At 38.1% G+C, this 72,089-nt stretch overlaps 5 protein-coding genes and 1 pseudogene across 6 annotated transcripts; all 6 read left to right on the forward strand.

Annotated features, from left to right (window-relative positions):
* Nucleotides 6,186–11,111, forward strand: LOC109225377 (metal transporter Nramp5-like). Its single transcript, XM_019390014.1, has 13 exons — nt 6,186–6,382; nt 6,475–6,553; nt 6,711–6,751; nt 6,849–6,927; nt 7,029–7,133; nt 7,479–7,588; nt 8,987–9,168; nt 9,371–9,440; nt 9,577–9,750; nt 9,862–9,966; nt 10,064–10,195; nt 10,284–10,379; nt 10,490–11,111. Exons 1-13 carry the CDS (start codon nt 6,278–6,280, stop codon nt 10,817–10,819), a joined length of 1,608 nt encoding a protein of 535 aa, XP_019245559.1. The 5' UTR covers nt 6,186–6,277; the 3' UTR covers nt 10,820–11,111.
* Nucleotides 30,899–35,348, forward strand: LOC109225378 (apoptosis-inducing factor homolog B-like). The gene is made up of 4 exons (XM_019390015.1): nt 30,899–31,367; nt 32,467–32,723; nt 33,418–33,866; nt 34,865–35,348. Exons 1-4 carry the CDS (start codon nt 31,249–31,251, stop codon nt 35,129–35,131), a joined length of 1,092 nt encoding a protein of 363 aa, XP_019245560.1. The 5' UTR covers nt 30,899–31,248; the 3' UTR covers nt 35,132–35,348.
* LOC109225379 (charged multivesicular body protein 5-like) lies at nt 37,304–41,709 on the forward strand. Its single transcript, XM_019390016.1, has 7 exons — nt 37,304–37,494; nt 38,594–38,745; nt 39,176–39,269; nt 40,003–40,074; nt 40,224–40,335; nt 40,416–40,570; nt 41,464–41,709. Exons 1-7 carry the CDS (start codon nt 37,426–37,428, stop codon nt 41,515–41,517), a joined length of 708 nt encoding a protein of 235 aa, XP_019245561.1. The 5' UTR covers nt 37,304–37,425; the 3' UTR covers nt 41,518–41,709.
* On the forward strand, nt 43,273–46,656 carry LOC109225381 (annotated as a pseudogene). The gene is made up of 7 exons (XR_002067907.1): nt 43,273–43,380; nt 43,506–43,685; nt 44,838–45,012; nt 45,104–45,245; nt 45,353–45,629; nt 45,739–45,937; nt 46,135–46,656. The product of XR_002067907.1 is annotated as a dnaJ protein homolog (transcript).
* Nucleotides 47,748–50,065, forward strand: LOC109226005 (CASP-like protein PIMP1). Its single transcript, XM_019390808.1, has 3 exons — nt 47,748–48,037; nt 48,988–49,120; nt 49,859–50,065. The coding sequence occupies exons 1-3, from the start codon at nt 47,748–47,750 to the stop codon at nt 50,063–50,065; spliced, it is 630 nt and encodes a 209-aa protein (XP_019246353.1).
* LOC109226006 lies at nt 50,605–54,652 on the forward strand. The gene is made up of 4 exons (XM_019390809.1): nt 50,605–50,709; nt 51,186–52,502; nt 52,568–53,302; nt 53,495–54,652. Exons 1-4 carry the CDS (start codon nt 50,605–50,607, stop codon nt 54,650–54,652), a joined length of 3,315 nt encoding a protein of 1,104 aa, XP_019246354.1.

The raw sequence follows: 72,089 nt of genomic DNA on the forward strand, positions 1-72,089 counted from the left end.
GAGCTTGCATTCTTGTCTCGAGTAGGGTAACCATGCATGGCCTGTGGTGAGCCATAAGATCCCTAAAATTCCTTCTAAAATCCTCATTATTCCATCCCCTAATGTTCCAGATTATGAAGTTAGTGGGACTAAACATGTTAACATTTTGGGTTGTGTTGTGACCATTCTCCAATCCTTCCCTAGTAAGGGTTGAGTTCCCCCTCAGAGATGGCACAACGATCATTGCTCTGTTCCCCACAGTTGGGTCCTGTGGTGGACGAATGTCCATTGCACACTTGTATAGACTTCGGGGACAAGAGAGAATGTGCCTCTTCTCTTGAGCTTCTTTGAATAAGAAAACCTTTACCTCGTTTAGGTTTCCCAATTCCACCACTGATTCCCCTATCAAATCTATTGGATCGATCATTTCCTCTTCTATTGGGTTTCCTACGTTTGGAGCCACTAGAGGATTGAGATTGATGTCTTCCACAGGGATTTACATGTTGGGGTTCTGTGGGTATTGTTGGTGTTGTGGTACTTCCCACTGCATCAATATCAGATTCACACCAGTTAGGGCTTCTGGTGGGAAGAAAGGTAGGTCTAGGCCCAAGTTCTAGGGTATAATTGGGACCGGATTGAAATGAGGAGGTAGGTTCTAGTGGGCTCTCATCTCTTGGACTAGATTTTGGTTCATTGCTGGTGCTAAGGGCTGTAAATGTTGTTCACCCAGACGTGATTCATGTAGTTGCTTATAGCCAGGTGAAGAACCTCTGGCACTAGTTGAGCTAAGTAGCATGGGTTTTGGATCAGTATCACACTCTCCTGGCCATTGATTGTGGCATTGAACATAAGACCCCTCCCCATTAGACCAATCTCTATGTAGGGCAGTGGGTGATGGTCTTGTGGTAGTGGTGGTTGAACATAGATTATTGGGTTGTTTGGAAGTTGATTTGGTAGTGGTGGAAGGTTTTCCATGTTCACTGGCCTTGGGGGACGAATGAGTTGAATGAGTTTGTATCTCCTCCTGTTGTTCAATGGAAGCCTTGGCATTTTTTGAAGATTGGTTGTCACTTAAATTGGAGGAGGTGGAGGGGTAAGGTATAATTGCATCTACATGCATGCAATCTGAATTGGTTAGCGTAGGAGATATAGAAGAAGATTTTGGAGCAGATTTTGCATGGCAATGTTTGGCCACTTGTCACATGCTTCCCTCTATTTGTTCATTCAGAGACGGTTCAGTGGACAAGTGTGGGTTGGCATTAGTAGTATTGTTATTTTTAGTGGTTATATCATTAGTGTTAATAGTATTAGTGTTAATAGGGTTACTAGTTAAATTACTAGGATAATTATTTCTAGAAGACAAGTTAGGGACAAATTTAATAGGATTTGTAGAGGTATAATTACTCTTAGTAGTAATTGACGTGTCCAAATTACAAATGGACTGCTGCATGTCGAGATTATTGATTAATAATAAAGAATTATTTTTGGGAGGGTTAGAGTCCAAAACAGTGTGCTCATTGCACAACTTGGAGAAGCGGTTTTCCAGCTGAAAACCAGCTGTTTTGACATCCATTATGGCTTTGGTGGAATTAGCCATATGAGTATGGAGCATAATACCTTTGCTAGACGACAAGGAGTTGGGATCCTTATTGAAAAATTTGTACTTTTGGGTGTTGATATACTTACCTGTTGAGGAATTGAATATTTTAACATCAATAGCTGCCTCTATAGCTGCCTCCTTACCTGCATTTGGAATTTTCCTATCTGATCTTCTTGATTTCTGAAAAGATACGGTGTGCCAGTCATCCTCATTGCTTGATTTACCTGAACTTTGAGTGCCTTGGACCTAGACTGTTCTTTCTTTAATATTCTCCACCTGGGACTGTGGGGTTAATATGATAGAGCATTGGCCTAATGTGTGTCCTAGTGAACCACAATTCTTACACAGAATCTTGTCTCCTTCATATTCAATTATTTTTTTGTGTTCTTCAATAAATATGGATTTAGCCACTGGTTTGTTCATTGGCAGTTCCACACAAAGCCTAGCATAGCGCCCTCTCAAAGTGGATGATGTACAAGCATCAATTTTTAGGAGTCTCCCAATAGAGTTACCAATTTTTTGAAGAATAATCCCGTCGTAGAATTCAGTAGGCAAATTTGGAAGACGGATCCAAACAACGGTGCATATTTGTTTTGCATCAGATGCTACAAAATTTGGTTCCCACCTTTGGCAAGATAGGAAGTGACCAAAGATGAGCCATGGTCCATTTTGTAGAACTAAATTCATGCTCTCTTGTTTTTGATATTTTGCAATATAGTAATCTGAGCCTAAATCGATTAGGGGAAAGTTTTCATTTACTTTCCACAGTTCCTGGACCTGTTTTTTAAGGATTTGGTGAAGAGTTTGTTTACCTAGTAATTTAATGATTATGGAATATTTCCAAGGCATATACATTCTGTCCCTATCCTCTTGTGAGAGGATGATTTTTCCTTTCACAGTTGTGTTAACATCTGCATGCCTTGATGAGGAGGAAGTATGAGCACCATTGGATAGAGGAACGATGGTCTCAATTATGATATCCGCCTCTTTCGTTCCCTTAATTAATTTGCCTTTAAAAGTAGTTTGTTGATTTCCAGTATTTTTGGGGGTATCATCGATGGTAATGTTGGGTGGTTTGGGGGGGATAAGAACCTTCTCTGTATCTGTATCTATACTTGGATTGGCTGTGGCTACTGAATTTGGTAAAGGTAGTCTTGGGATTTTAGAAAGAAGAGGGAGCACTTCTCTCTCTTAGTGGCCTAACCTGATGTGAATATTTTCGACTAGACCGAATACCATTTCCATTTATCTTTGTTGTCCTTTATTTACTTTAAAATTTAAAATTTTATTTTCATAACTCATACTACCTTAACTTCTACTCTTAATAATATCCATAACTCCCATGTTTTTCATATTCATAACCCCCACATATTAAAATTAAAAATTAAAATACCTTATGGTGCTCATCTATTTTTTCCTATATAAATTCATAACTTTGTTTGATGACACTCCTACCCAACACTACTCTTTCTATTCTTTACCTGAAATAGCAATGCTGTTATATTTACTAAAATATTTGATTCATGTTTTAGTTTGGCTTGAGGAAGAAGAATCTTAAATAATGATCGATATTGCGGGAGGGGGTGTCGACAAGAACTCGAAAAATTATACACTCATTTTGCATTTCTATTTCCTTCTATTTTCTTATGATTAAGGTCTCAAGTTGTATCTTTTCTTCTCTATTTACTTTTTCGTATGTTCTCTTTTGTTTTATTTTCTATGAACTTTTGTTTGTCGCAAGTTTGTATTTTCGTTTAGACTCTAATTAGTTACTTATGAGTTAAACTTTGTTGGAAGTCTGCTAACTACTAACCAATAACAACTCATTTTGTAAAAGGGATAAATTTTAAACATTCAAATACGCCCTTCATTGGATATTTCGGCAACACCTCTTATTTCTTTTAGTCAGTAAAACGTGTTAGGGTTAAAAGTCACAGAGCAGGCGCAGGTTCTTCTTTGCTGAGCCAATCGGCATATTTGTTTCTTGTAAAATAGAAATTATTTTCTACTTCATTTCTACTTGTGATTTTATATAGTAAATTGTCTTTCATTTTATTCGTATGATTGGATCATGTATTATATGTACGACAACATAAAATAAAGTATTTAGTTTACTTTGTAACTTTTGATTCTTTTTGAAGTATTGTGATAATTATCCTTCTTTTTGAAAGCTATGTTTTGATTTTCTTCTTTAAATCGCCTATTATTTGTGAGACACCAAAACTTTTTTATTTTGCTGATAGGATACAAATAATTGAGCAAGTATTCTGAATTGAAGTACTCTATTCTCCTTGGAATGGAGAATTTGAGAGGAAAACCTTATGAATAGAAAAGAAAAGACAGAGATGAAGGCTAAGAAGGGCATAACGAGAAGGAATATAAAAAAGAATACGCTGCAATTTTCACATATTTCTTTTGTTTTGTTTTATTTTCTTTTCATTATTAGTTTCTTTACTTTTATTTCGTATTTCTTTTATTTGAATAGGAGAAATTTTAGCAAAGCCGATATTTTATTATCTAATGTAAAAATTATCTATTTACATGCCTCTAATATATAATTGTACTTAAAGAGTCATGTATTAACCTCTCACTTCCTCCTCATTAATTATAATATATGTAAGTGAAATTTTTTTCTTAAAAATCCTTTCTCTTTTATTTTCTTTTAAAAAAAATCAGGAAAAAATGCAGCTACCTAAAATCTAATTTTAATTAAAATGCTACTTATATAATTTATCAATATGTAGAATTATCTTTTATATCCATATTAATTTTAAAAAATTATCTATCTCATCCACTATATATCGTCATTTTTCTTTTTTTAAATTTAGTGATATTTCTTATAATCGCGCGAAGCGCGAAAAATATTACTAGTTAATAATAATTGTACTTCTTAATTAGTATACCATCCAAAAAAAAAATATTTAATTAATGTTATGATGGTGCGCTCTTATAGCAGTAAAAACCATTTCTTTCATACGAACAAAGGAGAGAATATTTGCGTTACTGTTTTAGACTTCATATTTGTCCCTCACGACTGTGTTTTTTTTTTAATTCTTTTTAATTAAAAGCAAAAGGCAATAGATGGAAGTTTTTATTAAGTACATTCTTATGTTGTTTTTAAGATTATGTGTAAAATAAATGGAAATTAACTATGATTAAGTAATAATAGTTGAGTTAAATAAAGTCACAAGTGCCGTTTATTTATTGGCTAGATATGTAAACATCTGGTGTGGTTAAATTTTTACCATCTTATCTCCTCCCGACTTCAAATCTATTTTGTACTATTTATAAATTGAGATGAATAAGATAATAAGTACTGATCAGAACTCTAAAGTTGACTATATTCTATAAGTAGTCTCAAAATCGTCATTGGGCCACTTGTGATAAGTAAACGTTTGGTTGACAAACTATATTCTAGTTTCTCTTTCTCTTTATTTTCTGAATGGATGAGTGATCAGTATAATTAGTCGCCATTATTTAAACCTTACAAATCTTCAGTTTGTCCACTTAGTAAATAGTTCAGGATTTAGGTCTGTACCAATCAAGTATCTTAAATTAGAAATTTTTATCTAGCAAATGATAATTATAAATAGCTAATTACCACTAAAAGATAGTGCTTTATGAAAATTTCTTTTTAAATTATAGCTCTGCCGATGAACAACTAATTAATACCAGAAAAAAAGGAAAAATAATAAAATACACGAGATGCCCTATACAGTTGGAGACTCAACCAATACAACAGCAAATCAGTTGATAACTATTTGCTGGGTCGAGCAATATTAATAAAAATAACATCTGGTCAAACCCAACCATCCACCAAAATGATACTAGCACAATATTACTAGTACTAATTAGCACTAGAATGAATCTTATATGCGTAAAAAAAAAAATTTAATTCCCATATTTTTCCTAATCAAGGCCTGAAAGAGACCTCTCTCTTACCTATGGCATGCCCCATGACTCACCTTAGTGTTATATATCTGGACAGGTATTATGTTGTTCATTTAATCTATCAAGTTTTCAGTGTCATGACCAGGGCGGAAGGGGTTCACCTGAACCCCCTTCGTCGAAAAATTACCTTGTATATATAAGGCAAAATATATTTTTTACCTCTATATATTATATTTTGAATCATCTTGATATAGACTAAAATTATAGCTTAGCAGTTAAGCGGACAAATCTTTGTAAGATCATTGGTTCAATTCTCACTAGCTACAATATCCTTAACTCTTTTTCTTTTTTGAACCCCCTTAACGAAAATCTTGCCTCCGCCACTGGTCATAACTTACTCCCAAATGGATATTTATATTAAGTCAATTTATGCGAAAAATATATGTCTTTCATACATACATATATTTCACTTAATTAATGGTTAAATGATATAAATTTTAACTTTAATTTACTTAGTTGTTAAGTGCTAAGGTTAATTAAATTATTTTGTTTGATGTAAATATCGAGTGCGAGTAAGTATTTATCTATTTTTTTTAGATGCGGAGGCCCCTCCCCCCCCCCCCCCATGTCATCGATCCCACCAATCCCAAGCACCTTTCCTTGCCTTCTCGTTTACCTGACATCAGAACAACAGTATGTTCAAACTAGTGCACTATAAATAACAAGAATTGCATGCATACCCAAGTCTCATCTAAGTAAACACAGAGTATATAGGAGTCAAAAAAGTGTGTGAAAAAAGAAAAAGGAATGGAGAATCAGCAGCAAAACCAAGTTAATGGAGGAAGCAAGAGAATTGTAGCTGTAGCTGAGAGTCCATTACCTTCTTCCAATAATGAACATCACGAGCCCCAGGTCTTCGATCCCTTCATTCATTTTTATGTTTTCTTACATTTCCCAAAAAATCTTGAAAATTCTCATGAAAATTAAACTGAAAAATTATGTAGAAACATGGATGGAAAAACTTCTTTGCATACGTGGGACCTGGTTTCCTTGTTTCTTTGGCATATCTTGATCCAGGGAATTGTAAGTTATGACTTATCTTTCTTTACGTGCCTCAAAGTTTTTTAGCTCCCATAAAAAAGTAACAAGACTTCAACTATTTATGCATGCCTAGTTTTTCTATTCAGTTTGTTTAAAACTAATAACTTGTTAATATTGTTGCAAATTATTAATGGTACAGTGGAAACTGATTTGCAAGCAGGAGCAAACCATGGATATGAGGTAATTAAAAATTACTATAAACTTTGGTATGGGCCAAAACTTTATATAGCTAGTATATATAGATATATATATTTTACTTATTCCTCAAAATTCTCAGCTTCTTTGGGTGATTCTCATTGGATTGATATTTGCTCTTATTATTCAATCACTTGCTGCTAATCTTGGAGTAAGCACTGGTAAGTTAGTCTAAATATCAATACCTTATATTCACATTTTAATATTGCATATTATATTTCCTATGGAAATTTAACTCTTTCCTCCCATTTTTGTTTTTCAGGCAAACATTTATCAGAATTATGCAGGGCTGAATACCCAGTATTTGTTAAGTACTGTCTATGGATTCTAGCTGAGATTGCTGTCATAGCTGCAGATATTCCTGAAGGCAATACTTGCAAACCTTCTAACAATTAAAGAAAAATGAACGACTTATCAAGTCAATAATTTTCTATATAATAGAACTAATGGAATCTTTTAGTAAGATAATAAAACATTAGTTTACTTATGATCACAATAATGTTCTGTACTAAACTTGTTTTTTTCTTCGGGTTTTTGTCTGTTCTATTATGTTAGAGTTTGAGTATACATGCATGAATGTGACATACATACTTCTATATTTTTTAAAGAAACAACTTGAAAGTATAAGGTCGTTGTCACATTATCTTACTAATTCTTTATCTATCAAATAATTTTTTTTTTTATTAAATGATTTATGTGTTCCTTCCGGCAGTGATTGGGACAGCTTTTGCTCTTAATATATTGTTCCATATTCCTGTTTGGGTTGGAGTTCTTTGCACTGGTGTGAGTACTCTCCTCTTCATTGGCCTACAGAGATATGGGGTAAGTTTGGTTAATTGCTGTTGGACCCCTTCATGTTTTATTTATTTTTCTATCACCCCCCAAACAACCACAAAAAGATTAGAACAAAATTGAAGGAACGTTTTAACTTTTAATTTACATATAGAAAACTTTTGTTTTGACACTTAACTAAATCTAAGGTTACTATCATGAAATTCACAAATTGATTAGGCATTTGCACAATATTTGCTTTACAATTTTGGTTGCTATAATATATGTAGAAACATTTGTTTGATCAGGAGTTTTCAAGTAAAATTATCCAAACTTTAACTATGTTTTTATCCATTTAAAGATCATACCAAGTGTAGTGAATAACTTCTAACTCTCGAGCTCTAATATGAATAATCACTCAACTAGCTCAACCACTCCATTCAGGAGAAGTTGTTAATAATTCACATAAATATTCCACTAAAAGCTAGACGTTTTCTCTAAAACTCTAACTCTATAGGTAAATTAAATGCTGTAGATATATGTTCAATCAAACTTCTTAAATGTTTTATTTAGAATTAAAACCACAGATTGCGTACGTAATCCCACTAGTTATAGTTTGTCTTTGTGATTGAGATTAGGTGTTTGGGTGTATTCTGGTCACTCTTTAAATAATGTATCAAAGTGTTGTTTTTACCATAACTGTTGAGAATCTTACTTTTGGTTTAGCTTTGAAATTGTTAGAATATTCTTTTCGAATTTGAAAATGATATTGAAGAAGCCTAGAGTTTCGTATCTTCCAAACATTCTATCACGTCAATAAAGTTGAAAATGATATTTAAAGTAGCTGATTGATGACCAAAACCATCCTATCTCAATCTTTACTTAATTACTGGTGGCAAAATGGTTAAAAGAAAACAGTTAATCATCCATATTATCCACTAAAAAATAGATTGAATAGTGATTTTTTTAAAAACGGGTTAAATATGGATAAGAACCATATTATCCATTTAGAAAACGGTTAACTAATGGGTTACCAATATGTTTAACTTTTATATTTGTAAAGCCTCAAATTGGAGGTTCCTCAAGTTTTGGAGACTACGAATTCTCCCAAAAGTGATCATATTTAAGAAGTCATGGATAATATGGTCACCCATATTATCAGCCGATTAACCCGTTTTTTATTCGTATTAAATATGGGTTGTCCATTTTTATTACACGTTTTCGACCCGAACTATATCCGCCCCCCTTTGACACTCCTACTTATACTTCTATTTGTAAGTAGGGGATAGGCAAATTAAATCAGCTCAAGAAAACACGACTTACTTAATCAACCTAAGTTTAGGCGGTTTAATGATACGTTCGGTCCATTTATTAAGTCAACTCATTTTGACATTCAGTCCGACCCTCATTTGACACTCCTATCTGTAAAAAAAATTCTCGTCCGTGCAGGTGAGAAAGCTAGAATTGCTAATAGCAGTGCTAGTGTTCGTAATGGCAGCATGCTTCTTCGGGGAAATGAGTTATGTGAAACCTCCTGCTAAACAAGTACTCAAAGGAATGTTCATTCCTAAGCTTAATGGCAATGGCGCCACCGCTGATGCTATTGCCTTGTTGGGTGCTCTCGTCATGCCGTAAGTTTCAAACTTCACTTTCATTTTATATGACAGTATTTGATTATATTAAATGCGAAATGACTTTTGACACATATTACGGTTTTAAACATATATATATGACTATAATAATATGTCATTAACAATAAAATGACAAGTTCAAAAGTTAAATTTTTTCAGGTGTTTGTCCCGTTATTAATTCTCTGTTTATATATGTTTACAGGCACAACCTCTTTCTTCACTCAGCGCTTGTGCTCTCTAGGAAAATACCACACTCAGTTCGTGGCATTAATGTAAGTAGCACAGATTTAAAGTTTTTCTTTTACGTTCCTTTGATTATTCAATAAATTTCTGCATATATTTTATTTTCATAAACACTATATATATATGCCAATTAGAGGAACTGAAAAATGAAGATGAATTTTGCAGGACGCATGTAAATACTTCTTGATAGAGAGTGGATTTGCACTGTTTGTAGCGTTCCTAATAAATGTGGCAGTTATCTCTGTTTCTGGTACTGTTTGCGGAGCTGACAATCTCTCTCAACAGAATAAAGATAGTTGTAGTGACATCACTTTGAATTCTGCTTCTTTTCTTCTCAAGGTTTACAATAATCCTGCCCTGGAGTATTATTATTATTTTTTTTTTCCTGGAAAATGATCATTTAATATAATAAATTAACTATCTGGTTATTAATATGTTTAATATTCGCAGAATGTACTTGGAAAATCAAGTTCTACTGTTTATGCTATTGCATTATTAGCCTCGGGACAAAGCTCTACCATAACTGGTACTTATGCTGGCCAATTTATCATGCAAGTAAGTGTACAAATTTTTCTATTTTTTTTTTCTTTTTCGTTGTCATTACAGTACTTATAAATAATGTCTAATTATCATATTGTTTTGTGTGAATTAGGGATTCTTGGATCTTAAGATGAAGACATGGTTAAGAAACTTGATTACTAGGCTTATTGCTATTACTCCAAGCCTTGTTGTTTCAATTATTGGAGGATCATCTGGAGCTGGCAGGCTAATCATTATTGCTTCAGTTAATATTACAGCTGCTTTTTATTATCCTTAGATCCTTTTTACATTTTTTAAAGGAAAAAATAACCTTGTTTGGGACCATTTTTCAGATGATACTTTCTTTTGAACTTCCATTTGCTCTCATTCCATTGCTCAAATTCAGTAGCAGTTCCACCAAGTTGGGACCACACAAGAATTCAATTTATGTAAGCCACGACCCTTATAATCACAATCGTTTTTTCAAAATAAACAGATTCTGAAAGCTTGACAAGATAAGTTATCGAATACTAATGTTTCGTTTTCTTTGATTATTTAGATTATCGTGATCTCGTGGATACTTGGGCTAGGAATCATTGGCATCAATATCTACTACCTCACCACAGCCTTTGTAGATTGGCTAATACACAACAATTTGCCTAAAGTTGGAAATGTGTTCATTGGGATCGTAGTATTTCCATTGATGGCTATCTATGTTCTAGCAGTGATTTACCTTATGTTTCGAAAAGACACTGTTGTTACCTACATTGACCCAATCAAGGACAATCCAAATGCTCAGCGCTATATGGAAGATGGAACAAACAACGTGGAATTGGTAGATCGTGTTCCTTATAGAGAGGATCTTGCTGATATCCCACTGCCACAATAAGTTTAATTCTTCTCGTTGTATCTCTTTGCACTCTTAATTTTGTGCTCTGTCCAAAAATAAAATAAAAGGGGTCTGTGTTATGGTGTCTATTTCATATATCTCACGATTTTGGCATTAGTTTGTAACTAGGTTCATCACCCAAATCTTGAATCACAGCACTTGAGTAAGCAACCAAACCTTGCATATCCAATTCCGTTCCGGTGTCATAGCAACTTTCATTCTAACAGTTTGTTTGGGTGATTGTTTCTCATTGTATTATATTGTATTATCAATTTAAATATAGTATTTGTTTTGATTGTTGCTTAAAATTTATTATAGTACATCATCTCAAGAAAGTACCTAAATGTAACGGTCCAAAATCCCAATCAGGGAATCGTGATGGTGGCGCCTAACTCCACTTGCTAGGCAAGCTAACACTTAAAGTTGTCCTCGTTTTTCACTTAAACACCCTATTTTAAGTCCGTTTCATTTGAACACTCTAACCATATCTCAAATGTGTCATTTAAACACAATTTGATGATGTGGCATAGTGCGTGTATTATACTATTTTTCTGAGCGTGAGAGATCAGTATTTCTATTTCATTTTTTTTTACTTTCTTTTTCCTCTTATCCTTTGGCAAGCAGAACACAAACGAGGTCGCCGGAAAAGCCAGAACTCCGCTACTAGGTCCAAAGAGGCGACAAACAACAGTATGTTATCAAGGTTTTAACATTTACATACCAACCACGAAATTAGTAATAGACAGAATACGAACGAATCTCCGGTACCACAACAATGGAACATCAGAAATGGTGATAAATGTCGCCGATTTTAATGGTAGCCGCTGAAATATTAAATGTCCGGTCACTTCTTTCAGTTCTTCTCTTTTATCAGTTAAAACAACAACAAAACAAATTAATAGAGATGAAGGAGGAAAGGAAATGAGTTATGGCCGGTGGTTGCTGGAATCGCCAGATTCTTTTTTGTTTCTTCCCTTTTTTCTCAACTCTGATTTTTTCTTCTCCTGTTAGCTAAAAGAAGGGATTTTCAACCCAAAAAAGAAAGAAAAAAAATTGACATAAACTTCTCCCTTCCCCAGATCTGAAAATCCAAAAACGGTACCTGTGTTTTTTTCCATATGCAGATGCAGATGGAAGGAAGGGAGAGTACCTGTGTTTCTTCGCATTGATTTTTTTCAATTTGGACGGCTGGAACTCAATTTACGGCTAACTAAAGCTCACCGGAGTTCTGCAGAATGTCGGAGCTGACGTTTTTAGTGATGGGATGGTCTAAAAATTTGTGGAAAGTTAGATTTGGAGGTGGAGAAAAATCTTCATTGTTTGGAATTTCTTGATTTGGCCTAGAATTGAGATGGAAAGTGATCACGCTCAACTGAGTCTCACAAAAGACTATGCGGGCGTTGCAAATATAATCTGAGTATTATTGCCCAGAGTCGAACCACAGGGAACTAACCTATCAATCACTACTGTCAGATTTACTAAATTCACACAATCTGTTTTCTCAAACTTTTGATTCACAATGGTTGATTTTCTAACAACTAAAGACTGAAAGTAATTAACAGCTGAAAATTAACTAAACTTGATGTGTAAACAGTAGGAATAAAGTCTAAGGCAATGGTTTCCCCCGTTGGTAATTTCCTTGGTTGTATATGTCTTATAACTACGATTTAGTTGTCTCTAACAATCATGAACGCTCAAGCTATCATAATTCTTTCTCAAGTAATTATGATAATCTACTAGACACACTCTCTCAAGCTACGCTAGCTAATTTCACAATACAATTCACTTAGATTGCACCCGGGGTTTCGTTATCTCTAATCCAACCCCTAAACCCTCGGTTATGACTCTCGTCTATACTCCGGGAGTGATGTTGTTCATACAATCACCTAAATATGCACTCTCTCTCAAGTAGATACATAATAAATAGGAACGGATAATTGAGGGCCCTTTCAACTAATCCACAATCAAAACATAGATGAACAATTAGAAATTAACAACCAAATCCAATTATATTAATAAAACAACCAAGTCATCCCCAATGGGTTCCACCAAAACCTTAGATTAAGGTTTTTAGCTACTCATGACAATGGGGAAATAAACTACTAAAAGATTCATAATCATAAATTGCAAGAAAAATAAAGAAGAATAAGGGTAATGATGTTTTGGGTGATCTCTCACACTTGTTTTCCTTGCCAAAGTACTCTCTAAAATATTACATGCCTCCCTTGGGCGAGTTCTATTGTTTAAATAGGGTTTTTGGGCTAAGAATTCCGTGTTTTGCACTTCAGTCCCTCAATTTTACGCCTCCTGCCGCGGTCCTACCGCGGTCACGCTAGGACCGCGGCCAAATGACCTCTCTAAATCTGCAATAGCTTCTCGCCGCGGTCCGACCGCAGTTAAGCCGGGACCGCGGCAGTTCATCTCCAGTTCTGGTTTGTGCATTTCACATGGTGCACTTGGCGGATATTATGCGATTGGCCTCTTTTTCCTCCATAATTGATCCCAAAAGTACTCCATAGCCTTCTTTTATTGTATGTAACCTGCAAAATATGAAAAGCACTAATAAGAGCATTTTGTTATCACTTTTACCATAAAAACTCTACGAGAAAGTGGTTCTTTTAGGGCTTAATCATAGTTCAATTCACCTATTATCAACACCCCAAAATCTTTGCTCGTCCTCGAGCAAGTTGAGCCACACTTCTAGGCCTAATCGTTCGATGCATTACCCGGTTTTATGTCACACCCGCCATTATGAAAGAACAACCTAAGCAGTGCAACAGCCACACATCAGATGAAGACTCTAATGCCATGCCACACACGTGCTTACTCTAGTTACTCTAAACCGAGGTGAAAACTTTCTTTTTCTTCCCGAGTCACATGCCCTCACATCATATTTTTGAGAGAAGTTCCACACATATAAAATCAAGCACAAGGAACTATAGATAGAAATAATTCACTCACTCTCAGCAAAGAACATTCACATGCCACACAGATACACCATAAGCTTGCCCTTAGTGTAATACTCTACTAATCGAGTTGTTTTACTCTAAGATCAAGAGGTCTTTATTTGGTTGTAATGTAGGCTAAGGGATGGGTAGGATATATTTGGATATAGTGACTAACCTCCCTAAGCACTTTTAATACATTTTTCCTTTATTCCGATTTTCATGTTCAGCCCAGTCATCCTTCCACACTTGTTTCATAAGCTATCCCCACTTTTCTAGGTGCAACTGGCTTTTCTTGCCATTCACTACTTTAGGACCGCCTATTTGCAAGGTCCTTCTTCTATATTTCAATATATATATATATTTTTTTTATTTTTTTCTTTTTTTTTCAACTACCATTGCACCATTCAAGTATTTTTCTGATTCCCTTTTCCTACTCTCTTATCACCCCACACTTTGACTTTTACACGATCTTTAACAATTCAAGTGCTTCTAGGAGGCAAAGGTCAAACAGTCAAGCTATTCAACACATGGATGTAGGTTATTGCAAGGTTATCAAAGAAACAGGCTTTAGGCTCAAAGGGGTTAACTATGGTGATACGTACAGGTGGATTCATAATTAGACCGGCTACACAAAGAAATGCCTCAATCATCTGTAAGACCAAACAACTTCTATTTCGCTTTGCAAACACACCGGGCAAGTTCTAGGTATCGCATGCAAGCATAGAATACAGGTATTTCCTCACACACACTTGGCATGTAACTCATTCCGAATTAGTTTGTCAACACACTCACATGAGTGTTCAAGCAAGACAAGGTGTGCACAATTAAGGCATAATTTACGAGTCTACCAACGAGCCTAGACGTCGCACCCTCAAGTTTGTTTAGTTATTAGCAGGTGTGTACATTATAGGTTGCATTCCTGCCCTTACCCATCTTAGTCCAAGAGAGTCTTCAGGGTCCTAAACATATCAAAGAAAAATCTACCTAACCCGGTTCAAGAAAAGCCCTTGGAAAAGAACCGTGGTCAAAAGAAAAACCAAGGGGGAATTACTACACTACCTAAAAAATAAAAAAATAAAAAATCTAAGTGGACTACTTCCCTCAAGAGTACTTGTCCAAGTGGTCCGTCCTCAGGAAGAGTCCCCTACCTTTTCTAATTTTTTTTTTTAAATCCGACTTTGACCCTCAAGAGACCCGTCGACAAGTGTCCGTCGTTGGGCCAAGTCAGTTACTTGTAAGATGAGTACATCCAATTATATACAACAACAAAGATACAGAACTACAACATACTCAATGTATATGTACACTAAGAATACACCACTAAAGCACGTCTCCCACCCCACACAAAAAATTATGGCATGTCCCCATGTCATATCACAAATAAAGAGCAGAAGGGTAAGAAGACTTCCCTGAGCATCAGTCGGAGTCGGAGACGGTGCTGGGGTCCACATGACAAGCCCTCCCCAAAGCACGGAACCAAGCCATAATCCGGTTCTCAGACCTGGCCTGCCGCTGAGACATGGCATCCATACACACATGTAGGCCATCAATTGAGGTGCGAAGATCTGCCACCTCGTCCTCCACAGAACGCAACATGGGCCGGCTGGACTGTGATCGAGAGAACCCTGCCCCAGTATGGGGTCGCCAAGAGGATCCGGCTCCCTCATAGGATCTCCTGGAAGGTGCAATGGGTGCTGTGGCGTCATCCTCATCATCAATCTCAATGGTTGTGGGTGCATCTCTGCCCACTGTGATCCTAGAAGCTCTGAATGGTGTTTTTGCGGCCAAAGCTCCATCTGTAGGACTGGTGGGGACACCTTTTAGCAGACACAACCTCGTCACCAATGAGGGGAAGTAAAACCCCTTAGATAGCAGAGATGACCGAAGGATCATTTCATCACCAATAATTCTCGCCACATCAAAGTCCCTCTTGGTGACGAAGCACCACACCAGTAGAGCCCGTAGGTGGTTCACATCTGTCGTGTTGCTTGTGGGCAAGAACCGGTTGCAAATGATGGTGAACCAGCACTTGGCCTCATGTGTGAACGACTTGGAGTGAAGGGTAATGTTTTCCTGTATCCAGATTGGTTGACCCTCTGCGCAGATTGTCGCAATCATATTGTTCCAAGAGACCCCTTGGGCATCGTGGTAATGATCAATGTCACCAGTAAACTGGGGCAACTGCAAGACCTGGCGAATCTTCCGAATTGAGGCATCCACTGCCCTGCTCCGCACAATCACCTTCCGGCCCAAATATTCCGGGCAGTTCGCGTAGAACTCCCGGACTATCATCGGGTTTGCCGTCTCAGGCTCATCAAACAAGAACTCCATCTCCCTTCTTCGGATTTCCTCATACATGTCTGCACTTTCCATACGGAGGGCAGCCCGGTCAACAGCAATCTCAGGGATAAAGGTTTTGGTGGCCTTAGCATGAAATGCGTCCTCTGGCCCTTGAGACTGGAACCTGGTTTCATCATATGTTGGCACGTGGGAAGTGCTTGCCGAGCCTCTTTACCTTTTTCGGGCCATATTACCTGCAAACAATTCAGGGCAACTATCAGATGCATCCTAAAATGTGCCATTCGGATGGTTACTCAGACTTCGCCACCCGATGGCACCAAACAGTTTCCATTAGCCAATCAATGCCAGGATACCCAATTAGTAAGTTGCCCCAAATAGCCAACCTCTACTACTACCTCACACCACTATCAATTTGTCAATTCCTCCAAATAATACCCCACACACCCCTCACCAGTGAAATATGTCAACTGCCACCACCACCACCAATTAAGAAGAGCACAAAGTGCTCCAAGATCTACAACACACCCCTGATTTTCGGCCATATAGGCCCCTCCACCAAGCTTCACCCTAAAAAATTTTGTTAGGCCTCCAAACATACTACAAATCCCCCACAAGTTAAGCATAATGAAAACTCAACCATCTAAGCATCAATCATGTCCAAAAGAAGCAAATAATGGAGAAAAAGGAATAAAAAAGAAAAAAAATTAAAAATTTGACACTACAACACTACCTAGGGTTAGTGGAAACTAAATTACACTAAGCTATGTGAAGAAAAGAGAAGAGAAGAGAAGAAGCTTACCTTGGAGATGAATGGAGTGAATGGAAGAAGAAGAAAGTTGGGGGAGATTGGGGATTTAGGGTTTTGGTTGTGAGGAAGATGAAAGAAGAGGGAAGGAGAGATGTGAGAGAAAAGAAAGGAAATGGGGGGGGGGGGGTTTATCGTGTGTTTTGGGGAAAAGGAGGGGGTAAGGGTAGTTAAGAGGGGGGGGGGGGAGAAAAGAAAGGAGAAAAACATAAAAAATTTCGGAACTTACCTGGCCTGGGCCCGATCTGGGCTGCCGCGGTCCTACCGCGGTTATGCTGGGACCGCGGTAGACCACTTTCAGAGAGGGTGTTGGACCGCGGTCCTACCGCGGTTACGTTGGGACCGCGGTAGAAAACTTCAGAGGGGGTCCTGGACCGCGGTCCTGCCGCGGTTACGCTGGGACCGCGATCTGGGCGTGTTCCTGCTACCTTTTTTTGATGGAGTTATGCATTACACTTACAACAAATTCGTGGGTTGCCTCCCACGCAGCGCCTGATTTAACGTCGCGGCACGACGCAAGTAGTTGAGCTCTTACTCCTTAATCTCGTATTGGGGTTCTTTCAAATTGGTCACCATTGTATCCCCTTTTTCTACAGCTATTCCAAGGTAATGTTTCAACCTTTGTCCATTGACGGAGAATTTGTTTGTCCCATCTTCCGACTCAATCTCAACAGCTCCACTTGCAAACATTTGCACCACTCTAAATGGCCCAGACCATCGGGACTTTAACTTACCCGAAAACAGTCTCAACCGTGAATTATACAATAGTACCATGTCACCGGGTTTAAAGTCTCTGTCTACGATGTGCTTGTCATGCATTTTCTTCATTCGTTCCTTGTAGAGCCTCGTGCTTTCAAAGGCTTGATATCTGAATTCCTCCAGCTCATGCAACTCCGTCAGTCGATTTTGTCCAGCTGCTTCAGGATCCATGTTCAATTGCTTCAGTGCCCATCAAGCTCGATGTTCTAGCTCCACAGGCAGGTGACAGGCCTTCCCAAATACCAACTTGTATGGTGACATACCTATTGGTGTTTTGAACGCAGTTCTATAGGCCCAGAGTGCGTCATCCAGCTTCTTTTCCCAATCAGTTCGGGTGGCATTCACAGTCTTCGCTAGTACACTCTTTATCTCCCTGTTGGACACTTCAACTTGCCCACTGGTATGTGGATGATAAGGAGTAGCCACCTTGTGGTGCACATCATACTTAGCAAGTGAGTGCCTCCGTCACTGATGATCGCTCTTGGTGTCCCAAACCGGGTGAATATGTTCTTTTTCAGGAATCCGACTACCACTCTTGCATCATTAGTGGGCAAGGCTGCAGCTTCCACCCATTTAGACACGTAATCCACCGCAACAAGTATGTACTTATTGCCAAATGAGCTGACGAAGGGACCCATGAAGTCAATCCCCCACACATCAAACACCTCTACTTCTTGAATTGGTTTCATTGGCATCTCGTGGCGACGGGAAATGTTTCCCGTCCTCTGTCATTCATTGCAGCCCTTTACCCAGAGGTGTGCATCTCTAAACACAGTTGGCCAAAAGAATCCAGCCTCGAGCACTTTCGCAGCTGTTCTGACCCCTCCAAAATGTCCTCCATATGCTGATGCGTGACAAGCCTGCAAAATTGAAGATTGTTCTATCTCGGGGACACACCTCCGGATAATGTTATCAACACATATTCGAAACAAATGAGGTTCATCCCAATAATACATGCGACAATCACAAAAGAACCTTTCTTTTGGACAGGTGAAAGGTCATAGGGAACAATACCGCAGGCCAGGTAGTTTGCAAAATCTGCATACCATGGCGCACCCTCAAGATTGGCTGCGAGCAGCTGCTCGTCTGGAAAGGTTTCCAGAATCTCTTCGACCTCGACTGATTTTTCAGCTCCTTCAAGTTGTGATAGATGATCAGCGACTTGATTTTCAGTGCCCTTACGGTCAAGAATTTCGAGGTCGAATTCTTGCAATAGCAGCACCCAACGAATCAGGCGCGGCTTAGACTCCTTTTTCTCAATGAGGTACCTGAGAGCTGCATGGTCAGTATACACAATTACCTTGGAACCAATCAGATATGATCGGAACTTGTCAAAAGCAAACACAACTGCCAACATCTCCTTCTCCGTCATTGTGTAGTTGAGCTGTGCACCGCTTAGCGTTCTGCTTGCGTAGTAAATCGGGTGCATCGGCTTATCTTTTCGTTGCCCAAGACTGCTCCTATAGCATAGTCGCTGGCATCACACATGAGCTCAAATGGTTTCTCCCAGTTGGGAGCAACAATGATGGGTGCAGTTATCAACTTCTACTTCAGTTCCTCAAATGCCAACCTGCAATCATTAGAAAACACAAAGGGCTGATCCTTTTCAAGGAGTTTGCATAATGGGTTAGCAATTTTGGAAAAGTCTTTTATGAAACGCCGGTAGAACCCGGCGTGACCAAGGAAACTTCTCACCGCCTTGACTGAAGTGGGCGGTGGTAACTTCTCAATCACGTCAACCTTAGCATGGTCGACCTCAATTCCTTTTCTGGACACTCGATGTCCCAGGACTATCCCTTCTTGTACCATAAAATGGCACTTCTCCCAGTTTAACACTAAGTTTGTCTCCACACATCTTTTGAGCACTCTGCTTAAGTTGTGAAGACAGTCTTCGAATGAGTCTCCCACCACGGAGAAATCATCCATAAAGACCTCCATAATATCCTCCACCATATATGTGAAGATGACTAGCATGCACCGTTGAAAAGTCGCTGGTGCATTGCAAAGCCCAAAGGGCATTCTCCGAAAGGCAAAGATGCCATACGGACATGTGAAGGATGTTTTCTCTCTATCTTCGGGGTCTATCGATATCTGATTGTACCCAGAATATCCATCTAAGAAACAAAAGTGCGATATTCCAGCCAGCCTGTCCAACATTTGGTCAATGAAGAGCAAGGGAAAGTGGTCCTTTCGGGTGGCGGTGTTCAATTTTCGGTAATCCATGCAGATTTGCCACCCTGTGACTGTACGAGTTGAGATCAACTCATTGTTGTCATTTTTCACAACAGTCATTCCCCCCTTTTTCCGAACACATTGGACAGGGCTGACCCAATTACTATCAGAGATGGGGAAAATGATTCCCGCATCTAACCATTTGATCACCTCTTTCTTTACAACCTCTTTCATGTTAGGGTTCAGCCTTTGTTGATGTTCCCTGGAAGGTCTGTGCCCCTCTTCCAGGAGAATCTTATGCATACAGAAGGCTGGGCTGATACCCTTTATGTCTGCCATGGTCCAACCAATGGTAGTCTTGTTATCCTTCAGTACCTGTAAGAGATTTTCTACCTGCACATCTAGCAAACAGGATAATATAATAACAAGTAAGGTCGAATCAGGGCCTAGGAATGCATACCTGAGGTGATATGGGAGTGGCTTCATCTCCAGCTTGGGTGGTTCCTCTATTGATGGCTTGGCTGGAGGAGTGACCCTTTTCTCCAGCTCAAGGGACTCGAACTGAGGTTCCCTTGACCAAAACCCTCGGCCTTCCAATGCCATCACCCATTCAGCTAATCTCTCACCATCCATTTCTTCTAAATTTGTCAGGCATGCCTCCAATGGATCTCTCACAGTTAGGGTCCTGTCATCTTCTTGCAGAATTATATCCACTGCCTCCACTAGAGAGAAATTCGCATATTCGCTGGGTCTCCTCATTGATTGCTGAACATTGAATATGACTTCTTCATCGTTCAATCTCATTTTAAGTTCCCCAGTCTCACAGTCTATCAGTGCTCTCCCAGTGGCCAAAAATGGTCTCCCCAAAATAAGGGGTATCTCCTCATCCACCTGACAATACAGAATCACAAAGTCTGCAGGGAACACTAACTTCCCCACTTGTACCAGCACATCATCAGAATACCAGTTGGTCTTTTCACAGTGCGATCAGCCAGTTGGAGCAGCATAGAAGTCGGCCTGGCTCTGTCGATGCCCAATTTGGTGTACACTGCCAGCGACATCAGATTTATGTTGTCTCCCAAATCACATAACGCCTTTGCAAAGGCATAACTCCCAATGGTGCATGGAATAGTAAAGCTACCTGGATCGGACATCTTTTGGGCCATCGGTTTTGCCACTACTGCGCTGCAGGTCTGTGTCAGAGTTACTGTGGATAGATCCTGAAAATCAAACTTCCTTGACATTAAATCTTTCATCATCTTGGCATAACCGGGCATCTCCCTCAAGGCATCCATCAATGGAATATTCAACTGGATTTGACGCAGCATCTCCATGAACTTTTTGTATTGGTCTGCCTTCTTTTGCTTGACCAGTCTCTGAGGGAAGGGTGCAGGTATCACCCTTTGTGCATTGCTGGCTGGCTTCTCTCTGTTAGGAGTTTCTGGCTCAAGAGGTGCCACCTGTTCTGCAACTTGCTCGGTCTCCTTTTCTTTGCCTTTTTCCTCCTGACTCTGCTCAACCACTACTTCAGTGAGTTCTGTTGGTTCTTCTACCTCTAATTGAACTGGAGTAGCTGGTGTAGTATTCTTGCTGGCTTGTGCAATTTCCTACTCTCTATCTAAATCTCTACCATTCCTGAGACTGACTGCCATCAGCTGATTCGGGTGTTGCTCCTTGGGATTTATGTTCGTATCTGCAGGTAAAGTTCCCGGAGGACGGTTGTTCAAGGCCATGTACAGCTGACCCAGTTGCTTTTCAATATTCTTTATGGCTGAATCATGTACTGTCAATTTTTTCTGCACTTTATTATTTGTCCCAATGAGTTGTTGAAGCATACCCCTGATCTCCATCATGTTGTTATCTTGCTGCTGAGGGGGTGGTTGATAAACCAATTGCTGCTGATTCTGCTGTGGATAACCCTGTGGTTTCTGATAAGTCACTGGCACTAATTGGTTTTGAGGGTGAATACCCCCAAGCTGCTGCATATTAGGCCTGTACTGCTGATTTTGCTGCGGTCTCCATTGTTGTGCTTCTTGTCTCTGACCCCCATAGTTGTTGACATAATTCATATCTTCCCGGACCCCTTGATTTTCACCTTCTCCGCTCCATGAGCACACATAGGACTGATTAATACACGGTGTACATAGTCCTCCATTTGTTGTATCAACGATGTGCACCTGTTTTGTACCCATCTCATCAATCTTCTTTGTCAGTAGGCTCATCTGGGTTAGGAGTGTGGCCATGTTCTCTTCCTGCGAATTATTGGGATCAAGTGGAACTGAATGCACTATGGGTGCCAGTGTTGCACTTCTAGTCATCCACCCCGCATTTTGTGACATCTTATCGAGGAGAATTTTGCACTCGGTGAATGTTTTGCTTAAGAAAGCACCTCCAGCTGAAGCATCCACATTCTCTTTCAAGTTGTTAGCTAGACCCATGTAGAATCTCTGGCCGAGCATCTGGTCTGGAATGCCATCATGAGGACACTTCACAAGCATCCTTTTAAATCTCTCTCAAGTTTCTTGCAAGGACTCCGTGGACTGCTGCCTAAACTGTAATATGGCATCAATTTGCTGTGCAGTCTTGTTAGGCGGATAGAACTTGTTCAGAAACTGCTTAACTAATTCCTCCCAAGTGGTAATAGAGTTGATAGGGAGCGAATTTAACCAAGTCTGAGCTGCCCCGGTTACTGAGAATGGGAACAAGAGCAGTTTGATAGCTTCATGGGTTACATTGGGTTTCCTTTGGGTCATGCAAATTGAAAGAAAATTTTTCAAGTGTTGTTGAGGGTCTTCAATGCTTGACCTGGATAACAATCCCTTATTTTGCAGCAGATGCAGCATGTTATTGGTGATCTGGAATGTCTCCGCTTGAATTGCGGGCACAGCTATGGCAGTGGCCAGATTGTCAGTTGTAGGCTGTGCCCAGTCATAAAGTGCAGCCTCGGGCACAAGAGGTGCCACTCCTCTGACATTTAAGTCAGCTGGCTCATCCCTGATGTTTCCGTTGACGTTATCTACGTCACCCATCTCAAATTCGAGTTGGTGTGTTGGTTGAGGTTGTTGAAGTCCTTTGTTGGCACGGTTCAATGCCCTGAATATTTTCTCGGGGTCTGAGAGTCCTTCTAGTAGTTCTCCAGTCCTCGAACAATTTCTAGGCATACACCTGCTTTCCACAAGATTTCAAACGTTAAAATTTCAATGAAAAGATTGGTATAGAGAAAACTGACTACACTTAGAATTTTTGTATTTCTTTCAATTGTAATTGATAACACCGTTAATTCCCCGGAAACGACGCCAAAATTTGATCACGCTCAACTGAGTCTCACAAAAGACTATGCGGGTGTTGCAAATATAATCTGAGTATTATTGCCCAGAGTCGAACCACAGGGAACTAACCTATCAATCACTACTGTCAGATTTACTAAATTCACACAATCTGTTTTCGCAAACTTTTTAATTCACAATGGTTGATTTTTTAACAACTAAAGACTGAAAGTAACTAACAGCTGAAAATTAACTAAACTTGATGTGTAAACAGTAGAAATAAAGTCTAAGGCAATGGTTTCCCCGCTGATAATTTCCTTGGTTGTATATGTCTTATAACTAGGATTTAGTTGTCTCTAACAATCATGAACGCTCAAGCTATCATAATTCTTTCTCAAGTAATTATGATAATCTACTAGACGCACTCTCTCAAGCTACGCTAGCTAATTTCACAATACAATTCACTTAGATTGCACCCGGGGTTTCGTTATCTCTAATCCAACCCCTAAACCCTCGGTTATGACTCTCGTCTATACTCCGGGAGTGATGTTGTTCATACAATCACCTAAATATGCACTCTCTCTCAAGTAGATACATAATAAATAGGAACGGATAATTGAGGGCCCTTTCAACTAATCCACAATCAAAACATAGATGAACAATTAGAGATTAACAACCAAATTCAATTATATTAATAAAACAACCAAGTCATCCCCAACGGGTTCCACCAAAACCTTAGATTAAGGTTTTTAGCTACTCATAACAATGGGGAAATAAACTACTAAAAGATTCATAATCATAAATTGCAAGAAAAATAAAGAAGAATAAGAGTAATGATGTTTTGGGTGATCTCTCACACTTGTTTTCCTTGCCAAAGTACTCTCTAAAATATTACATGCCTCCCTTGGGCGAGTTCTATTGTTTAAATAGGGTTTTTGGGCTAAGAATTCCGTGTTTTGCACTTCAGTCCCTCAATTTTACGCCTCCTGCCGCGGTTACGCTAGGACCACGGCCAAATGACCTCTCTGAATCTGCAATAGCTTCTCGCCGCGGTCCGACCGCGGTTACGCCGGGACCACGGCAGTTCATCTCCAGTTCTGGTTTGCGCATTTCACATGGTGCACTTGGCGGATATTATGCGATTGGCCTCTTTTTCCTCCATAATTGATCCCAAAAGTACTCCATAGCCTTCTTTTATTGTATGTAACCTGCAAAACATGAAAAGCACTAATAAAAGCATTTTGTTATCACTTTTACCATAAAAACTCTACATGAAAGTGGTTCTTTTAGGGCTTAATCATAGTTCAATTCACCTATTATCAAGTATCTTTGGGCCGTTTTAGCCCAACAATTGGTATCAGAGTCCAGGTTCGGCGGGACGAGTACGGAGAGGGCAAAGTGATAGTGCGGGGCGGTGCGCACACAAGAAGAAGCTAGTTGCGGGCTTCGGTTGCCATAATACTCTAATAATATGGATGGTACACAATGAATCTCGCAATTTGATCTGTGGATCATTACAATGGGCCACATGGAACTAAGTTCGAGGGGGGAGACCCGTGAATCGTGGTAGTGGGCCACGTGGAACTTAGTTCGAGGGGGAGATTGTTGGGTGTGCGAACAAAGTCCCACATCGGTAGCTGAACAGATTGGCAGTCTACATATAAGGTGTAGGGATCTCTTAATGGTGTGAGGCCTTTTGGAAAAAATCGTGCGGGCTTGGCCCAAAGCGAACAATATCACACCACGTTAAGAGTATCTTTGGGCCGTTTTAGCCCAACATACACCATAGGAAGAGACATACTTTAATAGTGCACATTTGATCAACTAATCACTTGTTATTACCCCATATGAACCTACTTCATGGGATCCCCAATCACATAGGTTGGGTTACCATCATTGTTGATACATCTCAAATTGGCAAAAGGCTCAACCCCTCGATGTTTTACTTATAAGTCAAAGGATCGGCCAAATCCTCTTTTGACTACACATAATATGTATAAAAATTTTTTATCTCTAAACAATTGCTTTATGACATTATATCTTAGTAAAAATGTGTCTACTTTTCCCATTGAAAGATTTATTTTCTTACAATGGCTATTGCACCTTGGCAATCCCAATTCCTCGACACAAATATTGTCGGTTTAATTCCTAGTGGAATACACGCCAATAGGTTGCTTAATCAGCTTCACCGCCAGGCAATTTTAATATCATAACACCTACCAAAAGTGATCACACAACAACTAGCTAGTTTTTTCTCATCTGAATCAGAGATTCAATATCATCACTGTATCTTTCTAATACAATGGAAAATCCGCATACCAAATACTAACTTATAGTATTTCTCAAATAAAGCATAAAATCATCTCAAATGAAATAAAACTTGACTTCTGTACAAGTGCCTTTTGAGACATCTTTCAACACATAAGAATTTAGTTTCTTTTTGTATCTTCCATAGTCAAGTACCAAAGAAAATTTTCTAAATACAGAAGCAACCTTAATTACAGAAATATCTCAAATCAGTAGAAAACGGATCATAATTCAACGATTCTCTTCACCCAAATGACTAAGAGACCCAAAGCACCATAACTTTTTGAAGTCAGAAATACAACAAATTTTCGATCTTCCAATACAAATTTTTGCCACAAAAAGTCTCATTTTTGTAAGGCTTCAATATTATAATTTTAATAAACAATTTTTCTAATTTTTTCCCTCTTCATAGGATCAAGCTAGATAACTCAGGACTCCATGGTCCCCCACATTTACGAAAATTTCAAGTTAAGGAGATAACATTTGCACAACTCATAAAAAGTTCCACCAATTTATAAATAATAAGCTAATAATATAACTTCACCCAATAAGTCACGAGAATACGAAACACGAAGGTCTTATCTTATCTATTATTCCTATCATACTAATACGGAGGAGATTTATAAAATTAACACATCAATCATCATCTTCCCTTCCATCAAAAAGATCTATCAAATTCTATTTGACATGATCATGTATAGTAAATTATTCACTCTTTTATAATTCTCATAGAATTAGCAAAGAACTTATACAACTTGGATGAAATCAATCATGCTTTTATATCTAACACACCAAATTCAAAATTCAGATTTATTGAAATTGAAATATTAATTTAAACCCACTATCTTAGAACTTTCAAGATTTTCAAAAATAGATAACAATAAAAGTCTACATTTGTAGGCTTAGGCGCATTTAAATACTATAAAAAGTGTCAATTTAGTGGTGCAATTTACCTTCCATAATGCGATAACGCACAAAATTAAAATAGCAACTTGATTAACATTTCGTTGCTCACAAAAATAATTTCAATAAAGAGTGGTATTCTCCATAAGACCATTGTGCAAACTTGAAGTGTAGGTTCCATTTCAGAATTAGAACAATAACTTGGACAACATCAAATTTGATTCTCCATAAAAAAAAAAGTGAAAATATCCTTAAGATTGTTGGAAAAATTGGATGATTATGGAGAATAAGGTCTAGCTTGAGGCGTGTCAAAGACACTGTCCTTAAGGATATTTCGCACACACCGTGATGAATAAAATTAGGCGTATCCCACAGAATTAAACAAGCTCTTCTAGTATAAACTAGGAGCAGAAACAACAAAGATCAACAAAGGCAACCCAGCATAATAGAAGAAAAGTTTTACTTTCTTCCACCTTCCAAAATGAACACAAACATATACTTATATATAGTCCAAATTGGACATCTGATTGAATGTAACATTGCATATTAAAGTAATGTTATCAAAGTTAAGAAATATTTTCAATAAGAGACGTTACATATCTTTAGACCAATAAAGCCGAAAACGTTTCAAATAGCAAATTGATTATCATAATAAATCAAACTTATTTTGATAGCCATAATGATATTCATTCAAGGTTAGTAAAAATATTATATTCAAAGCTAATAAATTTTCAGTTGTAGATAATAAATATATTTAATAAATTCGTATAATAAAGACCCATTAAGATAATATTAAAAGAATGGACCAAGACATCAATTAGAATATTTCTTTTTGAGATATTAAAATTATTTTTTCCAACATCCCTTAGCGTAAAAGTTATCACGGGATTAGCTAATACCCAAACTAAACAACTAAACATGGGATAAAGTAATCCCAAACTTTTTCCCGAAATTATTATTCTTATTCCATGTACCTGTAACGACCCGGCCGGTCGTTTTTGGAATTTACGCCCCGATCCCCCATTAACTGCTTTCTCTAAGTTCATTTCTGCTATTTTGGTTTGCCGGGACGTTCGGTATTAGGATTCGGAGTGTTTTGGGACACTTAGTCCCTAAATGAGAGTTTAAGAGTTGAAAAATGGTCCGTCTTCGGAACAGTGTGAAGACGACCTCGGAATGGAAATCCGATGGTTCCGTTAGCTCCTTAGGTGATTTCGGGGTTGGGAGCGTGTTCGAAATGTTATCTGGAGGTCCGTAGCTCATTTAGGCTTGAAATGCCGAAGTTTGGATTTTTGAAGTTTCCGGTCCGATAGTGAGTTTTTGATCCGAGGGTTGGAATTGAATTCCGGAAGTTGCTGTAGCTCCGTCATGTCATTTGGGATGTGTGTGCAAAATTTCAGGTCATTCGGACGAGGTTTGGTTAGGTTTTTGATCGAAAGCGTATTTGGTTAGAATTTGAAGTTCTTAGGCTTGAATCCTTGATTTAATCGGGTTTCCGGTGTTGTTTGGGGTGTTTTGAGGATTGGTGCAAGTTGGAATAAGGTATTAGGTGGTATTGGTGCTTTTGGTTGAGGCCCCGGGGGCCTCGGGATGATTTCGGGTGGTTAACGGGGAAATTTTCTAAGTTGTTGCAGCTGGTATGTTTTCTCTTCTGGTATTTTCGCTTCTGCGGTTTGGGAACCGCAGAAGCGGAGCCGCAGAAGCGGCTTCCTCATCGCAGAAGCGACTTCCTCATCGCAGAAGCAATTTTTGGCTTCCCCTCAGAGACCGCAGAAGCGGTCATCTTTCTGCAGAAGCGGAACCGCTGGAGCGGTCATGTGTCCGCAAAAGCGGAATTTCCCCCTTTAATGAGAAATCGTAGAAGCGGTTGTTTTGCCGCTTAAGCGGGACCGCAGAAGCGGTCCCTTGTCCGCAGAAGCGGAAATGTCTGGGCAGAAATAGGAAATTTCGAGGGTTTAATTTCATAAGTTTGAAAATTAATTTTGAGCTCGGGCAAGGGCGATTCTGAGAGGATTTTGGAGAGGAGATTATTGGGTAACATTTCTATGATCCTTTCTAATTATATTTTATCATTTAGTAGTTAAATCCACCTTTTAAATTCGAATTAAGGATCAAAAATGGAAGAATTTGGGTGAAAGTTCATTGACTAAACTATTGGGTTTTGAGGGAGCATTCGACCTCCGATTTCTGAGATTTTTATATGGTTAGACTCGTGAGAGTACGAGGTTTCTGAAAATGTGAAAATTATTCGGTTCCGAGATGTTGGCCTGAGGGGCGTTTTGGTCATTTCACCTATTTTCGCGCCTTAGCTTTAATTTCAATAGTGGAATCAGTTGTTTGCAATATTATTTACGATTTGTAATTTAATTGAATAGATTTGCGCCATTTGGAGTCGGATACTCGTGGCAAGGGCATCGTTCCCTAGTTGACTTCGCACCGGTTCGAGGTAAGTGGCTTGCCTAACCTTGTGTGGGGGACTTCGTCCCTTAGGATGTGATAATTGGTAATTGAATGCCTTGTACGTGAGGTGACGAGCGCGTACTTGAGCAAATTGTTGAAACCCGGATTTTTACTTAAATACTTGATTTGGATTCTCTTTCATATTTGCCTTACTTTACTTGCTTTTATAGCCTGTGCTAGCGTAGAAGAGCATGTTTAATTGATCCAAGCTGCCTATTTGTTTAAATTGTCTTAACTGTGATTACGTGGAGCATGTTAGGCCAGTATTATTTGATGCCTTGTATTGTTGTACTTAAATTTCTGAATAATTCGTTGATGTTGGTTGCACATTTATATTGGGACTACAGATGCGGATTCCGGGAGTTCCCCCTTGATTGTTTACTTTGGGACTACGGGTTTGATTCCCGGGAGATCCCCCTGTACTTTTATTTTGGGACTACGGGACGGTATCCCGGGAGATTTCCCTGCACTTTTATTTTGGGACTACGGGACGGTATCCCGGGAGATCCCCCTGCACACTGATGATTGGATTACGGGACGGTATCCCGAGAGATCTTTTGATATCGATATGAGATTTGGACTACGGGACGGTATCCCGGAAGTTCCATTGGACAGTTGAAAAAGGGCTACAGGACGGTATCCTGGGAGACCCCCGTCGGTATTCTTGTAATTTTGCTGTATTTACTCTGTGTTTCTGTTTTGTCTTGCAGTTCTATATTTCATTGATCTGTCTTATCACATCGCTGTGTTCATTAGTTTTCTTCAGACTTCGATACTGTTAATATCTTGCTATTTTATTGTTTCTGTCTCAGTAGGGCCCTGACCTTTTCCTCGTCACTACCCAACCGAGGTTAGGCTTGGCACTTACTGAGTACCGCTGTGGTGTACTCACGCCTCTTCTGCGCATGTTTTTCATGTGCAGATCCAGGTGCTTCTGAGCAGGCGTACCGCCAGTAGCTGTCAGGGAGCGTATTGGGGACTTGAGGTATACATCTGCTACGTCCGCAGATCCATAAAGTCTCCTTCTCATTTTATCCATAGTTGTTAGATGTTATTTCGATCCCTCTTTGTATTAGACTATTCTGGTGACTAGAGCAGTGTAAGATTTCTTATAGCCTGTGTTGCCCGTGGGTTTCCGGGTCTTGGAGGTTATTTCAGTATTTTGTATTAAAGTGTATGTGCCAGGCGACAACTGTATACATTACTCATGTTATTTAGCTTCGAATATAAATTTCGCAAATATTGTTACTTCCGCAATGTGTTATGCTTACCTAGTCATGAAGACTAGGTGCCGTCATGACGTGTTCACAATTGGTGAACTAGGGTCGTGACAGTACCAAACGATCCCTAAGGGAATAATTTGTGAGAAATTTTTTATCTATTGCATATACCAGCAGCTCAATGAATATATCACACGTGCATTGTTCTCACTAAAACCATAATTAATCAATACTCATCTTTATCTTAATTTATTACTCATAGCCTGTTTGGCCAAGCTTATTTTTTTGACCAAAAGTATTTTTTTAAGTCAAAAGTGTTTTTTTCTCCAAAATTAAGGTGTTTGGCCAAGCTTTTTGAAGGAAAAAAAGTGATTTTGAGTAGAAGCAGAAGCAGTTTTGAAGAAGCAGAAAAAAGTAGCTCTCTCCAAAAACACTTTTTCGAAAAGCGCTCTTGAGAAAAATACACTTACATTTTTTAAAAGTTTGACCAAACATTAATTGTTGCTCAAAAGAATTAATTAGTCAAACAAACTAATTCTCACCAAAAGTACTTTTTTGAAAAGGGCTTTTGACAAAAATGCTTTTCAAAATAAGCAAATTTTAGAAACTTAGCCAAACATGCTGCTAATCGTGATAAATTCATATAATTTGATATAAATATATTAGATACATCGCACATCAAGTTTTTATTATGATTTTGTGTCAGATCAATAAGGGTTGGCAAGAATTATCCATAAAACAAAATTGAAATGATGATTAACCATAAGGATGAATAACTTGTGTGGTATGAAACCATTACCGAGAAATAAGCAAGACCTGCCATGCAAAACCAGAGGAAGCTCAAAAACAGCCCCCTCCCTCTGCTCTTTACCATTACATTCTTTTTTACCTCTATTATACCGCTATTTATTCATCATCTTCCAATCCTTCACCCCTCTACAAAAAGCAGTGGTATCGGCGATAGCCTCGCCGGTGTCCCTTTTTTCTTACCTTACAAAAATAAAAATAAAAACAAGAACCATTTTCATAAGCAGAAACAAAAAGATTCTAGGTACCAACAATTTTTTCAAGATTTTTTAACGTTTCCTGGCTGTCTTTTCACATCCCTGGGAAGAAAAAAGCCAGGAAATTGGTTTCATCATATTCTTTTTCTTTCTAAAAATTTTTCAACTTTATCTTGTTATTTGTATATTTTGGAGGTCATTTTAGATAAGTTCTCTCTTTAAACTGTATTGGGTATTTGGGTATTATACTGCTTGATTAGTTTATATGCTGCATTTACGAATTCATGAGCATGGCGGATACTGGGGGAGAGAAGAAAAAAGTAGTGATAATTGGAGGTGGAGTTGCTGGCTCTCTTATTGCAAAGACTCTTCAAGACGAGGCCAATGTTTTTCTCATCGATACGTGAGCATTCTTTTCTGCTTTTTTCCACATTCTATCATTATTATTATTTTCCAGTACATAGTCTATCGGAAACAATCTCTTTGCATGTCCAGAGTAGAGGTAGGGCTGCGTACATCCTATCCTACCCTCCCCACAACCCACTTGTGGAAATACACTGGGTTGTTGTTATTGTTGTTGCCCGTTACATAGGGGGAAGGAGTAGTGGGAATCGAACGTACATTTATCACGTAGCGGAGCCACATGCAATGAAGGGGATTCGTCGCAAAGTTATACTAGCAAATAGGGGGAAAAATTAGAGACTCCCACATATATACTTAGTGGCATTCTCAAATACCCTTGATATTAGAGAAGTACAGGGTCAAATCTCAGGCGTGACATTTATATATGTTTTTTAATCCCCTTGTCATAATTTGTCTCCGCCACTAAATTTATTGTATTGGACTCCCACGGATACAACTAGACTATAAGCCTTGGTCATTCTATCATTAGGTAAAGGCAGATTATAACTAATTTGAGATTGAGGCTTAGTTGATAATTGTTTGTTTTTATTGGTTAAATAGATATAGAGGAATTATTATAGCAGACACAAATTAATTTGGGAATGAGACATAGTATATTCTTTCAATGATAGGGTTACCTGTCCCACATTGGTTGAGGGAATTAGTTATTTATCTTCTTATATAGTGTTTCTGTCTTTACCTTTTGAGCAAACTTTTTAGGTTGAGTTAGACTCATGGTCCATTTTTTAACGTAGTATCAGAGCTATACCCATCCCTATGCCTCTATATTATGATGTTCACGCTCCAAATGTCTAGCATTGGGCTTGCGGGTGTGTAACATGTTTCACATTGGATGAGGAATAAGTGTTGTCTCCCTATATGGTCTTGGAGTATCCTCATCTCATGAGCTAACTTTTTGGGTTGAGTTTGATCCATTGTCCATTTTTTTTTGAACGGGTAGCTTATTTCGTAACCAACTATACCAATGGAAGCAATTATTGGCCTTTTTCTTAGAGGAAATAACATGGTTAATTGTAGTATTAATTTATTATTAATTTGTAGTGTGTTCTTAATTAACTGAATTCAAGAAATGTGAACAGGAAGGAGTATTTTGAGATTCCTTGGGCAGCTTTAAGGTCAATGTGTGATCCTTCATTTGCAAAAAGAGCAATCTTTAGTCACTCTGAATACCTTCCCCATGGACATGTCATTACATCTTCTGCTGTTGACATCACAGATAAGGAGGTAGTAACTGCAAAAGGCGATAGAGTTGCATATGATTATGTTGTGATTGCTACTGGTCACTCAGATGTTAGTGGTTACACAAAAGATGAGAAGTTAAGTCAATATCAAACAGGTAACATCATGGATCAGTTGATATACTTGTCTACATTTCATGATGATCTTTTTTTTCTTTAAAACCTTCGCTAGTAAAGTACGAAATGAGTCCGAATAGCGAAAAGGATATAGAGGATTCATACAATCAACCTCGAATAGTTTGCGATTGAGTTTTAGTTGTTGTGTACCTTTCCTGTTGAGATGCGAGAGGCGAGGTTGAGATGGTTCGGACATGTTAAGACCAGAAACACAGCTCAGTTAGGAGGCGTGAGAGGTTAGTCTTGGTGGGTATGAGGAGGGGTAGAGGTAGGCCAAAGAAGTCTTGGGAAGAGGTGATTAGGCGGGACATGACACAACTGGAACTTAGTGAGGACATGACCTTTGATAGGTCAATGTGGAGGTCGAGAATTAGGGTAGAAGTTAGTAAGTAGTCGAACATTTCCCTTTGTCTTCCTCAATTCGATAACATTAGTGTTAGTATGATATCTTTTTATTCTTAGATTGCTATTACTACCTAGTGTTGTTATTACTTGTTGCCGTTACTTCTTTTCATCCTTTCTTTGCCGAGGGTCCAGGGCAGAGGTAAAGTTGTGTACATCTTACCCTCCTTAAACCACACTTGTGAGAATCCACTGGATTTTTGTTGCTGTTGTTCTTTCCTTTTTACAGGGCTCATGAACAGCTTCAGTTTTAATCATTTTCTTTGTTAACAGATCATGAAAAGATTAAATCTGCAAGCTCCATATTAATAATCGGGGGAGGACAAACAGGCGTAGAACTAGCGGCTGAAATCTCTGTAGATTATCCTGATAAGAAGGTGACTATTGTGCATCGAGGATCAATGTTGTTGGAATTTATTGGAGAAAGGGCAAGCAAAAAGGTAGTAAATTGGCTAAAATCAAGGAATGTTGAAATCATATTGGGGCAATCTGTAGATGTAACTGCCGTAAAAGATGGTCATGTTTATAAAACATCTGGTGGAGAAACTATAGATGCTGAGTGTCATTTTATTTGCATTGGGAAGCCGATTGGTTCGGGATGGATAAAAGAAACTGCGTTGAAGGATAGTTTGGACATTCATGGAAGATTGATGGTTGATTCTAATTTGAGAGTTAAGGGTCGAAGTAACGTCTTTGGCATCGGAGATATTACTGATATCCCTGTAAGTCTTCAAGCCTGTCTCTATAGTACCTTTCTTTTTCGTTTCGAAAATTCATATTTGTTATTGTTACATTGTTATAACAAAATGATTATGGTAAGAAAATTGAAACATGTTTCCCTTTGTGCCCTGGAAATCTCACTCCGTAAACAGCTGATATAATACTATGTCAAGAAATACCAAAGAGGTTATATTGATTTCTTGTGCCAAATATTGTGAGATCCTGCTCAAGGAATCAACAGTTTCATGCTTGTTTTAGTCATATGACCTGAGCTATTCTGCATTATGTGCAGAAGAATTCAATCTTTTTCCTTAAATGATACTTTTGTTTAAATATGTACCATGTAATGAGTACATCCTCTGTAAGTAATCTCCATTTTGCACAACCTACCTGCAGCTTGTGATACATAATTTCTTTTAGATTGTTTTAAGCAGAAGCGGACCTGCGGACCTATGTGTAACCTTGAGGGGTTACCAGACCTAGTAAACTTCGGCAGAAATCTTTTATATATATATGTGTATACCTTGAAAATGGTTAATTTAAATTACTTGACACCCTTAGTGCTAAAAGCCTTTAGCGGGCACTGGTTGAGCAGAATACTGGTACCCCCATCGCGTTAAAATCCTGGGTTGGCCTCTGGTTTTAAGCAGTGAGTCCTATATTAGGAGAGAGCTCTGGTTATGCTTTTTGTCCATTTTTCGCACCAAGGTTCGCTTACCTATATCTCATTTTGATGTTAGATAGCCGATGTCAAATTTCTTCTTATTGCATGCAAAAACCAACTTTGTATTATAATTGAGAAGCAACATCAGTAAGAAACATGATATAATCTTGAGGTGTCGATTAGGACAGTTTCACTTACTGCTTCTTACTTCTAGTTTTGCATTGGTTTACTGTGAGTCTTCTACGATATAAATGACAATGACTTGTATTTGTTGTTATATCATGCATATATTTTATTACAGCAAGAGATTCTAACTTAGTACTGGTGAAAATCCAGGAACTTAAACTAGGATATTTGGCTCAACGACACGCAGTAGTAGCTGCCAAGAACATCAGACTGTTAATGAAGAATCCAAGCGACAACAATTTGAATGTATATAAGGCTGCTTTGCCATTGTCATTAATTGCTCTAGGCAGAAGAGAGGCTGTAGCTCAGTTTTATTGTTTATCGATGATTGGACGTATTCCAGGGATGATAAAATCTGGAGATTTATTCGTTGGAAGAACTCGGAGGCAACTTGGTTTGCTACCTGAACTTTCATAAACTTGTGTGTTTATCTGCAGGTTTAACATGTATTCATTTAGCTAGTTCCCTTGTAAACATGATAGTTGTTAATAATATGTTATATTCAGTTAGATGGGGTCTTATTCTTCTCTTTGATTTTCTCTTTCTTTTCTTGTACAAAATTGTGGGGGCTCTGTAACCTAATGTTCCTTACTTATCCTCTGCTTGTTGTGACTTAAACATTGTTAGAAACATATATTACTGTTTGCCGTTTATTGTTGAGTTTAAGTTTTATGCACGTCAATCCTTTGAATGGTTATCGTCCCAGTATTGGAAAATACTAAACAAAGTCTTTTTTGTTTATTTCAGGACAAGAAAGTCAAGTTAATTATGTCTTTATCACTCAAAAGATTAAAACCATCGGCACCAGATATGTTAGTTAAGTGTTAAGACACGTTTCTCAAGTAAAAATAGCACAGTTTTTGGACTGGTCAATCAAAAATAGCCAGCGTTTACCAAGTCAATAAAAAATAGCCACTATTTTGCTGCAATAGAGACCGGTCCAGCATAATATACTGGAGTTCGGTGCACTTGTGTATGAACTCCAGCATATTATGCTGGACCGGTATACTTTGCTGGCTCCAGTATAATATACTGGAGACTGGAGCACCGGTGCTCCAAACTCCAGTATATTATACTGGACCAATATACTTGCTGGAACTCCAGTATATTATGCTGGAGTTCTAGTGTACTTATGCTGGAACTCCATCATATTATGCTGGAGTATTTTCCGGGTTTTGAACAGTGTTTTCGCTCAGATTTATCTTTATATAAAAAGAGGCTAAAATTCGATTACTTTTGAAATTGGACTATTTTTGAACGACCAGTTATAAATCTGGCTATTTTTAAAATTTACCCGTTTTTAATTGTAAAACTCATTTAACTCAGAGTACAATTTACTTATAATTGAAAGGAAATTAAAGAAACTGATTGAAAAAGAGAAAGAAAAAAAAAAGCCTTTGCATTACCAACAATATATGAGAAAACTTTGGAGTAATTAATTCTAAGAACTTAAGGGATGACATGCTCACTTTAATAACCAATTGACTATAGAGTATAATAATGAAGAAAAAGAAATTAGAGGATAGCAAAGCACGAGTTTGTGGAAAATGACTGAGAGTTGCCCCTTTATGTTTCTTCCCTGAGTTTTTTTTATTTAGAAACTACGTATTTAATATATCCGGTGAAATTAAAGAGCATTCCATTTTTTTTGAGTGACAAGTGCATAATTGAGTGACTTTATCGTCTTAAAATAATCATTTGGATATTCTCCAATACGTGGATGACTATACACGTAATTGACTCTATTACTTGTCACCATTATTTATGTCCAAAGAGATAATGAAATATTTTTTTTTTATAAAAAAAAAAAAATTTATTTTCTATAAGTTCTTTTTTCTGAAAAGTACCTTGACTCTAATGGTAAAGGATAATGAGTAGATTTTTTTACCATTGCCAAAAAAAAGTAGACTTTTGACCCGCAATTTAAGTTTGTGGGACAACTTGATATGTGGTAACCGAACGCTCACATTCAAATTCAAATTCCAATTTATAGTGCTATAAGTTATTAACTTTTTTGGTTACTTCTATCCAATTAACAAAATGGTATAATAAAAGTACATAGATATTGGGAGCCAGCTTTATTTTTTTTTATTTACTGAACGTAATTTTAGGTTCTTTTCATAAATGCATAATTGAGCCAGCTTTCTGTAGAGGAATATTTATACAAATTTATCACTTAAAAAGTAGTAGTGAGAAATCTCAATTAATAAGCATTGATGTTAATTTATCTCCATCTGTTTCAACGTAAAAAACACATTTTATTTATTTGTCAATTTCAAAAAGAACGATACATTTATAGATTTGAAAACAATGTAACTTTGAATTTTTTATTTTACCCTTAATGGTAAGTTTTTATTGTTATACAAATGTCATAGTCACACAAAATTTTTGCTTGCCCAAACTTTTATGACCACATATTTCAAAAGTATTTTTTTTCCTCTTAAGTTTGTGTCAAATCAATAATCTGTTTGTCAAAAAATAAAAACTAAATTATCTAAATGCAACAAGTTAGAAGTGAAAAAGTTTTACCATACCAACTCTTTTACAAGTGAAAAATTAAAAGAAAAAAAAAATTGCAGACAAAAGGCAACGGATCATTTGTCAGAGGAGTACCCCATTGAACTCGTAAAAAGCTACTATCAATTTTAGCAACTCCGATTGAATCAGAAACCCTAAATTTCGATCCGGAGGAATAAGAAGAAAATTGAAAGATGAAAAGAGTTTTCGGCATTAAGAAAGAAACACAACCTCCTCCCTCCGTTCAAGATGCTTCCGATAGGGTAAACCTTTTTCTTCTAACAAATCAAATCTGTACTGTAAATACTGCAAAACTATGTACATGCACTGCAATTTCTCTTCGTTCTTATTTTTGTTTTTGTTTATTTATTTGATTATTTTGCCTAGCTGTTTCGAACAGTTAAATTTCCTGCTGTTTCCTATCAAGTGAACTCCCTCCTCCCTGAAAAAAGAGTGGCCGGATCGGAGGATGTAATTATACCACTACTAGTACACCAGATCCCATTAGAATTCTGAAGTTAAATGAACTCGAACGATAATAGTAGTAGTAGCAGTAGGATGGGTGTCATGCAGAAGCGAAACTAGGATTTAAATTTGATGGGTTTAACCTTTTGATTCTTACCATTGAACCCATTACACTTTTGGAGTTATGGGTTCAGAACTTAATATTTGTCAAAATTTTAGCGAAATTAGTGCTTTTCCATTATCTATATACTCCATGTCGAAAAAGACTGGTTCAGTCTACCCCCCACCCCCACCCCCAATGTCCTCGTGTTGCATCCCTCAATATGTAATTTGAGTTTGAATGATCTATGCATCTATTTTTCTGTGTAAATTTGAACTTCAAATCCTTAATATTTTAAAATATATTTTAGAAACTAGATAAAACTACAGATTGTTATGGCAAAATATATTTAGAAAATGTTGAGAATTTTGTAGTCAAAGAGAAATTGATAGACTCTACAGATAGTATTAGTGCAAAACAAATTGAGGTAATTCTTTGTACCTTTAGATATGCAAACATGCTTCTTATGATCTAATCATACTATATGTGTGAAAATGGTTACTTGATTAGTATTGAGTAAGGCAAAGAAAATGGTTATTATTTATTCCTTGATTGATGATACGAGCATTTCATGTGCCAAAAATACAAGAGGGAATGCAGCAGAACTGAAGTGCTTTCATTTCTGCTCTTGGTTTGCTTCACAAGCTTTGGTAGTATGATGAAAAGATGGTTGCTTGTTGTGGTTTCCAGTTGATTAGGCTGGAATCTTTATTTTTTTTCTTTGGTCTCTGCAGTTTGATGAGTAGTTGTCTGCATGAGTAATCTCTGATTCTTATAATTGCTTCATAATTATCCAGATTAATAAAAGAGGTGAGACAGTGGAAGAGAAAATCAAGAAGCTTGACGTTGAACTTGCAAGATACAAGGAACAGCTGAAGAGGACTCGACCAGGTCCAGCTCAGGAAGCTATAAAAGCTCGAGCAATGAGGGTTTTGAAACAAAAGAGAATGTGAGTTATAATATCTATCGTTACCTCGAATATGATAAAGGTTAAAGTGTCAACTTTCAAGTTCAATTACTTGTTAATGAGTTTGTACTGACTCTGATCGGAAACGAGTTTATACTGACCTTGATCGGAAATGAGTTTATACTGACCCTGATCGAAAATGAGTTTATACTGACATTTGAAGTCAAGTAGTTTAAGTTCCGAAATAAATTTTGTAAACGCAGTAAATATGTGCTCCTCTTATCGCGTACACACACATGCACATCCAGACACACACACACAAACACTCTCTCTGAAAGACATTTTGAGAGACACTCTCTCTTGTTTTCACTTTGTTCTTTGAGATAGAATTCTTTTACTTGTTTTTTCAGTCTTAGATCTGTTGACATTTTGTTTTCACAAATGCATAAGCTGTCCGTTGAATAATCAACAGGTATGAAGGTCAACGTGACATGCTATACAATCAGACATATAACCTAGACCAGGTCTCATTTGCTGCTGAGGGAATCAAAGATGCTCAGCAAACAGTATGTTAAATGGAATTCTGCTCTTTCCTGAGTTACCTTTTCACAATTCCAAAGTCCAAACTTTATCCTATTGCGTAGTACTGTATATCAATTGCTTGAATGCGTAATTCTTATCTGTATGCCCTAGAAGGAGACGACCATTTCCATTTTGATATTCCACAGATCCACAAGTCCATAAACATTTCTTGTTTTAAGTTCATGTATGGACAGTGGCCTGCAAGTCGGAGATCCATAACATATTGTGAAGCATCATTTTGTTTTAACAACGCATGTTCCTTGAGGCTTGAGTTCTAAAATGCTTTACTTTAAAGTTTGACTGATTGCTATTTATGGAAGTAGAGAAAAATGAGCTTAAATTATTGACTGGCAATCATCCAGCACGGTTAACGATGATTAAGCTTACGAGTTGCTGTGGTTGACAGACTTTTCAGCTATGTGAAATTCATGTTAAAGTTGTCTTTTTCTTGGTAGCGCCCCATCGGGCACAGCTCAAGGCTCGTCAAGCGAAGCTTATTCTGTAACCTGATTGGAACCTGCTGCCTACCTCCCTAGAGGTAGGAGGACAACCAATTTGTCATGAGGAAGGGATTTCTTTTTGTGTGTCCTAGAGTTTCTTGTTCTCCAATTCGTTCCATTTTAGTTTGAAAATTGGTGTTTGAAGGCACAATTGAGCAATTGGATTCATTTGTTTGGAGTGGGATTTGTGATTATTGACTTGGTTTTGTCTCTTCAGATGGCGGCTTTGAAGTCAGCAAACAAAGAATTAAAAGGAGTGATGAAAACTGTGAATATTCAAGACGTAGATGTATGTATTCTCCATTACCGTTATATGTTTTCTTTTAAGTATCCCTAAGTTTCATCTTTTCCTTTTTATTTATATCTATGGTTGTGAATGTTATCCATCTATGGTTGTAAATGTTATCCATATTGTGATGGTCTTCTGCGTAAATTTAGAACTTACAAGATGAAATGGTGGACCTGATGGACGTAAGCAATGAAATTCAAGAGACTCTTGGTAGAAGCTATGGTGTGCCTGATGACGTTGACGAAGAAGAGCTCATGGGTGGTAAGATATTTTTAGCACTTGTGCATTTTAATATTCTAGTGAAAGCATGTTTGATGAGCAGTTAGTTACTTGTTTATCAGAGCTTGATGCTTTGGAAGCGGACATGGAAACTGAAGGTGAAGGTGTCCCTTCATATCTACAACCTGATAAGGAACCAGATCTTGATTCAGAGCTTAACTTGCCATCAGCACCAATGGGGTATGCACCAACACCAGCAGGCAGAGCTAACACCCAGGTAAAATCAGATAGAGCATAACCTCGAATTTAATCTACCTCTTCTCTGTTAAACATACATGCATGCATGCATGCATGCATGCATGCATGTATGTATGTATGTATGTATGTATGTATGTATGTATGTATGTATGTATGTATGTATGTATGTATGTATGTATGTATGTATGTATGTATGTATGTATGCATGCATGCATGGAGATAATTACTTACTTTTAGTATACATTTTACTAGTATTATTAAAAGCCGTGTGCTTTGTCGCTTAAAGCGATGAAGCAATGTGAAGCAGCGCGTTATCACTTTTTGAGGGAAGCTATGCGCTTCAGAGAAGTGTCCGCGTGAAAGAATGATGCGCAAATTGATCCCACTGAGAAGTTTACTTTTTTAATCTAACTTAAAAGAGTTGGGTTAGTATCAACCTTATTGAATATTGGATGCTAAAATTAATTGCTTACGACAACAACAACAAACCCAGTGTAAGGGTAGAGTGTACGCAGACCTCACCCCTACCTTTAAAAGGCAGAGAGGCTGTTTCCGGTGCTTTTTGAAAATATTTGATCATTATAGTACTAAATTCATATATTTTTCGAATTTATAATGTTCCGTAAATTCTGCGCTTCCCTTGCTTTTCGCTTCAAGCAACATGACCTTGTCTCCTTTTTTGCGCTTTTCGCTTTTAGAAACACTGTTTTTTTACATAAATTACATCATATATATTAAGCATTAGGTACTGCTTCTTTCTGAATAACAGACAAGTTATTATCTGCTTTTGAAAGTACAACACCTCCGTCCTCAATTTTCTCTCTTGGCAGTTGCTCAATACTGCCCATGTTCCTTATTTTGTTGTTTAATGTTTAAGTATGTTGACACCTTTTTCTGACTTGTGATGCACAGGCTGAAGATGAACTAGGATTACCTGCTGTCCCTCGTGCATCACTTCGTGGTTAGGAGAGTTTTTGAATAACTTGGTGTAAACACAGTGTGCAGAGCATATGCTTATTGCTAATTACTTCTCTGGAGGATTAAGGGTGATTTAGCATAATTATAACAGTCAGATTTGTGATTAATGATTGTATGCTCATTTTAGAATCCTAATCCTATATCAATAAAGAACAGAAATCGTCTGCTAAGTTCATAAGACTTGCGTCTTTTTTTTCCATGCGTATTCTCTCTCTTTCTCTCTCTCTGTGTATGTGTGTGATAGCATGCTGATCGTTGATCCCAGTCGCTATTATGTCATCTATAGACAGTTGTTTTTTAACATCTTCAAGTGAACCATGTAACTTGGTTGGGCAGGAGAGGACTAGCCCCGAAATGGAGAGCACTATTAGTATATGTTAACCATTGTCATAATCATTTCTCCCTTGGAATTCAGGTCTGAAACTGTTTCCAGGCAACATATGCTTTTGCTTATATGTGATCGATCGATGGAGTTTATTCTTTCTGGAATTATGACAGATATATGCGGGAGAACATTCTTTTATTTTGGGGGTTTGGGGGTGGGGGGGAGGGTCTCTGGATTTTTACAGTGGATGAGAGTAAGAGAAATGCATGAAGAAATCTGTGTGTGTGTGTGTGTGTGTAAAATTTGCAAATGAAAATGCACTCATATTGATACTATACAGTCACTTTCTCTGTTGCTATTGGAGAATTCAAGAGAAAATTGACAGTCACTTTCACAGTCACTCAGTTTTATACTATTATTTTGAAGGGGCATAGTGTAGATTTTTCTATTTATTTAATTAAGCATGAAGTTTAAATAAAAAAGGACTTGCGACACTTAGATTGAATACATACAAGGTAATCAAAATCACACTTACAATTACTTGAGACACTTAGATTGAATATATGCAAGGTATCAAAATCACATTTACAATTAATAATTGAATAAAAGGTGATAAGAGCCTGAAAATACTTACATCTACTATTCTAGTGTTATATTAAATCAAATAATTTAATTTTAAATGTTAGTACGTATTTACTTATGATTAAGTGACAAATTATATACAACATATTTTTCTTGTATATATTGGTTTTGGATAAATTAGGTGCAGGTAAATCTTTCTTGTTAGAGTGTCATGTGTTGCTTTCTATTACTTTTTCTTATTGAAATATTCGTTTTATATTGAAACTAAAATTCCAACAAGTCACGTCAATAAGAATAAATTGGTTATGCAACAGTAAAATAATTAAAGAAAAATGTCTATTCTTTTACATAGTGAAACAGAGAGCACAAAATTATAATTAAAGAAAAAGTTATTTTACCCCGTAAATATTCAAGACTAAATAAATTACTTAAAATCTTTCATGAGCTATATACTATGTCCTCATCAATTGTTTTAACTCCTAATTTTTTATTCTATTTTATTTCTTTTATCAATTTTAGTTCTGGTTTGATGACTCTGATTTGTCAATAGTGTTGGCCTGTTAGGTATAATAAAGACCAACAAGGATTGTGGTGGACTGATAATTACTCCTTCATCCTTAACCAAAGGTGTTTTATCCCGATACGGAACTTCCCGGCGCAAATCCGGATCTAGAAACCAAAAAACAAAAAAGTATAAGAGAGGAAGTAACCAAAAAGAATAAATAAAAATATGTGCAAGACCAAGACCAAGAGCAAAGGAACCTTATTCTAGACTCTTCTATTTTTTCCCCAATATCAACTCACACCAACAAATCCTGACCGTTCAATTCTCTACCCCCAAATAAAACCACATATCTTATTCACAAAGCAAACCCTCTCTTGTTCTCTCTTCTCCATACCCAATTACGCCCACAACACTCTTCTTCTCGCCGCGCTTTTCATCGGTACGTATCGATCAAATTCGCACTTGTATTTCTATGTTGATGTGTTAGTTTGATTTTATGTTTGATAGGTATCAGATTTTTTTTTAATTTGTTGATTATTTTAGCTGATTTGTTTGGTTTTTTAGTTTAATTTTGAGTAGTAAAGCGAATCGAAGATGTTTGGGAGGGCACCGAAGAAGAGCGATAACACAAAGTACTATGAGATCTTAGGTGTTCCTAAGACTGCTTCACCTGAAGATCTCAAAAAAGCTTACCGTAAAGCTGCTATTAAGAATCATCCTGATAAGGGAGGTGATCCCGAAAAGGTAACTACTGCTTTTTTACTGTTTTTACCGCAGCTGATCTAACATATAAGCCGAGTAACTCAAATTTATCCAAAATATACGGAGTAAAGATCTTTTTACACTATCGATGAATGCTTGTTAAGGAATTTACATGTAATTACCTAATAGGTGACCTGATTGTGCAAATAGTTTTTTTTTAGCTCAGTGCAAATGCGTGTGTGTGTGTGTGGAGGCGTCCAGTTTCAATGCTGAATTTGCCTCATTACTGCTGTGATTATGCTTGTCTTGAGCCGAGCGTCTATTGAAAATAACCTCCCTATCTTTACAGGGTAGGGGTAAGGTTTGTGTAAACACTACCTTCCCCAGACCCCACTTGTGGGATTGTACTGGGTTTGTTGTTGTGTTTATACAAATTTAATGAATTTCTTAAGACATATATAGGGTTCTGTCCTACCCATATTTTAAAGCCTACCTGTCAATTTAAATACTGGAAGTGCCTCAGTTTCTTACTCTTATAATCTGTTATCTGGTGTTTATGGGGTTTATCTTTATAGATTATCTTATTCAGCAATCACTATTGTTTGTATATCTCTTTATAAAGATGGGATTTTGGGATCTTTTTGTTTACTTTAAATCCCTCATAGCTTTATTGGTAGGCCTTCTTTGAGCTAAGAAAAGTGATTTTCTGGTGGTAAAATTGCAAGGAGAAGTTAATTCTATGATTTCTACCATTGACTAAATTAAGCTGATGAACTAGTTTCGGATTTGTTAGCTAGATGAAACCTTATCTTCCATTGCACATGGTGGCTTGATAGTTTCTGTACATTAAGCTAACTAGGAAAGGGTGGATATTTTGGAATGGATTTGTTGCTTAGCAGAAGTAGGAGTCATTGAATTGGTGGTGTTAAGCTTCTTTGTTGTGTAATAATTGAACTCTCAACTACCTCATTGTTAGGAAGAACTCTGATGTCAAAGACATTTTGTAATGGCAATCACACAGATATTATGTGATGTTTTAAAACAGAGTATCTCCCCTTTTAATATGCATTCTTAATGTCAACATCATTTTCTTATAATAATTGTGTTGATTACATTTTAATAGTGGAGTCACAATGGTTTCACTTGCTGTCGAGTATAGTCGATGAATTAGCTGCATGTTTTTGTTTATTTCAGTTTAAAGAGCTTGCACAAGCTTATGAGGTTTTGAGTGACCCCGAGAAGCGTGAGATATATGACCAGTACGGTGAAGATGCTCTCAAGGAAGGAATGGGTGGTGGAGGTGGTGGACACGACCCATTCGACATTTTCTCATCTTTCTTTGGTGGCAGCCCGTTTGGTGGTGGTATGGGTATGTTTCTATGGCTGTTTGTTTGAAGTTGAATTTGGTGATCCCTTTTCATGATGCCTTCATTCTCCGGTATCCTTTATTTGATGTCCAGGTGGTGGAAGCAGCAGAGGAAGAAGACAGAAAAGAGGAGAGGATGTTGTCCACCCTCTCAAAGTTTCTCTGGATGATGTGTACAATGGGACGTCAAAGAAGCTGTCATTATCTCGCAATGTATTGTGCCCCAAGTGCAAGGGGTGCGTTTACAATGTTATTAGTTATGTTTAAGCATCATTTATCAACTTTTTATCTTTTATGTTTGTATGAGGCTCTGTTGACGTTGGTGTTAAAATTTTATTACCAGGAAAGGATCTAAGTCAGGTGCTTCAATGAAATGTTCTGGCTGTCAAGGGTCCGGGATGAAAGTCACTATCAGACAACTTGGCCCATCCATGATCCAGCAGATGCAACACGCTTGCAACGAGTGTAAGGGTACTGGTGAGACAATCAGTGATAAAGATAGGTGTGGACAGTGTAAAGGTGAGAAGGTTGTGCAGGAGAAGAAGGTGTTGGAAGTTGTTGTTGAGAAGGGTATGCAGAATGGACAGAAGATTACGTTCCCGGGCGAGGCTGATGAAGCGGTAAGACATGCAGTTCAGCTTTTGAAGTACTTTACGTCACGAATTGTATATGAACATAATGAAAGGCCACTGATTCTCACATGTTCGTGTTTATATTATTTTTTTGCAGCCTGATACTATCACTGGGGACATAGTTTTTGTCTTGCAACAGAAGGAACATCCCAAGTTCAAGCGAAAGGGAGATGATCTTTTTGTAGAGCACACTTTGAGTTTGACTGAGGCCCTATGTGGTTTCCAGTTCATCTTGACTCACTTAGACAATAGACAGCTACTCATTAAGTCCCAACCTGGAGAAGTTGTGAAGCCTGGTAGGTCCACAGTACTTTAGTTGCTTATATATTATGCCGAGCACACTGTCTGTATGACTATCTCCTGCTGTTTGTCGAAATGGGGTGTGTCTTATTTGATGAAGGGAGTGTCTTCTATGGCCAATGGTTCTCTGTATGCATTATATGAGAATCTCTTTCATACGTACCAATCATGAATTTTGTTTTTGGCTCTACAGATCAATTTAAGGCCATAAATGATGAAGGCATGCCAATGTACCAAAGGCCGTTTATGAGAGGAAAACTGTACATTCACTTTACTGTAGATTTCCCAGAGACATTATCCCTCGAGCAGTGCAAGAACCTTGAAGCGGTGTTGCCACCAAAACCCAAAACGCAAATGACTGATATGGAATTGGATGAGTGCGAGGAGACCACTTTGCATGATGTTAACATTGAAGAGGAGATGCGTAGGAAGCAGCAGCAAGCCCAAGAGGCATATGACGAAGATGAAGACATGCATGGTGGCGCCCAGAGAGTTCAATGTGCACAGCAGTAATTTGGCACTGTTTTGGTAAACCAAAGTTGCATCAAGGAATTAACAGCATGAATTTATTCTTGGTTTTTACGTATTTGTATGACAAGATAATGACATTGTCAGGAATATTGCTTCTACAGTAAGATATAGTTTGCTAGCTTATGATTTGGAATACGTTTGCTAATTAATTCTACAGTTGCTGGGGTGCGGCAGATTTTAGCAATGTCCTTTTCTCTGCATTTTGAAGCTCAGCGATCCTTATGTAATAGGTGCATAGTTTGTTCCTAAAACAAATGACTGCAAGAATAGTATCTTGGAAAGGTTATTCCAAATTAAATAATCAGCTAATGAGACCATATTTTTTACCATTATTGAATTATCATCCATATATTATACACATTTTTCACATAAAAAAAATGTATGGCGGGAGCGTTTCCTGCTGGTCCGGCTCTTTCATGCTATCCAAAACCTCCGTCTTATTTTTTGAAGAACTATTGATTATTTCTTTGATAAAATATTCTTCCTTGCTCTATACAAGTAGAATACAACACCAAGTTTCACATAAGAATTCCTAGTTTTTTTCTGTCTATTTTTATCCTATCCCGTGTTATCATTTTATGTGTCTATGGAGCATCACTTGTAAGAAATCAGACTGTCAGATCTTTCTTTTTTTTTGGTGGTGGGGGGGTGGGGGGGGGGGGGTCAAGAGAGCAGAAATCTCCAATCCTTTTAGCATCTGGAGCTGCTGTCGGCTTTGAATTTCTTGTGGAGTTAAACAGTGGGTGGATGTATGAGAACGCATTGTATTCGGTTCGAACTATATGTATATAATTTGAAAGCTAGCTCCATAAAGAATATATATTTCTACTAAATTTTAATCCACTTATCAGAAGAAAAAAAAAAGAGAAGTAACGGATGCATTGTACACTATACCTTACTGACTTAAAATCTTTAATCACTTGATCTTAGCTGCAGCCAGCTTTCTCTTGTTTCTGCATTCTCGTTCTCAGCAATTTCCTTTGTTCTTCTTTTCTTTAATATTCCTCCTACAAGGAGAGGAAGAGTTATCTTTCATATGGATTATAACACATCTTGAAAACAACTATCCAAACAAATAGAAGGCTCCAAAGAATTTGGTTATAAATCCAAGAAACCTGTGGCTAATATAACAAACAAAAAGTCATAGTTGTTACTTTGTAAGCAATATAAATGCAATGTGAAAAAAATAAAGCAATATAAAAGGGGACTTAATTGATGACTTTAGGAAGATTCATCTTCATTAATTGTAAAAATACAAGGCTAACAAAAGTAAACATGGACCAAAACCAAACATCATCAACAGTAATCATTGATGACCAAACCCAAACACCATCAACAACAACTATAGACCAGCACCAGCCACCAGCACCAGCACCAGCACCAGCACCAGCAGCGTCACCTGTGGTTGGTTTGTCAATGCCATTAGTGGTATCTCTAGTGATGAGAGTTCTTACATTTATTTTGTTGTTGATATCATTGATTGTCATTGCCTCTGCCAGTTTTGATACATTTGATATCTATGGTTTTCCAGTCACAATTAAGTCCAATGACTTCTATGCTTATCGGTAAATTTACCTTTCCCCTTACAAATACTTCATTAATTATTTGTACTACTTTATCAGCATTTGAATTTAACTTTTATATATTGACAGCGTAGAGAATATTTAAAGGGTTGTTTAGGTCACGATGTCGTTATGCAGGGATTATAATGAATACAATGATAATTTATGAGGTGACTAATGTTGAATTAAATGTTATACAAGTAATAATATAGGGTTTGTTATGACGGAGCAACAATATATCATAAACACCAACCAAATTGCACTAGTTATAATGTAGAGTGTATTTTAATTCCCTCCAACCCAATGACCCCCAAGTATAATTAACTTGTTCTAACAGGTTGATTGCTTTGTTTTTCAGGTTTTTACTAATCTTTCTCATTATAAGTAACCACTTGTATTTATTTTTTAGATGACCTGATAGTGTAAAACTCTTTTATAATATAAGTTAAACTCGTTCATCTTATGGCGAAATACAACAAAGTATCCAAAATTTTGGGTTCGTGGATACTTAACTTTTTTTAACATATGGTGAAAAAGGAAACCTAAATGGGGTGGTGGTTACTTGTGGTGGTGGGGTGGGTGGGGGGGGGGGGGGGGCTTGTCATAAATGAGATTCCTACTCTCATTCGTCAAATTCATTAAAGCCTTTTTTAGATCTTTTATTTATATCAGTTTTCTTAAAAATTTTATATAATTACTACATACTCCGAGATTGAGTTGAGGTCAATGGGTGCTTGAGCACCCAATTTTTAGATGTAAATTCTCCCCTGGTGAATTATTCCTACCTGAAGTTGGAACACATAGACCAAATAGTCGTTCATTAGCCTTACTAGTCAAATGCATTATAAGTAAATTGGAGATTAAATTAACATTTCTTAAGGAAGAATGAATAATGTTTAGATATGCTTTTACTAATCCTAATTTGTATATTTATTGAATTTCTTGGGATGCAGTTATATGATATCTGCAGATGTGATTGGAATGGCCTATACCCTACTATTAGCTGTGTTAACAATCTCCCATTTGATCAAATCTGGAAGTTCCATTGGCAGTGGCCTTGCCTATTTTGAATTCTATTGCGATAAGGTAAAGTAAATCAACTGAAAACGAAAATTAGACTGGGATTCTTCAAATGAAAATTGAAAACTAATCAGTCAGTCCCCAAAAGAATAACACGAAATACTTAGAACAAATTTTTTCAATTCCAGCCTTTCAAAATTTTATTAGGTAAGGCTAGAGACTTAGGGGTAAATTTCACTAATAGTTATTCAACTTTTTATTTATTGCACTAAACTCATAAAACTAATTTTTTTGAATTAAAAAAATTAGTATTAAATATGTGTACATGCATGCCACAGAAACCGAAAATAATTTAAACTTGATCCCAGGAACATATATAGGTTGTCACTTCAACACCTTACCTTACCTAATACCGGTTGGCAATATTTTCTCATTTAGTTTATTTTATTTTTATTTTTAAATAAACTCTTAATGTGCTACATGTTGAAAGACATAAAGTATTCGGTCGGATCAAAAAGTATTTTTATTTTATTTCTTTAAAATTATGTAACATGAATATTATGCAACGCGGGTTATTGATATGACTATACTTACATAACAATTTTATACATGTGGCAGCCTACTTGCTTTTTCAATACCGATTTAGGATTTTCCAGACTTTTAATGTTTTGTAATATATATATATATATATATATATATATATATATTAGCATAGTTGAGTTATTTTACTGTCACAAAAATTATTTTACATATATAGTACAATAAACTGAAAGTTGGATGACTAACTGACATATAGAGGTACAGGTTATTTCATTCCTATTGGGTACTGGAGCTGCTGGTGGATTAGGACTCGGTGTGGAATTTAACAGATTTCTGGACAGTGGCAAAGATATACAACATTTTATCAACATGGCAAATGCTGCTGCTAGCATGCTTCTTCTTGGATCTGTTTGCTCTACTATTTCCTCTTTCATTTCTTCTCTCAATCTTCCAAACAGATCAAAAGCTTGAAGATCTAGTACTAATCTTGAAGATTCTGAAGACACATATTTCAAAAATTTTGTTTGTGTTTAAGCCGTAATAATGCAATTCACATTATGTTTTTCTTTTTTTCAAAATTTTTGTTATTTCTTGTTTAAAAGCAATTGATAAGATATGAATAAATTGCATGCCTAAGATAGGTGCGGATGTTTACGAATTACTGCGTGTTTATGTGTTATGACTTATGAGATAGGTGCGGATTTTTATACTATCATTGTAATTTTATTTATTACAGCATGTTATTAATTTATCTTTTATTTTATCAAATTAGAGTTATTATTTGTTGTTATGGGTAACTTTAACTTGATTGTGTAAAGAAAATTTTACACAGAGAGTGCATAGAAGGTAAACTTATCAACAATCAAGGATTGGCACGGTAGAGTAACATCGAATCTCTAAATTATCAACTGGGCATGCAATGCTCTCACTTCTCTCTAACTTCTCTCTACTTTTCCTTCATCAACTTCAACACACAATCCCCTTCACTTCAATCTAATTCCCAAACAACAATGAATACAGCTTCACCAGACGACCAATCTGAACAAGACGAAGATCTGCTCCGCCGCAGTACCAACAAACCAAAAGAAGACACACAACAACACTTACCAACACAAGTAAGTTACAAAGATGTTCTTAATACTACTGCTACTGATGCATTTATGGAAGCCCCCACTGACTCTGATACACGAAATGCAGCAAATAACAACTGACTTGGCAGCTGAGTAGGATGCCAAGTAGGATTTTTCAAATGTTAGTTGAAGATAGTTGAAATTTGAAAGTTAGTTAATGGCGGGAAAATTAGTTAGTTTCCATTTTTGATTTTCAGCATTGTTCCCATTGCATTTCAATTCCTTTTGTTTTAAATAGTGGATTATAATAGATGAAAGGCAATTCTAATAAGAAAAACTCTCATTTCCAATCTCTCTTCCTCTCTGATTCCTCTCCTTCTCTTTTTCTATTCTCTCTTCTCTTCTCATTCCCTTCTTTTCCTTCTGGTTACCTTGTTCTATTTACTGCGTGATATCCTTTGGGTATCAATTGGTATCAGAGCTCAGCGATTCTGATGGGACCTTGACGAGCTATTGACGAGATCCAAGGTGTTCCAGCTGCTAATCTTCAAGAGCAATATGAGGATTTAGCAGCTCAACAACTGGATTTACGAGCTAGTATGGATCAGATGCACCAGGAACTTAAGGAGGACATGGATCGCAGGCAAATTGAACTTGTTCACCTGGTCAGTGCACTGAAAAGTTCCTTCGAAGGAATGCATCTGCAACAGCAAATGAAGGACGGAAGTTCTACATCTACAGATCGAGTTCAAACTACTGCACCATGTCAGGGTATTTTGGGTCCAAATCCTCAATATGTTGCTAATAATCGCAATCACAATCTGGTATTTCCTCGTTTTAATGGTGAAAACTTAAAAAAATGGTTGTATCGAATTGAGCAATATTTTGCCATCGACAATACTCCTCTTAATGAACGAGTAAGATTAGTGGCTATGAACTTAGATGATGAAGCTTTGGCTTGGCATCAAGCTTTTTTAAAGTGTAGAGGTGTACCTGGCTTACCTGAATGGGAGGAGTATCTGGCTGTGTTGGTTGAAACATTTGGGGATGAGTTTGCAGACCCTATGCTCGAGTTGAAACAATTGAAACAGACTGGCACAGTGAGGGAATTTCAATTTGCATTTGATAGGCTTGTTTCACAGTGTAGCTTATCAGTAGATCAGGCAATATCTTGCTTTTTAGGTGGATTGAAAGAGGAGTTAGTTAGTCCTATCATGATGCATGAACCTAAGACACTCTCAAAGACTTATCGATTAGCTAGACTTGCTGAAGCTACCCTAGCAGCTAATGCTCGCAGCATGAAACAACCTCCTGGACCTTATCAATATACTAATAGGAAACCTTCCTATGAGTTACAGCCTGCTAAAAATCCTAACCCACAGCTCTTAACTACCCATAAACCAGCCTTACTTCCTACAAATACCTCCAGTTCCAAAACTAGGAGAGTGATTTCACCAGCAGAAATGCAAGCAAAAAGGGCTCAGGGATTATGTTACTTTTGCAATGATAAGTACACACCTGGGCATAAATGCTCCTTACCTAAGCAGATGTTCATTATGGATTTGAAGTACCCTGAAGGTGAGATGGAAGAGGATCCTGTAAAGCCAGAGGAAGCTCCACTAACTGAAGAATGGAACGTACCAGATGGAGACCCTCCCTTGATCTCCTTATGTGCTTTAAGTGGTCTTAAGGGGGCTCAAACTATCCATGTGATTGGATATAGCAATAAAAAGTCTATTCAGATATTGTTAGATGGTGGAAGTACACACAATTTCATGATGCTGAGTCCGCAGAGAGGTTGGGGTGTCACATTTCTCCAACTAAGTTGGGCTATGTCAGTTTGGGCAACAACACTATGGAGGCTACTTCTGGGGTAGTAAGAGATTTCCAATGGATGTTGCAGGGGACTACTTATACCTCAGATTTGATTGTCTTTCCTGTTGGGAAGTATGACTTAGTTTTAGGGGCCCTATGGATGAAGACATTAGGTCCTATTACTATGGACTACACTGAGCTTACTATGTCCTTTGATTATCAGGGCAAACATCATGTGTTGAAGGGTGTTACTGAAGAGTGTAAACTTTCAAGTTCTAAGGCTATCAATAGGAACTGTAGTGCAGAGGCTCAGTTCTTCATGTTACAAGTGGTTTCTCCTAGGACTCTGGAGGAGTGTCACCCTCATTTTAATGCACTTCACTTGCCTGTCGAGAATTCCCTGCCAGAGGCCCTTCAGAGATTGCTTGGACAGTATCAAATGCTTTTTAGGGAGCCAACAACTTTACCTCCTCAGAGGGGAGTTTTTGATCATAGAATTCCCCTGCAGGAAGGTACTAAACGAGTGAATATCAGACCTTACAGGTACTCTTCTATGAAGAAGGATATTATTGAAAAACTTGTGTTGGAAATGTTACAACAAAGTGTTATCCAATATAGCAATAGCCCTTTTTCTTCACCAGTGGTTCTAGTGGGGAAAAAAGATGGATCATGGAGATTGTGTGTTGACTATAGAGAGCTAAATCAATATACAGTTAAGGACAAATTTCCTATTCCTATCATTGACGATCTCTTAGATGAGCTTACTGGAGCTACAATTTTTTCTAAAATTGATCTAAGATCCGGATATCATCAGATTAGGATGGTACCTGAGGACATCCCAAAGACTGCTTTCAAGACTCATTCAGGCCATTATGAGTACCTTGTCATGCCATTTGGTTTGACAAATGCTCCCTCTACCTTTCAATGCCTTATGAATCACCTATTCTAACAATTTTTAAGGAAGTTTGTATTGGTTTTCTTTGATGATATCTTGGTTTATAGCATGCACCTGCAGGATCATATACACCATCTTCAGCAACTATTTGAAGTCATGCAGTCTAATAGCTTATTAGCTAAACATTCTAAGTGTGTTTTTGGAGTGGCAAAGGTTGAGTATTTGGGTCATTTTATCTCTGCTGCAGGTGTTGCAACAGATCCAAAGAAAATATTGGCTGTTCAACAATGGCCTGTGCCTACCACCTTGAAGCAACTCAGAGGTTTCCTTGGTCTTGCTGGGTACTATAGGAAGTTTATCAAGTCCTATGGCCTTATTAGTCAACCTCTCACAGAACTACTCAAGAAGGACAATTTCAAATGGACACCTAATGCTGAACTGGCATTCATTGCTTTAAAGAAGGCCCTAACTACTGCTCCTGTCCTAGCCTTACCCAACTACTCTCTCCCTTTTGTGGTTGAAACTGATGCTAGTGGCACTGGTATTGAGGCTGTTCTCATGCAGGAAGGCCATCCTATAGCCTTCATCAGCAAGGGCTTGGCTCCCAGGCATGCAGCTCTTTCTGTCTATGAGAAGGAGCTGTTGGCACTTGTTTTTGATGTAAGCAAGTGGTCTCATTATCTTATGGGACAGCATTTTATTATACGAACTGACCAGAAGGCCTTGAAGTATTTACTCGAGCAAAAAATCCACACAGATGCCCAAATCAAATGGATAGCCAAGCTCCTACCCTTTGATTTTGAAATTCACTACAAGAAGGGCAGGGAAAATGTAGCTGATGATTCTTTATCTAGAGTTCAAGGTGCTAAACTAATGACACTATTGGTTTCTTCTGTTTCTACTGAATTATGGGAAGAAATCACTGCCAGTTGGTCTTCTGATCCTGAGCTAAGTTCCCTCATTTCATTCTTACAACAGACTCCTCAGAAAAACTTCACATGGATCAATCATCAACTTAGACGAAAAGGCAAATTGGTGATTGGTAATAATGCTGCTCTAAGAACTAAGTTGCTTACCTTATGGCATTCAACTCCCGCTGGAGGCCACTCTGGGTTAGATGCTACCACCAGGAAGGTGTTGTCCTATTTTTATTGGAAGGGCATCAGGAAGGACATTGCCACATTTATTCTTAACTGTACCACATGTCAAAGGAACAAGTATGATACTTCAGCCTCCCCTGGTCTTCTTCAACCTCTCCCTATTCCATCTTTACCTTAGACTGACATTACTATGGACTTTATCGAGGGTTTACCAAAGTCCAAAGGCAAGACTGTCATTTGGGTCATCGTTGATCGTTTAACCAAGTATGGCCACTTCATTGCCCTCACTCACCCCTTTACTGCCCAAACTTTAGTCCCCATCTTTTTGGATAACATTTTTAAACTACATGGGTTCCCTGCTTCTATTACCAGTGATCGAGATCCTATCTTTATCAGTTCCTTTTGGAAAGAGTTCCTTACAGCTCAAGGCATCACATTGCAGACCTCCACTGCTTACCATCCTCAAACTGATGGTCAGAGTGAAGTGCTCAACAGATGTCTTGAGACTTATTTGAGGTGTTTTTGTACTGACTCATCTGCAGATTGGTCTTCGTTCTTACCACTAACTGAGTGGTGGTACAACTCCACCTCACACTCTTCCATTAAAACCTCCCCCTTTGAACTCCTCTATGGTTACCCTCCCCCTTTACATCTTCCCTTCCTCCCTGGTGACACCGACTCTTCTGCTATTGAGGACATCCTACTTACCAGAGAATTCAAACTTCAAATGGCCAAATTTCATTTACATAGAGCTCAGCAACGTATGAAGGCTCAGGCTGATGCTCACAGGTCTGATAAAAGCTTCAATGTTGGAGACTGGGTATTTGTTAAGTTGCAACCTTATTGACAGTCTACTTTAGCTGGTTCTCCTTACCACAAACTCACCTCCCGTTACTTTGGACCTTATCCCATTGCTGAAAAGATTGGAGTTGTTGCTTACAAGCTCTTGCTACCCCCTGAGGTTCTGCTCCACCCCACTTTTCACATCTCTCAGCTCAAACTCTGCCACTCTCTTCCCTCTGAAATCATCCATCCTCCTGTAATTGATCTTGCTAGCCATCTGTGTCCCGTACCTGAGGCTATTCTTGCTCGTCGTTTAATCAAAAGGGGCAACAAGGCTGTCGCCCAATGCCTTGTCAAATGGTCTCAGCTTGATGCTTCTTATGCTACCTGGGAGTTGGCGTCTGCTCTTCGCACTCGCTTTCCGGATTTCACCCTTGAGGACAAAGGGTGCTCTTCCACAAGGGGGTATTGATACACGAAATGCAGCAAATAACAGCTGACTTGGCAGCTGAGTAGGATGGCAAGTAGGATTTTTCAAATGTTAGTTGAAGATAGTTGAAATTTGAAAGTTAGTTAATGGCGGAAAAATCAGTTAGTTGCCATTTTTGATTTTCAGCATTATTCCCATTGCATTTCAATTCCTTTGTTTTAAATAGTGAATTGTAATAGATGAAAGGCAATTCTAATAAGAAAAACTCTCATTTCCAATCTATCTTCCTCTCTGATTCCTCTCCTTCTCTTTTTCTATTCTCTCTTCTATTTTCTTTTCTCTTCTCATTCCCTTCTTTTCCTTCTGGTTACCTTGTTCTATTTACTGCGTGATATCCTTTGGGTATCAGACTCACTACATAAACTCACACTAAATGATGAACTTGACAATCCTTCAAACCACCCAAACTTCATACCAATAACGGCAACCGACAAAATAAGATTGTATAAACCCTGGACACAATCACTTATAATAAAACTACTAGGGCCAAAGATTTCATATAACCAACTCAAAAATAAAGTCACAACTCTTTGGCAACTAAATGAACCTATCAACCTTATAGATCTGGGTTATGAATACTATTTAGTCAAGCTAGTATCCGCTACTAACTATCAAAAAGTGCTGCACCATGGACCTTGGTTCATAGGTTCCCAGTACCTATCAATCCAGCAGTGGCAACCGAAATTTAATCCGGCCAATTCTCATCAAAATTTTGCAACCATCTGGATTCGACTACAAGAATTACCTACTGAATACTACGACCTCCAAATCCTTTCTAAAATCGGTAACCACACCGGCACACTCCTTAAAATTGATAACTGCACTACTACTACTACTAGAGGGCGTTATGCTAGATTATGTATATTAGCACCAATTGGACAGCCCTTACCCACTGAAATCTTACTTGGTACTCACACTCAAAAAATTTACTACGAACACCAAACTCCACTGTGTATTACTTGTGGATGCCTGGGACACACTGCCTCTTATTTCCCTCAAAATACGCCGTCTTCCTCTACCAACCAAACCAAAGCTGCTACTAACCCTACAATAAACACTAACGATAACGAAAGCCCTTGGAAAACCGTTACCTACCCCAAAAACTCTAAACGAAACACCAAGACAAACCCTCATATGGGCTATACTCACCAGCCCACTACAGCCATCAACAATTCTAACCCTTCTTCAATACAGGCCCAACCAAATACACCTATTCAAACCCATAATCGTTTCTCTTTTTCCCACGAAACCCCCACTACATCTGTCAGCCCATTACAACAGAACCCCACCCCACATGTTACCTCAGACGCCCCAACACCAAGTTCCAATGATGATCATCCCCTGCCAATAAATCATTCTACCTATACTTTAGCCCCACCGCCCACAATATCCAATACTGATAACCCCAATAAATTACACCCATTACTCAGCACCCCTACCCAACATACTGACTCTGAAACATTCCCCGAACCCCTAACTCAATCTAAACCTAAAATGAAACCTCTACCTACTACAAAAAACACTACTCATGCACAACACAACAACACAACAGACCCCTCTGATTTTCTCAACACTTTTAATAGTATAAAAAATCGACCTCTCCAAACCGTACACGCTGACACCCCCACTCCCTCCTTACCCCACCTGTCCCACACTACAACTCACACTACACCTATCAACCACACTACCAATAACATCACTACACATACAACACCCCCCCCCCCCCAACATTGCCATGCAACAAACAGTAACACTATTCCTACGTCTACTGCTCGTCAGTCCATGGAACTAGAACACGCAACTACACTGCTGCCGGCGATATCCACTAAGCCTGTATTGCAACCTCATGATGACCTCCTCGATAACCTTCAACCTTCGTCTACTACTACTGAACAACAGTACATACAAATATAACCATTACCATCACCAACTCCCCCTCCTCCATCTCTTACGTTTCAACAACACAAAACGCAAAATGTTTCGCTTCAACAACACTCATCAACGCCCCAGGCATCCTCCACGACAATTCAACTACACCCAAAACAACTACTACCCCATCCCACCACCACCAATCCTCCACCTGATTCCTAACCCCCCACACTTACCACCTCCAATGAACCCACCCCATCTCTTTCCTCCGCCGCTGCTCCTTCTCCAGCTTCCACCACCACCTATGCCCACGATCGATCTCCTACTGCCACCCATCCCTTTGAACCTGCCCCTCCTCCACCAACAGCTCACCACACTTCTCAACCACAACGACCTCTTGATAACTTTCATCCAAGATGGACAGCCGGACCCCATACACCACGATCATCTCATGCAAATACTACACCTCCAGGAAGTCACCTCAACGGAAATCCAAACCCACATAACTCAATTCCTCAACTGGGCACAGTTGATACCTCCAACTCACCCTGCATGTCCTACACTCCAACCCCTCACCTATTGGCCCAACTTAAGCGACCCTCACAACCCACCACAGCCACCACTACACCCACCACAACCCATGCACGACCAATTCCCACCAATACTGCACCCCAACCACCAACCTCACCCTTCACCATCACCTCCCCTAACTCCACCACCATTGTCACCACCTTTGGAGGAACCTGCTCACCTAATGCCAGGCCAGTACCAAACATGGGCGAGACTTTCGTGGAGACACTACATCTGATCGACCCACTGACTATCTCCATGCACGCAAATGTCGACAGAAGATATCTCATTCAAGCACCAATAACTTTGGAGACAACCTCCTTGAATATTCGCCTAGACCCCTCCTCTGTGGACCACCGCTATGTCATCCTCATGATTCCCACTCTGGCAGCTCCACCACAAATGCCAGACATGCCCCAAAACAACCAACTCAACATGCAACTGGGCATGTCACTAATCTCAGGAGGGAGCCCCACAACAGCACTTCGTAATTCTATGAAGATCATGCTTTGGAACTGTAGAGGAGCCCATGGAGCTGAATTTCGTCGCAACTTACGTTTCTTGCTTGATTGGAATAATCCCACTATTCTCTGCCTCACTGAAACGAGAATGGAAGATCATGCATCCCTGCTTCAAGATTTCAATTTTACTGACCTCGTACAAGTGGCTACACAAGGATATTCGGGAGGTATTTGTGTGCTTTGGCACTCAGATGAACTTACTGTTGATCCACTAGTAATCACTGCGCAAGAGATCCATGCTACTGTTCAGGTATTAAACTCCCCCACCCCTTGGATACTGTCAGTTATATATGCTAGTACAGCTTATCACAATCGCCAAACCCTATGGAAAAACTTGAAAATATTTGCCACTACTCATAACCAACCTTGGGTTTTATGTGGAGACTTCAATGAAGTCACCACAAGTACGGACAAATTTGGAGGTAAGCCCATTAATACGAACCGTACAACTGCTTTTAATAATTGTCTTAATGAAATAGAAATGATTGATCTTGGATTTACGGGATCTCGTTTTACTTGGTCAAATTTACGTCATCGACAAAATCACCTTATCTTAGAACGACTCGATAAATTCTTTGCTAACGAACGATGGCTTAGTCTATTTTCCGACTCCAGCGTAACACATCTACCTAGAATACACTCAGATCATTGCCCCTTAATTTTAAATCTCACTAAAGCTACCTCCAGACCTTCTTTCCCCTTTCGCCTTGAAACGATGTGGTTTAATCACCCCAATTTTTCCTACCTCGTTCAAACACATTGGGCTACCAACCCCCACTATGATCAAGCAATATAAAGTTTTGTAACACATACCACGTACTGGAATAAGCATTTTTTTGGAAATATTTTTTACAAAAAGCGTATTATTTTAGCTAGACTACAAGGTATCCGAAACATGGACCCTAATAATAAAAATAGTTTTCATTATAATCTTGAAAACCAACTCCTTAATGACCTGAATACAATTCTTAAATATGAGGAGGATTTTTGGAAACTTAAGTCACGCATACAATGGTTAAACGACGGAGACGCAAATACTCGCTTTTTCCACATATCTACAACACAAAGACGTCGACGAAATCGTATCCTAGGGTTGCATGACACTGTAGGAAATTGGACCTTTGACACAGATTCCATCCATACCATTATCCAAACTCACTTACAATATATTTACACCACCCAACTCACCCAATGCACTGACCTACCAACCACACTCTCAAACAATGCACTCACTCCAACCCAACAATCTTCCCTCACCAAACATCTAACTGAAACAGAGATTACAAATGCTATCGAATCCTTCAAACCCTTTAAATCACCTGGACCAGACGGCCTACACCCTATATTCTTCCAAAAATACTGGCAGTACACCAAAGAAGTTGTTATTCAAACATGCTCCCAAGCCTTCCAAACTACTACCATCCCTCCACACCTTAATCACACTTACCTCACTCTTATACCAAAAATAAAAAATCCTGCTCATATACACCATTATCGGCCTATAGGATTATGTAACACCATTTATAAAGTCATTACAAAGATCATCGTCAATAGGATCCGCCCTTTCATTACATCTCTTATTAACCCCACCCAATGTAGTTTTGTTCTTGGTCGTAGAGCAGTGGACAATGCTATCATTGTCCAAGAAGCCTTACACTCATTTCGTAAAACAAAAGGCAAATTCGCTAAGATGATGCTCAAAATCGACTTAGAGCGAGCATTTGATCGATTAGAATGGCCATTCATTCGTTACTCTCTACGTCGTCTTAATTTCCCAACACACTTTATCCAACTCATCATGTCTTGTATCACCACCTCCTCTATAGCAATCCTTATTAATGGAAAGCCTACGCCTTTTTTCCAACCTTCCCGAGGTATTAGACAAGGAGATCCCCTTTCCCCTACTTATTTATTATCTGTATGGAAACTCTCTCCCAACTTATAGAGGAGGCTGTAATTCAAAAAAATGGACACCGCTAAAATTGGCACGACAGGGACCCATTATCTCTCATCTATTCTTTGCGGATGACATTGTCCTATTTGCCAAAGCAGACACACCAAGTACTCATACCATCCTCAACATTTTTAACAACATTGTCACTCAATCAGGCCAGCGCATCAACTTCACAAAATCAACAATCCTATTCTCTCGCAACACACACCCTGACACCATCTCCTGTCTCACTAACCTCCTCAATATTCGTAGTACATCCACCTTTGGCAAATATCTTGGGTTCCCCATGCCTAACATACATCACAAATCTTTTGATTACCAATACATTCTAGATCGGATGCATAACCGACTGGAAGGTTGGAAAATAAAATTTCTCAACCTGGCAGGTCGTACAACACTTATACGATCAGTACTCAATTCCATTCCAACCTATGCTATGCAAAATCACCTACTACCCCACAAAACACGAATCAATATTGATAAACTCCAACGTGATTTCCTATGGGGATCCACCAACAACCGTCACAAACTACATTTACTCAATTGGAGCACAGTCACCGCACCAAAACCATATGGTGGCTTAGGATTACCTCAAGCTTACCCTAAAAACTTGGCCTTACTAGCAAGCCTTGCATGGAGATTCACCACTAATCCTCAACACCTCTGGACTAAAATACTCCAGGGTAAATACTGTACGCCTCGCAACACACCCCCACACACCCGAAATTATATTACTAAACCACATGACTCCCCAACCTGGAAAAGCCTAACAACAGCTCTGCCTCTATGCCGGCGTGGTACCACTTGGACAATCAAGGATGGTACCAAAATAAACCTTTGGCATGATCAATGGATCACCCCCCACTTCTCACTACGATAACTTATCCAAGGCCCACTCCTTTTCAATGAGGCTTCACTCCCCCTTAGTCATATATTCTCACCACCACATTTCTCCCTCACTTCACTCTCCTTTAACTTTCCACCTCACATTCAATTACTCATAACCAACACTATCCCTAACCTTCACACCACAGCTGAAGATACACCACACTGGCACCCTACCTCTAATGGTCATTTCACCACATCCTCAGCTTACAAACTACTCACCTCCACCCAGCCTCACTTTCCAAAACCCTTCCCCCATACTTGGATCTGGAACGTTCCTACACTCAATAAGATCAAACATTTCCTTTGGCTTCTACTCCATCAAGCTTTACCCACACGAAACTTTTTAGCATGCCGCAACATCACACCAAATGCTCACTGCACCTTTTGCTTACATGACTCTGAAGATCTCCTACACATCTTCACTGCATGCCCCCCAGCCATTCATATTTGGCAACATTACAGCCGCTCCATCCCAACACACAACCATGGCAGATGGCTAAAACATATTTGAACCTCCAACACCTCCATTCATCTCACATCCCCCCAACACCATCTCCCTCCTCTCCCTCTATGCACACTTGCCCCATTCATATTATGGAACCTTTGGTTGAACCATAATCACAACCTCTTCCACCATGACACACGTCTACTCAATCCCACACTTATTACTCTCCAAGCAGCTGAATATACCTACCTAACCTCCCATACTACCCATCCTCGACCTCACATACCGACCCGCGTCAAATGGATGCTGCCTCATTCACCAAATTACAAACTCAACATAGATGGATCTTATGATCCACAAACTCACAATGGCGGCATTGGTGGGGTTATCCGTAATCACGAAGGTCAATGGATCCTTGGCTACTCTAAACCACTGTACCACATCACAGTACTCCAGGTAGAACTACTTTCTCTCCTTCATGGTTTACAACTTGCTACTGCCCACGGATTACTACCACTCACAGTGGAATCCGATTCACAGGTACTTATCACACTGCTACCACATGGTACCCCGAAGTACTCACATCTCTTTCATGATTGCAAGGTGATGATGCGTGACTTGTGTGTGCCCCAGATCAATCACATCTACAGGGAGGGTAATTCTATTGCAGATGCTCTAGCACATTTTGGGAAGCAGTTATGTCTCCCTCAGCATACTAATGTTCTCCTTTTTGATACCCCCCCCCCCCCATGTTTTGTATTACGCTACTTACTTTTGGACTCAATGGGTACTGGAACTATACGTTCCATCCCTTCTATGTTGTAATGTCTTTCAATAAATAAAATGCTTGTTCACAGCAAAAAAAAAAGGATTGGCAAGGTCAAGTATATACAAAGTCAGATTTCCGTGGTTAATAATCTCATAACGTATTGCCTACTATTAGCATGGTTTGTTACGACAATTTATTTAAACAACATACCTAGCTATAGTGCCGGACCTTGGATTTTTTATTACGGAAAATCAAAATATAAAGAAGTAAAAATACGATAAAGCCAAGAGGATTAATTCAACATATAGCATATATATATATATATAAATTATTTTACCTATTTACTCAGTGTAATTTTAAAGTAAAAGGGTGTCAATTGATAAGGGTGGGTCCGTCGTTGCATATTGAGTTAGTGTAAACATAAAGTGAGGATAAGTATGTAGACATTGAAACTTTAACAGATCAAGATAAATTCTAAATTCAAAACGACTCTTTAAATATTAGGAGTCTATTAGAGTTACTTGGTGGCTACTCCACCCAAACCCTAATTCATGCCTATAAATAAGGCTACATAAGTCCTTCAAAGAGGATCTCAACAATTCCATAAACTCTCCGAATATGCACAAAGATCAAACATGATATCTCTGAAATTCCATGAAACTCTTGGAATATTCATTAAGAGATCAAAGACATGTCAAATATGTCTTGCTTAAAGTCCTACGTTCGAGAAATACGCCGTTAAGGCCCTCGAATCGCGTAGAATAAATCAGAGGGAAGAATCAAGGAATAAACAGAGTTGTAACCTATAACGTTTATCAATAAATCCTTTTTTCTTTATAGTTGTTTTGATTGCAGTTATATTTTTCTCTGCATAAATTCGTTGCAAAGCCCGGTGGGACAAGTTCTGCCCTTCATCTCTTCTTCCTGCAAATCGAAAACTACAAGTTTCAAGATTTTCTGTTGTGATGGTTGGGTACTTCAAGTCTCGTCTTCAAGTTTCAGCAAGCGTACACCTCAACAAATTTTGAAGTAGGGGGCATTTGTAGACACTAAAATTTCAGTAGATCAAGGTAAATCCTAAATTCAAGACGACTCTTGAAATATTAGGAGCCTATTAGGGTTACTTGGTGGCTAATCCACGCAAACTCTAATTTATGCCTATAAATAAGGCTCATATGTCCTTCAAAGACGATCTCAGCAGTTCCATAAACTCTCGAAATATGCACAAATAGATTAAATATACGATCTCCGAAATTTCATAAAACTCTTGAAATATTCATTAAGAGATCAAAGACATGTCAAATATGTCTTGCTCAAATTTCTAGCAACATTCAAGATCCAAGCGGAGTGCTGCTACATGCTATTTGATCATCAAATACATCAAGGAGATGCATATCATTCTACATTTGTGATATTCTACATTCGAGAAATACGCCGCTAAGGCCCTCGAATTATAGATAATAAATCGGAGGGAAGAATCAAGAGATAAATAGAGTTGTAAATCGCAATGTTTATCAATAAAATCCTTTTTTCTTTAAAGTTGTTTGTGATTGCAGTTTTATTTTTCTGCACAAATTTATTGCAAACAAAGTATTTTTCAAGTTGTGTCCATTTCTATTTATGAGTTCCTTCCTTACTCTGGTTTGTGTCTTGTCTTTTTCTTTATTGCTCATGTTTCTTTTCCTTTTCTTGTCTGAAAATGATTTCCAACTAATGTATATGTTAGGTTCTTAATTGTAAATATTTAAATTGATCAAGTCCTACAAATGAGAATTTTGCACAATCCTGATATACTAAATATAAATCCATTATTACAACAAGAGAAGATTTGCCAGCACCAATACATTGTGTACGGGTAAAATCAGGGATAAAATTACCCCGATTTCCCGATGAAGAAATGAGGGACAATGTGGTTCGACGCTGGCTCGGGTAAAGCCGAGGGCGCCCACATATCAGAGCTCGGGGGGACGAATGATACGTCGGGCATCGAGCATGGTCAAACATGGGAAGAATCAAGCTCGAGCAAAATAAAGAATCGAGGTTAAAGGGAAGACGATTAAAGAGGACGAACGAGGAGCCGAAATATCCGCCATCAACCAGATATTACTGCGTGGATCATGCCCGATATTGATGGCAGATCGTGTTTTACCGAAAGAAAAGGAAGAAAGGAATTTTACCTTATTTAGACTTGCACTAGGATTAAAATTCCCCTACTATATAAAGGGAGAGAACCTTTTTATTTTTTGGGTCTCTATTGGCACGCATATCAAAGCGATAAAGTTTACTTTTCTCTTTTAGCTATTGTTCAAGAGTTCTTCAGCTGTTCATTTCTTTAGTTGCAACCGGTTTCATCTCGAGGGCTCGATCCGAAACGGATTCCAGCATTCAAACCTAACACCATGCTTAATTATTTCGTCACATTTGGTTTGATCATCTTGTTTTCCTTTAATTCAATTATTTATTGTTCTTAGATCATTCGTGTTGAATTAAATCGCGAACAAATTTAATTATTACTCATTTTAAGGGTAAACAATTTGGCGCAACCGTGGGATTAAGGATAATAGTGGCAATTTAATATGAATCTTATAACATACTCTATTTTACACTTGCTCTTTGAAGTTTGATTTCAGGATTATTCAAAATGCTAAATTCTCAATCTGTTCACTTGAATGTTGACACCGATTCAGGCCAACACGGTGAAAATAGTAATGTGGTACCAATCAACGGCATGCCCCCTGACGACTCTAATGGCGTTCCAATCTGTCACACATTCGATGCCAATTCACAAGTTGCTATCAACTTCAACCTACCAACTGATCCCGAAAACAGCATTCATGGGGCACCCCGACCACCAGCTCGCGAAGCATTCGAAGGGGGAGGTGATGGAGTTAGCTTACATTTGATTTTTGAGATATTACAAGCTCAGCAGGTTGCAATAGCACAACTGCAATATCAAAATCACGCACACAAGGCGGCTGAACCCGAACATGTTGGAGAGGATACTCGAAGGGAGGAACAGATTGTCACAGAACCCGACGGATCCGGACCCAGGGAAACTTTCGAGGTGATGAAAATGCTCGAAGCACTGACAAAACGGGTGGAATCTGGTGAGAAGAAGATAGAGGCGAAAGACAAGAAGGTGGAAACTTACAATTCGAGTATCGATCAGATCCCGGAAGCACCTCCGATATTAAAGGGACCGAATTTCAAAGTGTTCATTCAAAAACCTTTTCCCCCGAGCGCGGCACCAAAACCAATTCCGAAAAGGTTCCGCATGTCCGATATTCCCAAATACAACAGGACAACGGATCCAAATGAGCATGTGACCTCCTATGCATGTGCAATAAAAGGCAACGACCACGAGGATGATGAGATCGAGTCGGTGTTGCTGAAAAAATTTAGGGAAACCTTATCCAAGGTAGCAATGATATGGTACCATAACTTACCTCCAAATTCTATTGATTTATTTTCTATGCTTGCAGATGCCTTCGTTAAAGCTCATACCGACGCTATCAAAGTTGAGACGAGGAAATCGGACCTGTTTAATGTCAAGCAAAGGGACAACAAGATGCTTAGGGGGTTCGTGTCGAGGTTCCACATGGAACGGATAGACCTGCCCCAGTTGCAGACGATTGGGCCGTTCAGGCATTTACTCAAGGACTCAACCCCAGAAGTGCAGTTGCTTCTCAACAATGGAAGCAAAACTTATGATAACACAAGTCTTCAAACAACTGATTCATTTTGTTAGGATTAATATGCTAATGCAATTCACAATATGTCTTTCTTTTACAAAATATTTGTTTTTCATTCATTGGTTAGTGCATTTGATAAGATATGATGCATGTATATGATATATTAATTCAATCTTTTTATACTACCAGAGTATCTTTCTTGTTACAGTTGTAAACATATAAAATTTATTCGATTTAATCCACATAAAATTTGGATTAAATTCAATTGGATTAAATAATTAATTTGGGCTTTACAAGTTAAATTAATCCATTTTATTATTTTCAAGCCCAAGGTCCATTTCATCTTAGGCCCAGACTTATGCCATGTGACATGGCATATCAAGTCAAACTCCAGGCCAATAAGGTGACGCCACGTGTTAAATGATGTGGCAATCCAAGTCAAAAAGCAAGAACCAACCACAAGTCGCCAAGTGGCTAAAATGACACGGACCAATCAAAATCAAGCAAGAGAGTTCTTATGTAGCTTGACTATCCATCCTCTATAACTATAAATAGAGGGGTTACATAACTCTCAAAGGACATTCAGAGTTGGAGAAGAACACTCCGCAATTGGTGAGGGCATCCACAAACATAGAGATCAATCATCAAGTGCTCAGTTCTTCAACAAAGGAGTGATCAACGGAGTTCTTCCCGGAGATCAACCCGTAACAACAAAGTGTTGCTCGACGTTCTTGGCGATTAAATACATCACAAGGAGATCTGCATCATCCTACATTCGAGAAAGACGCTTCTCAAACCCTCGAATCATGGAGAATTTTAGAGAGGAGAATCAAGGGATACATAGAATTGTACTCACAAATATTTATCAATAAAACTCACTTTTTCTCTTATTATTTTTGTTGCAGTTTATTTTTTCGCTTTACGAAAATTTTATTGTCGAACAGTTCTCAAGTTTCATTTTGTCTCTTTTTTTTTTTTTTTGCTTCTTCTATTTAGAAAATTGNTATGTCTCCCGTCAAGCTGAAAGAAGGGATGTACCAAGTTGCTTTTGTAGTCTCTTGAAAACCTGCAAAATAAGAAAAGATTTTGGAGACCTCGGTGCCAACAAGATGACGCTTTTGCAGATACAGTGCAAGTAGCACGACGATCAGCTCGATTAATGGATATCGGTGCCATAGCACGACGTTTCTGCTTTTACAGACACGATGCCAGTGATACGAAGCTGCTGATCCCAAATGATTGATTGGTGCCAATGACACAAAGCTTTGATTCAGTAGCAAGTATCGGTGTCAATGACACGACGCTTCAATGCGGATGGTCAGTATTGTGACGTGCACTTCTCCGTCAAATCTCGATGGATCGTACCCTTCATGAACCTACAAAAAAAAGGAATGGTGATCATCCCCTTCTTCTCATGATGCATATTGGAGAATCACCATGTACATCATCTCCGAGCCTGCAACAACAAAAAAAAAGGAAAAAAGAAGTATGCTGCCCGAGCAATCCTCTCGATTCCGGCACTTGATTGATCAAAGATTTGTTGCGTCTAGATCAAAAGGGTTGGAGCTTCGACGTTTATAGATGTTGTATCTCACTGAGTCTTCTTGCCAACGGTGTAAACAGCTCGTAGTTCAGATGCTCCTGCACCAAGATGCGGATTCTTTACACAAACACGCAAGGCTGGAAACTACTGGGAAAAAAAAAAGAAATTAAGCCAAAGTTGTGAAAAGAAAAGAAGAAGGAAAAAACGTAAATCAGCCATGAACATCAGTTTACATATTAGCCGAAACGATGGCAGTGGCGTCGACAAAGGAGTCAAAAAAAACCTCAAAGCAAGTCTTCTCCTTTTGAATTTAGAAGACCGTTGATGCAAAGTAAACGCAAGATCCACTGCTGAATTTATAGAGAAAAAATTGCTGAACTTTTCCTTATTTGGTTGCTCATAGAATTGGGTTGCTTGTTAAAAAATGAGCTAATTCCAAAGGAAGAAAAAGAAAAGAGTAATGTCTCGTACTCCCTCTTCCAAAAAAGCAAAGGATTCCTTAAATAAAAGGAAATTTCCTAGTTGACTTGAAATTTTTGGAAAGAATGAAATATGAAGTTCATTAAAGGTTACTTATTGACTTTCTTAAATTGGGATCAATACCATATTGTGAGAGTACAAAAGTCAAGTTGATTACATACAAATCTCCAAGTCACGTGACAATTGATTTTTGTTAGTAGAATCTAAGACACAGTGACAACATGCCTATTGTGAAGGAGTAATTCTCAAGAGTCTTGAAAGTTCACTCACGGAAAAAATAGTTACTTTCTTCCCAGGATACTTCAAGCCTCGTTTTCGACTTTCGATAAGCCTATACTTGACGAATCTTGAAGTAGGGGGCATCTGTAAATATATAAAATTTATTGGGTTTAATCCATACAAAATTTGGATTAAATTCAATTGGGTTAAATAATTAATTTGGGCTTTACAAGTTAAATTAGTCCATTTTATTATTTTCAAGCCCAAGGTCCATTTCATCTTAGGCCCAGACTTATGCCATGTGACATGGCATATCAAGTCAAACTCCAGGCCAATAAGGTGACGCCACGTGTTAAATGATATGGCAATCCAAGTCAAAAAGCAAGAACCAACCACAAGTCGCCAAGTGGCTAAAAATGATACGGACCAATCAAAATCAAGCAAGAGAGTTCTTATGTAGCTTGACTGTCCATCCTCTACAACTATAAATAGAGGGATTACATAACTCTCAAAGGACATTCAGAGTTGGAGAAGAACACTCCGCAATTGGTGAGGGAATTCACAAACATAGAGATCAATCATCAACTGCTTAGTTCTTCAACAAAGGAGTGATCAACGGAGTTCTTCCCGGAGATCAACCCGTAACAATAAAGTGCTGCTCGACGTTCTTGGCGATTAAATACATCACAAGGAGGTCTGCATCATCCTACATTCGAGAAATACGCTTCTCAAGCCCTCGAATCACGGAGAATTTTAGATAGGAGAATCAAGGGATACATAGAATTGTACGCACAAATATTTATCAATAAAATCTCTTTTTCTTTATATTATTTTTGTTGCAGTTTATTTTTTCGTCTTACGAAAATTTGTTGCAAACAACAGTACGTTATTTTCTTTACTTCTTAGGTTATCAAATTAGAGTTATTAGCACTTGATGTTATAGGTAACAGCTTGTTTGGATGGTTGTTCCCCGTTGTGGTATTGTGTTGTTATCTAAAAATAATATTTATTTTGATTGTTTCATTAAAATTGATTGTATTGTATTGTTAAATCCATTGTTCCGGAACAATGAAAAATCCCCTTTTTTGAAACAACCGATTTGGTGTGGTGGGATTGTTTCCTATTTTTCTTTCCAATTATGCCCTAACTTATTACTCCACAATTCTATTTTACCAATTAGTCTTTTTTGCTATTTTAACTCCAAATCTCCAACCTATGACCTACTTTATTTTTTTCAGAACTTCTGCCGCCAACGTTAAAGGTGTTTTGACGCCTTCTGTTTTATTTTTTCTCCTAATTTTCTTTTAACTCAATTCTAATTAGTTGTGCTCCTTTGTTTTGCCTTCTTCTGTCTCGCTCCTTTGTTCTGCTTTCTTAAGGTGTTTTGCCTTCTTCTGTTTTGTTTTTAAAAAAATATTTTTATGCATAATTTTTGATAAATTTAATATTTAAACATTGAGGGTATTTTAGTAAACTTATCAGTTACAGTACAGTACGATACAGTCAAACCAAACAGCAAAATATTATTTAACAATAACAAATAATATAATCTATCCAAATATTGTATTCATAAAACGATACGATACAATATGATACAATACAATACAATACATTATAAAACGATATGGAACAATGATCCAAACAGAGTGTAACTTGAACTTGCTTGTATAGAAATGTTCTATATTGTCGGCGCGCAAAAATTAAACTCATTTACAATCAAGGCGCCAAAAACTTGTTGGTTCCCCAAGCACACACATGTATACATGGCCGTCAAGTAATAAAGTGATTCAAAAGTCAGATGGCGAACCCACAGAGACATAAATTAATCGTTTACTAAGCTAATTCAAAGCAATTTACTATCCAAGATAATCAAGAATATTAATTTTATATTAATCTACTGTTACGAAAATTAAACAAGTAATCAATTAAACTAACAAGAACACAGAATTTTGTTATTGAATTTTACTATAGGAGATTAAGATTCCATGGTTGTGGTCGGTTTATCAATCTTATTAAGTTCAATTATTACACTTGTTTATCTAGAATCTATAGTTGCTAATTGACCGGATCGTTTATATGAATCGCATGTTCCCATAATACTACTCGCATGTCCACAATATATCAATCCTATATTCCTATAGTATTGACTCTACCATGAACGAATATAATACGGCATTCAACTAAGCAAGACTGTTAGGTATATTCCTATCCTAACCACTAAATCGCTACCCGAGCCTCGAGTACAGAAACAAACTCTCTTTAATTCTACTTTAATTTAAGCACGGCTTTCCCAAGCATAGTATAGATAGTAGGGTGAATTGGTAGTTACAACAATTTACAAGTTAAAACTAGAATTAAAGAAACAACTACTAGATAATAATCCGAACTAACGAAGATGTAATTAATAAACGTTAATATCATGTCAACCACAACCCTAGAAACTAGAGTGATTAGCTACTCATGTTCGTAGTAACAATTTTTCATGTATTTTTGCATAAATAAATTACAAAGAAAGGATGAAAGGATGAAGAACTCTATGATTTTCCCCTTCCAGAGTGTTCCACAATGTATTTTTGCCTCCAAATAATGTCCGACCCTTCCTCAACTGGTTAAGGAGTATTTAATTATATGTTAGGGTCGAGTTCCTTGAGTCCAAATCAGGGTCGGAGTAATTTTAAACCGTGCACACAGGGGCAGTAGGCGCTTGACCTCGCGGGGCCAGTTTTGTAGCGCGCCTGGAACCTCACGAGGCCAGGCTTAACGCGAGGTGGAGTGCGCCTCAGAGTTGGCGACGCCTGGTCTAGCATTAAGCTTGGGTACTCCGTGCTTTTGTGCTCTTATCTTATATTTTCGTCCTCTTTTCGTGCAACCTTCACTCGTCTTTGTCTTCCGATGATACTACACATAAAACGACATAATTAGGTCAAATATTGCACAATTAATCACTAACTAACAAAACATAAGGCGAGTAACGTACTAAACTATAGAATTATGGCCAAGCATCAATGGTCAAGTTCAAGTATATAAGTCAGATTTACGTGGTTAATATATAATCTCATAGCCTGTTGCCAACTATTATCATGATTAATTACCACAATGTATTTACACAAATAAATTGCAAACTAGGGCATAGGACAACAAGGATGATATAATTTGGAGATTAGTAGCTGTCCAAGCTGCAATGTCGGAAAATTGAGTGATACACTCAAATTGTTCCGATGTTTAAATTATATGCATTGACAATATAAAAGCTATTTATACAATTATATTATTTAAAAGATAATGACAAATAATTAATACTCATTCATTGATTAGTAACTTAAAATAAATAATAAATAATTTATATATTATAATAGATTAAATTACACCAAATGATATAAATCAACAATCAT

This window comes from Nicotiana attenuata, chromosome 5 (genome assembly GCF_001879085.1).
Source record: "Nicotiana attenuata strain UT chromosome 5, NIATTr2, whole genome shotgun sequence".
Classification (NCBI taxonomy): Eukaryota; Viridiplantae; Streptophyta; class Magnoliopsida; order Solanales; family Solanaceae; genus Nicotiana; species Nicotiana attenuata.

Bases quoted from the DNA above. Each gene is read 5' to 3' on its own strand.
- LOC109225377 (XM_019390014.1), top strand. From the start codon at position 6,278: ATGGAGAATCAGCAGCAAAACCAAGTTAATGGAGGAAGCAAGAGAATT. The intron at 6,383-6,474 runs GTCTTCGATCCC...AAAATTATGTAG, and splicing joins ATGAACATCACGAGCCCCAG to AAACATGGATGGAAAAACTT. The intron at 9,169-9,370 runs GTAAGTTTCAAA...ATATGTTTACAG, and splicing joins TTGGGTGCTCTCGTCATGCC to GCACAACCTCTTTCTTCACT.
- LOC109225378 (XM_019390015.1), top strand. From the start codon at position 31,249: ATGAGCATGGCGGATACTGGGGGAGAGAAGAAAAAAGTAGTGATAATT. The intron at 31,368-32,466 runs GTGAGCATTCTT...AAATGTGAACAG, and splicing joins AATGTTTTTCTCATCGATAC to GAAGGAGTATTTTGAGATTC. The intron at 33,867-34,864 runs GTAAGTCTTCAA...GTGAAAATCCAG, and splicing joins GAGATATTACTGATATCCCT to GAACTTAAACTAGGATATTT.
- LOC109225379 (XM_019390016.1), top strand. From the start codon at position 37,426: ATGAAAAGAGTTTTCGGCATTAAGAAAGAAACACAACCTCCTCCCTCC. The intron at 38,746-39,175 runs GTGAGTTATAAT...AATAATCAACAG, and splicing joins GTTTTGAAACAAAAGAGAAT to GTATGAAGGTCAACGTGACA. The intron at 40,075-40,223 runs GTATGTATTCTC...GCGTAAATTTAG, and splicing joins TGAATATTCAAGACGTAGAT to AACTTACAAGATGAAATGGT.
- LOC109226005 (XM_019390808.1), top strand. From the start codon at position 47,748: ATGGACCAAAACCAAACATCATCAACAGTAATCATTGATGACCAAACC. The intron at 48,038-48,987 runs GTAAATTTACCT...CTTGGGATGCAG, and splicing joins AATGACTTCTATGCTTATCG to TTATATGATATCTGCAGATG. The intron at 49,121-49,858 runs GTAAAGTAAATC...ATAGAGGTACAG, and splicing joins TTGAATTCTATTGCGATAAG to GTTATTTCATTCCTATTGGG.
- LOC109226006 (XM_019390809.1), top strand. From the start codon at position 50,605: ATGAATACAGCTTCACCAGACGACCAATCTGAACAAGACGAAGATCTG. The intron at 50,710-51,185 runs GTAAGTTACAAA...GCTATTGACGAG, and splicing joins AACAACACTTACCAACACAA to ATCCAAGGTGTTCCAGCTGC. The intron at 52,503-52,567 runs GTTTGGGCAACA...TGGATGTTGCAG, and splicing joins AACTAAGTTGGGCTATGTCA to GGGACTACTTATACCTCAGA.